The sequence below is a fragment of the Emys orbicularis genome, chromosome 21, assembly GCF_028017835.1.
Source record: "Emys orbicularis isolate rEmyOrb1 chromosome 21, rEmyOrb1.hap1, whole genome shotgun sequence".
Taxonomy (NCBI): Eukaryota; Metazoa; Chordata; order Testudines; family Emydidae; genus Emys; species Emys orbicularis.
The window spans coordinates 10441432-10513520 of record NC_088703.1 but is presented as its reverse complement, the minus strand read 5'-3'; the positions used below and the strand labels follow the sequence as shown (position 1 = coordinate 10513520).

At 45.7% G+C, this 72089-nt stretch overlaps 1 pseudogene; it reads left to right on the top strand.

Annotated features, from left to right (window-relative positions):
* The first annotated feature begins 33514 nt into the window (after positions 1 to 33514).
* Positions 33515 to 63212, top strand: LOC135892892 (butyrophilin subfamily 1 member A1-like; annotated as a pseudogene).
* Positions 63213 to 72089: the final 8877 nt, after the last annotated feature.

Here is a 72089-nt window from a genome sequence, read left to right as displayed (position 1 = left end):
CTACACCTCCCCAGCCACCCTCCTGTTGCCATTGTCTGGGGGTTTCACTCCTTTCTGTGTCTCCCCTTCCTCCATGTCTCTTGTGCTCTCACTCACCTGGGGAGCTGCAGGGCTCCTGGCCTGTGACCCCAGCACCTGCACCAGACAGCAGAGGGGGTGAGTGGCAGACACAGCAGCTCTAACTATACACACAGCTACACTAAGGTGACATTAATATTAATCATTAAGCCAAGACAAGCCAGGAAATCCCAACTCAGGATCATGTTGCAACAGTCATAGGCCCCGATCCCACAATCGGATCCATCTGTGTGCCCTGGGTCTCACCATGGCTATCGATGGAAAGCCCCAAGTGGGAATCTTGAAAGTTTGGATATTTGCAAGGCAGGATTAAAGTTTCCAATTCATGTTTAAGAAATGTGTTCTAATAGTAAAACACTCCTCACCATGTAACCTGCTGAAAACACAGAACACAAACATTCTTCACAACAGTCTCTTACTGTCTTTACTTTCCTAATCAGCTTAGACTGTTTGTCCTCGTCACTGAAATGAGCTCCACACAGCCAGTCCTAACCCTGTCATTCCCTGGTTTGTAACCTCAATATCATCCTTTTCATGCAGGTCCATTCTATGTACTATTAAAAATCTGCTCACCGGCTCAGACTTTCAGAGCTGTGGGTGATTTGGATTCTCAGCTGCCCTGGATTTGAACAAAGTGTCCAAATCCCTTAGGCAGCTTTGAAAAGCTCAGCCACAGGGAGTAGTATATCTGTGAGTACAATACACACACACAGGGGTATTACATATAAAGTAGAATAGCCAGTTATCAAAACAGTGTTCTGAGGATTAAATATTCTCTCAGAAATTGATAAGAAACTTCTTTGGCCCATGAATTTCAAACTAGTTTTTAAATCCAACATGAAATAACTGCTTAGAGCTCAGTATAATATCAACGTGCAGCTGTTCGTTTAAACCATTTTTACCAGAACTCCCCCCCCCCGGCTGTTCCCCATGTCCCCCCAGCCCAGGCAGAGCCATAAACCTGCCTCCCACCAGCCTCTAGGCAGAGAGCTCACTGCACACTCACAGAGCAGCCACAGCAGGATCATGGGGGGATCGAGAGCTGGCGACTCAGCCCGAATATCCCACAGCAGCATCTAGTCTAGGTCTCTGATGAGCAGCCACTGGGGCTCTGTGCCCCAGGTCCCTCCTTCTCCCCTCCTTCTTCCGGCCCGGACAGGCTCTGGGCTCTTGTAGTGTGTCTGAGAGAGGCCCTGATGTGCCTGTAGCCAAAGGGGCCCTCCCCTGTGAGATGAGAATGGAAACGTTATTCAGCATCCCCCGACCCCCATCTGGTCTCTGCATTGGGGGAAGCTGGACCCCCTGGTTTCCCATAGAAACCTCCCTGTGACAGGCTCAGTCCCGCTGAGCCAAAACTAATGAATTTCTAAACCATTCCCAGGAAAAGGGCAAATTCCTCGACAATTTCCACCATTTTCCCACTAGCTCCAGCTGTCCCCTCAGACGGGAGACACAAGGGCGTGTTCTTTGCATCAACTGGTGCCTGTCTCGGGGACTCAAGTCTGGCGGCTCAGGCAGAGCGATGGCTTATTCTCTCCAGTATCTGTCATCTGACAGTGGTTGGTGCCAGATCCTTCAGAGGGAATCAACAGAACAGGGAAATTATCAAGTGATCCCTCCTCAGTCATCCAGTCCCAGCATCCGGCAGTCAGTGATTTAAAGACTCCCAGAACATGGGGTTGTGTCACAGGCTAATAGCCATTAATAGACCTGTCCTCCAGGAACTTATCTAAGTGTTTTCTGAAGCCCATTATACTTTTGGCTTTCACAACATCCCCTGGCAACAAGTTCCACAGGTTGATGGTGCATTGTGTGAAGAAGTATTTCCTTTTGTTTGTTTTATACCTGACAGCAATAAATTTTAGTGGGTTCTTGTGTTATGTGAAGGGGTAAATAACACTTCCCTATTTACTTTCTCCACACCATTAATGACACACACACACACACACCTGTATCATAGAATATCGGGATGGAAGGGACTTCTGAATGTTATTTAGTTGAAGCCCCTGCTCAAAGCAGGACCAATCCCCAACTAAATTATCCATTTTTTTGGCCCCAGATCCCTAAATGGCTCCCTCAAGGATTGAACTCACAACCTTGGGCTTAGCAAGCCAATGCTCAAAGGACTGAGCTATCCCTCCCCCCTTAGGCTGAACAGTACAAGTCTTTAATCTCTGCTCATATAGAAGCTATCCCATCCCTCTTATCCCATGGCCACTTACTTTGCTTAATAGACTTTGGTGAGGGACTTTGTAAAAGGCTTTCTGAAACTCCAAGTACACTATATCTACTGGATTACTTTGGCCACATGTTTGTTGACCCCCTCAAAGAATTCTAATAGATTGGTGAGGCATGATTTCCCTTTACAAAAGCCATGTTGACTCTTTCTCAACAATTCATGTTCACCTATGTGTTTGATAATTCCATTCTTTACTATAGTTTCAACCTACTTCTTGGGTACTGAAGTTAGGTTTACCAGCCTGTAATTGCCAGGATCGCCTTTGAAGTCTTTTTAAGAAAATCAGAGTTACATTAACAAACCTCCAATCATCTGGTACAGAGTCTGATTTAAACAATAGGTTACATACCACAGTTAGTAGTTCCGCACTTTTACATTTGAGTTTCTTCAGAACTCTTGCATGAATTCCGTATGGTCCTGGTGGTTTATTACAGTTTAATTTATTAATTTGTTCCAAAACCTCCTCAATCTGGGCACCTCAATCTGGGACAACACCAAACAAATTGCCAGACAGCAACTCACCCCAAGAGTCATGTAGTCGATCCGCCTTCCCCTGCAGAACTCCCTTGTAAAACTTTCCTGGTTTTCCTTCCCCTGTTTGCTAACTTGATATAATTAATATAATCAATATAATTTATATCAATAAACATAGATTTATGAAAAACAGATCTTCTCAAATTAACCTAATATCTTTTTTTTTTGAGATTTCTAGGTTGATTGGTAAAGGTAATAGTGTTGATGTAATAAGACTTAGACTTCTGTAAGGCACTTGTCTTGGTACCACATTTCGATTAAAAAACTCTAATGAAATAAACTCGACATGACCCACATTAAATGGATTAAAAACTGGCTGACTGATAAGTCTCAAATTGTAATTGTAAACATGGAATCATCATTGAGTGGGTGTGTTTCATAGAAACATAGAAACATAGAATATCAGGGTTGGAAGGGACCTCAGGAGGTCATCTAGTCCAACCCCGTGCTCAAAGCAGGACCTAATCCCAACCAGGGCTTTGTCAAGCCTGACCTTAAAAACCTCTAAGGAAGGAGATTCCACCACCTCCCTAGGTAACCCATTCCAGTGCTTCACCACCCTCCTAGTGAAAAAGTTTTTCCTAATATCCAATCAAACCTCCCCAACTGCAACTTGAGACCATTACTCCTTGTTCTGTCATCTGGTACCACTGAGAACAGTCTAGATCCATCCTCTTTGGAACCCCCTTTCAGGTAGTTGAAAGCAGCTATCAAATCCCCCCTCATTCTTCTCTTCTGCAGACTAAACAATCCCAGTGGGGATCCGCAGGGATCACTTCTTGGCTCTAAACTATTTAACATTTTTATTAATAACCAGAAGAAAACATAAAATCAACACTGAAAAAGTTTGCACATGACACAAAAATAGGGTGAGGTGTAAATAATCACGAGCACAGGTAACTGATACAAAGCGAATTCTGGATTGCTTGGTAAACAGGGTGCAAGCAAACAATATGCATTTAATATGGCTAAATGTAAATACATGCATCTAGGAACAAGGAATGTGGGCCATCCTTACAGGATGGGGGACTCTATCCAGGGAAGCAGTGACACTGAAAATGATAGGAGTGCTATGATGGATAATCAGCTGCACATGAACTCCCAGTGTGACACTGTGACCAAAAAGGCAAATACGATCATTGGATGCATAAATGGGAATCTTGCATAGGAATAGAGAGGTTATTTTACCTCTGTATTTGTCACTGATGGGACCACCGCTGGAATCCTGTGTCCAGTCCTGGTGTCCACAATTTCAGATGGATGTTGATAAACTGGCGATATTTCAGAAATGATCCATACAATGATTAAAGGATAAGAAAGCCTGCCTTATAGTGATAGACTCAAAGAGCGCCAACTGTTTATTTTAACAAAGAGAAGGTTAAGGGGTGACTTGATCACAGTCTGTAAGTGCCAATATGGGGAACAAATATTTAATAATAGGCTCTTTGTCTAGCAGAGAAGGTCTAGCACGATCCCATGGCTGGAAGCTGAAGCTAGCCAAATTCAGACTGGAATAAAGCCTAAATTAACCATTTGCACAATCTGCCAAGGGTCGTGGTGGATTCTCCATCATTGACAGTTTTTAAATCGAGATGAGATGTCTTTTTCTAAAAGCTCTGCTATAGGGATTGATTTGGGAAGATCTCTGCCCTGTGCTCTGCAGGAGGTCAGACTAGATGATCTGGCCTTGGAATCCATGAATCTGTGAACTTCCTGGCTCCGCCCCCATTCAAAGGCCACACCCCCTATGTCAGTAGCTGGGATGGAGCTAATGCAGGTGTCTTTATGACAGGACCATGCCCCCAAAGGACCCTGCACTTGAGACATCCTGCTAGGACCAGATGCACCTACTTTAGGGTCAATTTAGGACCGACAGCTGCACTGTATGTAACCACCCTCCCCCGCAGGGAAAATCTGGCTCAGTGACTGTACCAGGGTCCCATGGTATCAGCATAGGTTGCGAAATGGATTAATAGATTCATAGATTCTAGGACCGGAAGGGACCTCGAGAGGTCATCGAGTCCAGTCCCCTGCCCTCATGGCAGGACCAAATACTGTCTAGACCATCCCTGATAGACATTTATCTAACCTATTCTTAAATATCTCCAGAGATGGAGATTTCACAACATCCCAAGGCAATTTATTCCAATGTTTAACCACCCTGACAGTTATGGACTTTTTCCTAATGTCCAACCTAAACCTCCCTTGCTGCAGTTTAAGCCCACTGCTTCTTGTTCTATTCTTAGAGGCTAAGATGAACACGTTTTCTCCCTGCTTATGACACCCTTTTAGATACCTGAAAACTGCTATCATGTCCCCTCTCAGACTGCTCTTTTCCAAACTAAACAAACCCAATTCTTTCAGCCTTCCTTCATAGGTCATATTCTCAAGACCTTTAATCATTCTTGTTGCTCTTCTCTGGACCCTCTCCAATTTCTCCACATCTTTCTTGAAATGTGGTGCCCAGAACTGGACACAATACTCCAGCGCAGAGTAGAGCGGAAGAATGACTTCTCGTGTCTTGCTCACAACACACCTGTTAATACATCCCAGAATCATGTTTGCATTTTTTGCAACAGCATCACACTGTTGACTCATATTTAGTTTGTGGTCCACTATAACCCCTAGATCCCTTTCTGCCATACTGCTTCCTAAACAGTCTCTTCCCATTCTGTATGTGTGGAACTGATTGGTCCTTCCTAAGTGGAGCACTTTGCATTTGTCTTTATTAAACTTCATCCTGTTTACCTCAGACCATTTCTCCAATTTGTCCAGATCATTTTGAATTATGACCCTATCCTCCAAAGCAGTTGCAATCCCTCCCAGTTTGGTACCATCTGCAAACTTAATAAGTGTACTTTCAATGCCAATATCTAAGTTGTTGATATAACAGGAGTACTTGTGGCACCTTAGAGACTAACAAATTTATTAGAGCATAAGCTTTCGTGGGCTACAACTCTCTAAGGTGCCACAAGTACTCCTGTTATTTTTGCGGATACAGACTAACACGGCTGCTACTCTGAAACCTAAGTTGTTGATGAAGATATTGAACAGAGCCGGTCCCAAAACAGACCCCTGTGGAACCCCACTTATTATACCTTTCCAGCAGGATTGGGAACCATTAATAACTACTCTCTGAGTACGGTTATCCAGCCAGTTATGCACCCACCTTATAGTAGCCCCGTCTAAGTTGTATTTGCCTAGTTTATTGATAAGAATATCATGCGAGAGCATATAAATTCCTTACTAAAGTCTAGGTATACCACATCCACTGCTTCTCCCTTATCCCCAAGACTCGTTATCCTATCAAAGAAAGTTATCAAATTGGTTTGACATGATTTGTTCTTTACAAATCCATGCTGGCTATTCCCTGTCACCTTACCACCTTCCAAGTGTTTGCAGATGATTTCCTTAATTACTTGCTCCATTATCTTCCGTGACATAGAAGTTAAACTAACTGGTCTGTAGTTCCCTGGGTTGTTTTTATTTCCCTTTTTATAGATGGGTACTATATTTTCCCTTTTCCAGTCTTCTGAAATCAGTCTCCCATGATTTTCCAAAGATAATAGCTAGAGTCTCAGATACCTCCTCTATTAGCTTCTTGAGTATTCTAGGATGCATTTCATCAGGCCCTGGTGACTTGCAGGCATCTAACTTTTCTAAGTGATGTTTAACATGTTCTTTTTTTATTTTATCATTTAAACCTACCCCCTTCCCATTAACATTCACTATGTTAGGAATTCCTTCAGACTTCTTGGTGCTGGGGAGAAGGTGCCATTCTCCCAGCCACCTGGCCCTGCTGAGAATGCAGCACAGGGACCATCCCCGGGATAGAAGTGACTGCAGCAGATGGGCATTGGGCACTATGACACTACCTAGGAGTACCCAGGATTATGAGGCATCTTGATACCACCTGGCCTTACATGACACTTTCTCGGGTTGTCCAGGACCATGAGTCACCTGGTTACTCCCTCCTGTTTCCAGCTAGAGGAAGACTTGCAGGTGCTTAGCTGGGTATCAGCTCCTCTGACACATCCAGTCTGCCAGCCACCCACACAATCTCTTTTGGGCTCTGCCAGCCCTTACTTAGCCTTGCAGGAGAACAACAGGTGCACTCCAGCCCCTGCACCCCTTGGAAAGCCTCCTCCTGTAGTATCCAGCCTGTGCCACTGGCGACTCACAGAAATAACCAGCTTTACTGTCTCCAAGAGAGAAGTGCACATACAGCCTGATTGGTATGAATAAGGACAGTCCTTTAAAACATCACCGCACAGAGACTGAGTTCAAGTGAAAACAATAGAAAGGTTATTGTCAAAGATAAAGATTAAAGAGATACTGAGTAAGGAGAATGGAGAATGGACATAGCAATGGTTACATATATAAAAAAAAAGTATAACATGTTTCTTAGAACCTAAGTTTAACTGTCACAGGCTAAAATCCTTGTCTGTAGTCTTTTCACCCCCAAAGCAATCTCCCAGCATCACCCACCAGCATAGCTGGGATCCACCTTCCATGAATGCAAAAAGCGCTGTCCATTTTGCTTCATCAGTGATGGATAAAGTTGAGTCCTTTTGACTTCTTGTAATCCACACTTTCATTGCTTGGTCCCCGAGGTCAGGACAATCCCCTGTGGTTTTATCTCTGGGGTCTTTCCATTCACCTGTTTATTCCATATGCAGATTTGGCTTCCATCATGTTGGCTCACAAAGCTTGATTTACACAGTCAAGGGCGATGGGGGGAATCAGCTTCCTTTGTCCAACTGACAGGGGTGGCACCAGGCACCAGCACGCCAAGCACATGCCTGGGGCGGCAAGCCGCCAGGGTGTGGCCTGCTGGTCTCTGCGAGGGTCCATTAGTCCCCCAGTTTTGGCGGCAATACAACGGCGGGTACACCGGGGTCGTGGGACCAGCGGACCTCCCGCAGGCATGCTGACGAAACCGCGGCACCGGCAGACCTCCCGCAGGCAGGCCGCCGAAGGCACCCTGCCTGCCGTGCTTGGGGCTGCAAAATACATAGAGCCACCCCTGCTAACTCAGCCCCTCTTTGTCAGTCCTGCCTTGAGTTAGATGTTAAACCACCGTTTAGTACATAGACGCAGCTTCGTCAGTATCAGCTTCTACATATGGCACCCAACAGTTCTAGGAAGCAGTGTGATCCTGGCTTTCATTTAAGTTTTCATAAAATATCCTTTATAGGTAAATAATATGACTGCAATGTATTGTGTATAGTGAGCTTTTCAGGCCTGTCAGGGGCTACAATGATGGAAGAGAGACCCCTTTGCCAGGTAGAATTGAAGGGCCCTAAGGATCACACCTTAGTGAGAGGGAGTCTTCTCTGTAGCACCTGTGGGCCAGCTCCTTGAATTCTCCAGCTTCTAGCAGCACAATCACAGCCTTCCAGGGCTCTGCAGGCCTCACTATCTCTGTATAGGCTCATGATGGGCACCCTCCAACCCCCAAGTCCTCTGATTGTCCCTCTGGGGTGCCAGTCCCTGTTCCAATGGACATGCACCCAGCTCTCAGATTCTCCATTCTCAAAGGAACAGCACACACCAGCTTACCAAGTTCCACACAGGATCACCACTCTGCTTCACACACAGCACTGAGATAGATTTATAGTGAAAACAAGGACAGGTTTGTTATCAAAGATTTGAGTAACCATAAGTAAGAATATTGGAAACAAATAGTTACCTATCAAACAGAAGCACAACATGCTTTCTAGAGCTGAAACTTAGCTAACAAGGCATTCCCCTGTCCCCTGCCAGATAGCTTACCCCAAGCGATTCTCCCAGCATTTTCAACCAGTTGGCTGAGATCCCTTCAAGCCAATCAAGCCCACTGGCAACTTATCCTCACAGACGAAAGGAAATGGGGGGGGGGGTCATCTGCTCCCCAGACATAGTTCTAAAAGTTCATTGTCTTACCCCTAAACAGGAGAACACCTGCTGGCTTTATTTCTTCCAAGAAACTCCTCTGTCTATTGATTAGCATTTTGCTCAGACTGTAATAGGTTAATACACAATTTGCACACGACCAACCAGAAGAAGAGAAGCATTTCTTCTCCCCTGCCTGCCAGGAGCTTGGGAATCACATTTCTGTGACCTGCCTTATCTCACAGACCTGGAGACCATATTTTCTAGTATATAGACATAACTCCTCACGTACTATCCATACATACGTCTCACTATGATTGTGATGACCAGTGTGACACAGGCTTTTATTTGAGCCCTTCCATGGCAATTTTTGGCAGACTAATGTGTAGACATCAGACCCAGGAAATTCCTGTAATCTTCATGTACCCCATGCCCTCTCCCAGTTGGCACCAGAAGGTACATGGAAATAGGTCACAAGAAGGTTGCTGCATCAGGGGAGCAGCATTGCTCTGGGTCTGTGTATCTATATATACCCCACTGAGCCATGTGCCATGCGTTGCTCTGAGCTGCTAGCTCAGCTGAGTTGTGGGGTTGGGGTCAGTGGTGGGAGAGGTGCCTGCACTGGAGAGATCTCTGATAATGCAGTGAGCACAGCCTGGGTGGGGCCTGTAGCTGGGTGTCTGGGTCCGTACATAGCACAGACAGGGCAGGTCCCCAGACAGGTCAGTATCCACAGATCAGTCTATATTAATGTACAGGCCCTCCCATTTTGGCTCTTTCCTACATCTATTTTTTTCTCTGTAAAATGTGCTTTGGAATTTGGCACAGATGCAGGGATGTTAAAGCCAGAGGGAACCATTGTGTTCATCTGTCTGGCCCCCTGCATCACCCAGGCCAGTGAATCCCATGCAGTGATCCTTGAGTCCAGCCCATCTCTCTGGTGGAGCTGGAGAGTGTCTTCTAGTAACAAGAACCTTGATTTACAACCACTGAGTGTTGGAACATCCCCCATGTTCCCAATGTCAAAGGCTCCAGGGCCAGGCATGAGCATCTCCTCAGACAGACCAGCAGCCTCCTAACACTGCACAGACACCTGGTCTTGGGACTGGCTCCCAGGGACGACCCTGCTCAGTCTCCAGCTCCACATTCGGCAATACTCTGTCTCTTGGGGGCTCTCCCAGCAGATCTTCCCAACCCCCCTGACTGAGCCAGAAGCCCAGGCCTGGAGCACTGTGGCTGGGAGACACCAACATTCATGGAGGAGAGTTAACAACTGGGAATTTCTGGGAAATGTCTTTCACTTTGTCTTGAGAAGCCCTGAATGAGACGAGAGCCAAGCAGAGACCTCCTTAGTTTGGTCGCTCTCTGACATGGACCAAGCGTACAGTCTGTTTCTGAGCCCAGAAGGAATGTGGACATTGGAATGACCCCAGAGAGTGACCCGCCCTTTCCTACACCCAGAGGCATGGACAACGCATAGACATAAGGAAGAGGCAGTGAAATTTAGTAACTAGGACACAGGCATGGGAATCAGCAGACCTAGGTTCTAGTCCTGGTTCTTCGAGGTAACTGTGGGCAAGTCCCCGCATTGCTCTCTGCCTGGTCTACCTAGATGACGAGATCTTTGGGGAAGGGTTTATGCCTCACTAGCTGTGTGCAAAATCTAAACTCGGCCCCTCCCCAGTGATTGTCCCTGGGGTTTGCTGTGTGGAGTCTGGACAAATTCCTCCCTGCTCGTGGATTCCTGATTGTGTCAGGCTGCACAGACATCCTTTTCCTCAGGGTTTGAGCGAGAGACAAGGCTCAGACCTGGCCATTGCAGGGTAACTCCTAGACCTCACTCCTCTAAGTAAATGGAAATATTTGGCCATCTTATGGGTAATTTATTTTATGGGGAAACAAGCAGAGCATATTGTCATAACTATAAAGGGAAGGGTAACAGCTCTCCTGTGTACAGTACTAAAATCCCTCCTGGCCAGAGACTCCAAAATCCTTTTACCTGTAAAGGGTTAAGAAGCTCGGGTAACCTGGCTGACACCTGACCCAAAGGGCTAATAAGGGGACAAGATACTTTCAAATCTTGGGGGGGGGGAGTTTTTTGTGTGTGCTCTTTGTTTGAAGGGGTTGTTCGCTCTTGGGACTGAGAGGGACCAGACATCAATCCAGGTTCTCCCCATCTTTCTAAACAAGTCTCTCTTATTTTCAAAATTGTAAGTAAAATCCAGGCAAGGCATCTTAGATTTACTTTGTTTTCTCAACTTGTAAATGTACCTTTTACTAGAGTGTTTATCTTTGTTTGCTATACTTTGAACCTAAGACAGAGGGGGGTCCTTTGAGCTCTTTAAGTTTGATTACCCTGTAAAGTTACTTTCCATACTGATTTTACAGAGATAATTTTTACCTTTTTCTTTAATTAAAAGCCTTCTTTTTAAGAACCTGATTGATTTCTCCTTGTTTTAAGATCCAAGGGGGTTTGGATCTGTATTCACCAGGAGTTGGTGAAAGGAAGGAGGGGGGAAGGGTCAATTTCTCCTTGTTTAAGATCCAAGGAGTTTGGATCTGTATTCACCAGGGAATTGGTGAGAGAGTTTCTAAAAGCTTCCCAGGGTAGGGAATGGTGGCAGCGGACCAGAACTAAGCTGGTAGTTAAGCTTAGAAGTCCTCATGCAGGCCCCTACATTTGTACCCTAAAGTTCAAAGTGGGGATACAGCCTTGACATGGTGGCGCAGCGGTGGAGATCGTTTTAAACCCAAAAGCCAGTAAGAGATTTTTTTTTCCTTCTAGCTGCTTGGAAAGCAGAGCTGAAGGTAGATGCATATCTTATCTCTCCTTGCCTGAAGGCAGAGGTGTTACGTTTTTTTTAACAAGGTCCTTTGTTAAGAGAAGTGTTCAAATAAGCAAACAAACTTTGACTGGTAAAGGCAATTTACAAGCTGAATTGTTTTTTTTTTCTTTTTACATCCTCGGGAGTAGCTTGTTAAAAAGTCTCTGTTAACTCAGCAGCAGCCAGAGCTAAGTACATCCCAGTTTCAGTCAACTGCAGAGGGGTGTGACCCAGCACAAGAAAACAGGAAAATGACTACCAAAGAAGTAGCTAACAAAATAGAACTGGCCAAACTAGAAGCAGAAGAAAATGAAAGAAAACATCAGAGACTGCTTCAAATTAAAAAACTTGAAGAGGAGGCCCATGAAAGAGAAGAGAAAGCCAAAGAGGAGGCCCATAAAAGAGAAGAAAAAGCCAAAGAGAAGGCCCACAAGAGAGAGATGGAGCTGGAAAAAGCCAAAGAGGAGGCGGGAGAAAAAGAAAGGAAGCATGAACTGGAAGCAGCAAGGGCTAAGCAGGAGGCATCAGACCATCCTAGCAACTCCTCTCCAGGTACCACTTCCCATCCCAGAAAATTCCCCACCTACAAGGCAGGCAATGATACTGAGGCCTTCTTAGAAAATTTTGATGCCTGCCTTGGATACAGCATCGCTGCAGACCAGTACATGGTAGAGCTGAGGCCGCAGCTCAGTGGACCCTTAGCAGAGGTGGCGGCTGAAATGCCTAAGGAACACATGAACAGTTATGAACTTTTTAAAAACAAGGCCAGACTCAGAATGGGGCTAACACCCGAGCATGCCCGTCGGCGGTTCAGAGCCCTAAGGTGGAAACCAGATGTGTCATTTACCCGGCATGCCTACCACATTGACAAAAATTGTGATGCCTGGGTATCAGGAGCAAATGTTAAATCTACGGAAGATCTGCTTTCCCTAGTAAAAATGGAGCAGTTTTTAGAGGGTGTTCCTGAGGAAATAGAAAGGTACATCCTAGATAGGAAGCCCAAAACTGTAACCGAGGCGGGGGAGATTGGAGCCAAATGGGTGGAGGTGACAGAAAAGAACAAAGCTAGTAGCAGTTGGAGCGAATATCAGAAGGGGCAAGCTGAAACAAAACCTTATCACCGGGGACAACCCAAGGCCCCACCCACATCCCAAGGGAAACCCCAGACGCCTTCTCACCCCACCACACCAGTCTCCATCAACCAACATCGCCCCGGTGATACCTTAGCAGGGCGATGTTTTAAATGTAATGAACTGGGACATATAAAGGCTCACTGCCCCAAGAACCCCAACTGATTACAGTTCATTACACCCCAATCACACCAAAGATCCCCAGACCCAGATGCCTCTCTCATACCCTCGGAGCGAAGGGAAACCTTGAGAGTGGGCGGAAAGAAGGTTATCGCTTGGAGGGACACTGGGGCACAAGTGTCAACTATCCACCAATCCCTAGTGGACCCCAAACTCATCAACCTGGAGGCTACAGTGACAATTCAACCCTTTGTGTCACAGTCTGTAACCTTGCCTACTGCCAAGTTGCATGTCCAGTACAAGGGCTGGTCAGGAATGTGGACTTTTGCAGTCTATGACAATTATCCCATCCCCATGCTGCTGGGGGAAGACTTGGCCAACCATGTGAAGCTAGCCAAGAGGGTGGGAATAGTCACCCGCAGCCAGGCTAAGCAAGCTTCCACCCCCATCCCTGTTCCTGAGCCGTCCACCAGGGCCCTGTCTGTGTTACCAGAGACCCAAACAAAGGTGGTGGAACCGGATCCCCTGCCAACGACTGCAACAGCCGTAGTGGATCCAATCCCAGAGACCCAGCCAAAGCCAGTCCCAGAACCGGAACTGGCAACGCAGCCAGCACCAGAACCATTGCCAGCACTGAGTCCAGCGCTTGCAGACCCGTCTACAACTCCAATGCCAGAGGGCACCAGCGAGTCTGAACTGGTGGAAGCAGCAGATAACCCTACCCAAGAGGCTCAGCCAGAGCCTGAAATACCACATAGTGCACCAGCGGACAGCGGTTCACAGTCAATGGAAACAGCCTCAGCACCTGCATCGCTTCCAGAGGGACCAAGCCCCAGTCCACAGTCCAAGGAGGAACTGACGTCTCCAGCATCAAGGGAACAGTTCCAGGCCGAGCAGGAAGCAGATGACAGCCTTCAGAAAGCTTGGGCGGCGGCACGGAGCACCCCACCGCCTCTCAGCTCTTCTAACCGATCCCGGTTTGTTGTAGAAAAAGGACTTTTATACAAGGAGACTCTTTCTGGTGGGCACCAGAAAGACTGGCATCCTCAAAGACAGTTGGTAGTTCCCACTAAGTATCGGGTAAAGCTCTTGAGCTTAGCCCATGATCATCCCAGTGGCCATTCTGGGGTGAACAGAACCAAAGACCGGTTGGGGAAGTCCTTCCACTGGGAGGGAATGGGCAAGGATGTTGCTAATTATGTCCGGTCTTGTGAGGTGTACCAACGAGTGGGAAAGCCCCAAGACCAGGTTAAAGCCCCTCTCCAGCCACTACCCATAATTGAGGTCCCATTTCAGCGAGTAGCTGTGGATATTCTGGGTCCTTTCCCAATGAAGACACCCAGAGGAAAGCAGTACGTACTGACTTTCATGGATTTTGCTACCCGATGGCCGGAAGCTGTACCCTTAAGCAACACCAGGGCTAACAGTGTGTGCCAGGCATTAGCAGACATTTTTGCCAGGGTAGGGTGGCCCTCCGACATACTTACAGATTCGGGAACTAATTTCCTGGCAGGGAACATGAAAAACCTGTGGGAAGCTCATGGGGTGAATCACTTGGTTGCCACCCCTCATCACCATCAAACCAATGGTCTGGTGGAGAGGTTTAATGGAACTTTGGGGGCCATGATACGTAAATTCGTAAATGAACACTCCAATGATTGGGACCTAGTGTTGCAGCAGTTGCTTTTTGCCTACAGGGCGGTACCACATCCCAGTTTAGGGTTTTCACCATTTGAACTTGTGTATGGCCGCGAGGTTAAGGGGCCATTACAGTTGGTGAAGCAACAATGGGAGGGGTTTACGCCTTCTCCAGGAACTAACATTCTAGACTTTGTAAGCAACCTACAAAGCACCCTCCGACACTCTTTAGCCCTTGCTAAAGAAAACCTAAAGGATGCTCAGGAAGAGCAAAAGGCCTGGTATGATAAACATTCCAGAGAACGGTCCTTCAAAGTAGGAGACCAAGTCATGGTCTTAAAGGCGCTCCAGGCCCATAAAATGGAAGCGTCGTGGGAAGGACCATTCACGGTCCAGGAGCGCCTAGGAGCTGTTAACTATCTCATAGCCTCCCCCACCTCCAACATAAAGCCTAAGGTATACCATGTTAATTCTCTTAAGCCCTTTTATTCCAGAGAATTAAACGTTTGCCAGTTTACAGCCCAGGAAACAGATGACGCGGAGTGGCCTGCAGGTGTCTACTACGAAGGAAAAAGGAATGGTGGCGTGGAAGAGGTGAACCTCTCCACAACCCTGGGACGTCTGCAGCGACAGCAGATCAAGGAGCTGTGCACAAGCTTTGCACCGATTTTCTCAGCCACCCCAGGACGGACCGAACGGGCATACCACTCCATTGACACAGGTAATGCTCACCCAATTAGAACCCCACCCTACCGGGAGTCACCTCATGCCCAAGCTGCTATACAAAGGGAGATCCAGGACATGCTACAGATGGGTATAATCCGCCCCTCTACCAGTGCATGGGCATCTCCAGTGGTTCTAGTTCCCAAACCAGACGGGGAAATACGCTTTTGCGTGGACTACCGTAAGCTAAATGCTGTAACTCGTCCTTACAACTATCCAATGCCACGCACAGATGAGCTATTGGAGAAATTGGGACATGCCCAATTCATCTCTACTTTAGACTTAACCAAGGGGTACTGGCAAGTACCACTAGATGAACCCGCTAAGGAAAGGTCTGCCTTCGTCACCCAGGCAGGGGTGTATGAATTCAATGTACTCCCTTTCGGGTTGCGAAATGCACCCGCCACCTTCCAAAGACTTGTAGATGGTCTCTTAGCGGGATTGGGAGAATCTGCAGTTGCCTACCTCGATGATGTGGCCATTTTTTCTGATTCATGGACAGAACACCTGGAGCACCTGAAAAAAGTCTTCGAGCGCATCCGGCAGGCAGGACTAACTGTTAAGGCTAAAAAGTGTCAAATACGCCAAAACAGAGTGACGTACCTGGGGCACCAGGTGGGTCAAGGAACTATAAATCCCCTACAGGCCAAAGTGGATGCTATCCAAAAGTGGCCGGTTCCAAAGTCAAAGAAACAGGTCCAATCCTTCTTAGGCTTGGCCGGATATTATAGGCGATTTGTACCACACTACAGCCAAATCGCCGCCCCGCTGACAGACCTAACCAGAAAGAAACAGCCAAATGCAGTTCAGTGGACTGATGAGTGTCAAAAGGCCTTTAACCAGCTTAAGGCAACACTCATGTCTGACCCTGTGCTAAGGGCCCCAGACTTTGACAAACCGTTCCTAGTAACCACAGATGCGTCCGAGCGGGGCGTAGGAGCAGTTTTAATGCAGGAAGGACCGGATCAAGAATTCCATCCTGTCGTGTTTCTCAGCAAGAAACTGTCTGAGAGGGAAAGCCACTGGTCAATCAGCGAAAAGGAATGCTACGCCATTGTGTACACGCTGGAAAAGCTACGCCCATATGTTTGGGGACGGCGTTTCCAACTACAAACAGACCATGCTGCGTTACAGTGGCTTCATACCGCCAAGGGAAATAACAAAAAACTGCTTCGGTGGAGTTTAGCTCTCCAAGATTTTGATTTTGAAATACAACACATTTCGGGAGCTTCTAACAAAGTGGCTGATGCACTCTCCCGGGAAAGTTTCCCAGAGTTAACTGGTTAACAATTGTTCTTGAAATAAAACATATTGTTAGTTTTTATATAATCAGTAGTATGTCTAAAGGTACATGTGTCTTGTTAACTCTGTTTTCTCCTAGAACTCCAGGAAGAAATCACAGCCAGTGTGGAACCGAACGTCCAACACTATCTGTGATTTGGGGGGCGTGTCATAACTATAAAGGGAAGGGTAACAGCTCTCCTGTGTACAGTACTAAAATCCCTCCTGGCCAGAGACTCCAAAATCCTTTTACCTGTAAAGGGTTAAGAAGCTCGGGTAACCTGGCTGACACCTGACCCAAAGGGCCAATAAGGGGACAAGATACTTTCAAATCTTTGGGGGGGGGGAAGTTTTTTGTGTGTGCTCTTTGTTTGAAGGGGTTGTTCGCTCTTGGGACTGAGAGGGACCAGACATCAATCCAGGTTCTCCCCATCTTTCTAAACAAGTCTCTCTTATTTTCAAAATTGTAAGTAAAAGCCAGGGAAGGCGTCTTAGATTTACTTTGTTTTCTCAACTTGTAAATGTACCTTTTACTAGAGTGTTTATCTTTGTTTGCTATACTTTGAACCTAAGACAGAGGGGGGTCCTTTGAGCTCTTTAAGTTTGATTACCCTGTAAAGTTACTTTCCATACTGATTTTACAGAGATGATTTTTACCTTTTTCTTTAATTAAAAGCCTTCTTTTTAAGAACCTGATTGATTTCTCCTTGTTTTAAGATCCAAGGGGGTTTGGATCTGTATTCACCAGGAGTTGGTGAAAGGAAGGAGGGGGGAAGGGTCAATTTCTCCTTGTTTAAGATCCAAGGGGGTTTGGATCTGTATTCACCAGGAGTTGGTGAAAGGAAGGAGGGGGGAAGGGTCAATTTCTCCTTGTTTAAGATCCAAGGAGTTTGGATCCGTATTCACCAGGGAATTGGTGAGAGAGTTTCTAAAAGCTTCCCAGGGTAGGGAATGGTGGCAGCGGACCAGAACTAAGCTGGTAGTTAAGCTTAGAAGTCCTCATGCAGGCCCCTACATTTGTACCCTAAAGTTCAAAGTGGGGATACAGCCTTGACACATATCTTAAAATCCTTTGACTTTACTGGAGACAGTCACAGAGAAGACTGCAAAAGGGTTCTGTTGATACTTGATATGTTCTTTAGAGCACAGAGAAGTGTGGTTTATGAAAGAGCATGTTTCAACCAGAGAATTCAAGAAGCAGAGGAAAACGTTGAATGTTTGATAAAAGCTCTGCATATATTGTCTGAAAACTGTGACTTTTGGAATGCAAAATATGAAAATTTCAGAGACAGGCTGGTTATTGGATTAACAGATTATAAAGCTCTCGCAGCAGCTACAGTTGAAGAGAGATTTAGCCCTACAAACAGATATGCAGAAAACAAAGCAGTCTGTGCTGGTGAGACAGCAAAACCAAGAGTAACTTACCACACTTGAAAAACAAGAAACTAACTTCGAAGCTGTTAACAGATGCAACAGGAGCACTAAAATCACCTTCAACATCTCCCAGAGCTGAGGTCACCTGACACAGCTGTGATTAGCCCTGGAGGTATCTGAACTGCCTGAGCCAGGTCACCACAGAAACAACGTACTAAGACAAAAGCTTCGCATTCAGAGTCCATGTGATCAAAGGACCACAGACCAACAACCTTCTCAGCAACAGCCTAAGAGCCATGATGGGCCTAGGGAGAAATGTGAAAGAACTGGATGGAACATTTGTTGACATTGGAACTTTGAAATAAGATCCAATATGAATAACCTTAAGAAAGACAATGATGAACCGTAGAGTGTACATACACCTCACAGGATTCTTATCACATCACTTCATAAAATGGAAACTGAGTTAAAAAGAATGGATGTTTAATACAAATAAAAGGGTGGTTTAAAAACAAACACAAGGAAAAACAATATGCACAGACTGAAAAGGAGTGCCTGGCCAGTGCATGGGCATGTGAAATGTTTTAAACAAATATCTGTGTGGATTGGATTCGTTTACACTGATAAGAGACCATAAAGTGCTTATAACCCTCATCAATAGAAAAGAGCTGGATCAAACACCACTGAGATGCCAACGTCTACTGATACGGTTCATGTGATTTAACCCAAATGCTAAGTATGTTCCTGGGAAAAATCTGGTAGTAGCAGACACACTGTTAGAAAGCCCAGCATTGCACTCCACTACCCTTGAGCTCAAAGAGGATATAAAGGTGTACATGGATGCTGTGGATGCACACAGACCAGTGTCGGAAAAGAGACTACACCAGCTACAAATAGCAACCTCAACAGACATGCAATTTAAGGAAGTTCTAAGTGACATCAGAGCCAGCTGGCCCAAGTATCTAAAGAACACCAAGGAAATGACAAGGCAATATTTTGTTGTGTGTGCACAATTAAGCGAGTCAAAGGCACTCATGATTGGAACTGCATCTTACTTCCAAACAAAATGAGAGGAGAAATCCTAAACCTCATCCATGAAGCACATCAAGAGTTAATTAAATGCCGGTCAGTGTGGTGGCCGGACATTAGTAAGGACATGTGGACGTTGCAGGACATTGTCCAGGTATATAGAAATAATATACTTGAAAGACATAACATGTCACAGGGTTATCGAGAATCTGAAGTGCATTTTTGCTCACTTCGGTATTCCAGAGCCACTAGTGACAGACAACTGACCACAATTCACTGCAGCAGAATTTAAGTCATTCTGAATTAAATATAATTTCGATCATATTCCTAGCAATTCACATTATCCACAAGTGAATGGAGAGAACTGTACAGCTAGCCAAGAAAATCCTACAGAAGGAAGAGCCATTCCTTGCTCCTCTCTGTTACAGATCAACATTAGTAGTGCCTACTGGATGTAGTCTAGCGCAACTCTAGCATCTCTGACCATCTTGTGCAATAGCCATTGATGGACCTATCCTCCACGAACCTATCTAATTCTTTTCTGAACCCAGTTATACTTTTGGCTTTCACAACATCTCCTGCCAATGAGATTCACAGGTTGACTTTGTGTTGGGTGAACAAGTTCTTCCTTGTGTTTATTTTAAACCTTCTGCCTATTAATTTCAACAGCTGACCCCTGGTTCTTTGGTTGTGTGAAGGGGTAAATAACACTTCCTTATTCACTTTCTCCCAACCATTCAAAATTTTATAGACCTTTATCAAATCTCACCTTAATCGTCTCTTTTCTAAGCTGAACAATTCCAGTCTTTTTAATCTCTCCTCATATGGAAGCTGTTCCATTCCATTAATCATTTTTGTTGCCCTTCTCTAGGTTTCAATTTCTTCTGTCATTTTGTTGCCCAGTTACTGTGATGGGCTGTGGATTGGGCACTGAAGGTGAGATTTTCAAGAGCTCTGAACCCAATGTGCTCTGTGGAATCAGGCCCGTAGTAAATCCAGTCACTCACCTTTGTAAGGTGGAGTATTTTCAGGCCGGTCAGTGACTCTGCTGCCATCAGGGGGAGCCTTTCTGTCTGGTCAATAAACACAGGAAATATCACAGTGTCTTAGCTGGGAATGAGTAAAAGTGGGGTCTGCATCTACCATGAATACCTTTACACATCTGGCTCCCCTGTAGCCATAACTTGGCCTGCTAACACATGTGACATCTCCAAACTGCCCAGTCTTCACTGCAGTTTTACCTCGAGTTAGTTGATTCTAATGCAGAACACGTCTGTTTTCCTACTGAAGGCACAGCTTTGGGGGCAGAAAATGTTACAAACAAACCTGATATGGCTGGGTGGGGGAGGGGTAGCATGGAATAATCTACTAAATGCCAGATACCCTCCATTTGAGCCCTTTCCCCTGCCCACACTGTGACGCTTACAGATGCTCACCTGTGACTGTCAGTTGCAGGGGGGCACTGTAGTTGGAACTGGTCACCTGGTTTTTCTCATCCTTGTGCTGATAGCCACAGGAATAGCGCCCTGCACTCTTCATGGAGGTCATAAGGAGCAATGTAGAACTAATCTGTTCTGATTTGAATTTTTGACTTGAAAACGCCACCCCATCCTTACAGAAAATAACTTTGGTAACATGAGTTGGCGGATGAGATTGCAGAGCCATTAGCCATTATTTTTGAAAACTCATGGCGATCGGGGGAGGTCCCGGATGACTGGAAAAAGGCTAATGTAGTGCCCATCTTTAAAAAAGGGAAGAAGGAGGATCCGGGGAACTACAGGCCAGTCAGCCTCACCTCAGTCCCTGGAAAAATCATGGAACAGGTCCTCAAGGAATCAATTATGAAACACTTAGAGGAGAGGAAAGTGATCAGGAACAGTCAGCATGGATTCACCAAAGGGAAGTCGTGCCTGACTAACCTAATTGCCTTCTATGATGAGATAACTGGCTCTGTGGATGAGGGGAAAGCAGTGGATGTGTTATTCCTTGACTTTAGCAAAGCTTTTGATACAGTCTCCCACAGTATTCTTGCCGCCAAGTTAAAGAAATATGGGCTGGATGAATGGACTGTAAGGTGGATAGAAAGCTGGCTAGATCGTCGGGCTCAACGGGTAGTGATCAATGGCTCCATGTCTAGTTGGCAGCCGGTTTCAAGCGGAGTGCCCCAAGGGTCGGTCCTGGGGCCGGTTTTGTTTAATATCTTTATTAATGATCTGGAGGATGGTGTGGACTGCACTCTCAGCAAGTTTGCAGATGACACTAAACTAGGAGGCGTGGTAGATACACTAGAGGGTAGGGATCGGATACAGAGGGACCTAGACAAATTAGAGGATTGGGCCAAAAAAAACCTGATGAGGTTCAACAAGGATAAGTGCAGAGTCCTGCACTTAGGACGGAAGAATCCCATGCACTGCTACAGACTAGGGACCGAATGGCTAGGTAGCAGTTCTGCAGAAAAGGACCTAGGGGTCACAGTGGACGAGAAGCTGGATATGAGTCAACAGTGTGCTCTTGTTGCCAAGAAGGCTAACGGCATTTTGGGCTGTATAAGTAGGGGCATTGCCAGCAGATCGAGGAACGTGATCGTTCCCCTTTATTCGACATTGGTGAGGCCTCATCTGGAATACTGTGTTCAATTTTGGGCCCCACACTACAAGAAGGATGTGGAAAAATTGGAAAGAGTCCAGCGGAGGGCAACAAAAATGATTAGGGGTCTGGAGCACATGACTTATGAGGAGAGGCTGAGGGAACTGGGATTGTTTAGTCTCCAGAAGAGAAGAATGAGGGGGGATTTGATAGCAGCCTTCAACTACCTGAAGGGAGGTTCCAAAGAGGATGGAGTTCGGCTGTTCTCAGTGGTGGCAGATGACAGAACAAGGAGCAATGGTCTCAAGTTGCAGTGGGGGAGGTCCAGGTTGGATATTAGGAAACACTATTTCACTAGGAGGGTGGTGAAGCACTGGAATGCGTTACCTAGGGAGGTGGTGGAGTCTCCTTCCTTGGAGGTTTTTAAGGCCCGGCTTGACAAAGCCCTGGCTGGGATGATTTAGTTGGGAATTGGTCCTGCTTTGAGCAGGGGGTTGGACTAGATGACCTCTTGAGGTCCCTTCCAACCCTGATATTCTATGATTCTATGATTCTATGATAGTTCAGAAGATCTGCACATCGGGCTAAAACTGGGTCCCCCTCCTGAGCTGACGTCGTATTCAGGAACAACGTAGGTGCAGGGAGATCGCCTGAAACAACAAAGAGATGCGTGTGCCTGAGAGGGGAATGACAGGGAGCTGAGAGTTAGCAATCACTGAGATGAGAAATTTATTGACTGGTGAAAGGAGAAGGGTCTATTCACTTGGGAATTCACATAAATATGGAATTTAAAACAGCAAATTTGAGGCAACGCCCTGCTTTAATTCATACATCCAGACGCATATCAGACTTGCCTATTTAGTCTGTTTTAGCTGGGGGTCTGAATCCCTGTTACATTGGGCCAGACAATGCTATACATTGGTGTTGCTCCACTGGAGACAATACGCCAGATCCCCCAGCGGCTGTAAAGTGGCCCCCTCCATTGGAGTCAATAAAGTTACATCAGCTTACTCCATCTGAGAATCTGTCCCAAGCACATTTCCTTTTCACTAATATTTATGTTCGACCACTGCGAGAAGTTCCATGTACTGCTTAATTAACAGGGTTTCAGGCAGGGTTTGCACAGAAGGTTTCTGTCCTTCCATCTCCTCCCATTGCAAGGGCCTGGGCAATTTGTTCCTTGATCGGCAGTTCTTTTCCTTCCCATGTCTCTTGTGCTCACACACTCACCTGGGGAGCTGCATAACTCCTGGCCTGTGACCCCAGCACCTGCACCAAACAGCAGAAATGGTGAGTAGCAGACAGGGCGTCTCTAACAATAACTAGCCTGCGCTGGGGAAATGCTAACATTGACATTTAAACAAATAATACTCAGAAAATCCAAGCAATCTGAAGCCCCTGTCCTGCAGTGAGATCCATGCTGGCGCGGGGTCTTCACACCCAGATCTGACAGCACGATCTTAACTGCCCCTCTCATAGGCTCAGCACACCATGGCTTACAGGCTCACACAGTGTTCACAGCAGTAGGAGCCGTGTATCTTGTCCATCCCCGGCCATGGGCAGAGCAGAATATTCTCTAGGGTTTGGGCATTTCTGTCTGTGCAGAGACCATGGTGTCTAAGCACCAAATGTTCATGAATAGAGTTTGGTGAGATGGGGGAGTATAATTTTCCCTGTGTAACAGGTGGGGACTGAGGCACAGAGTGATCCACGGGTCACACAGAGACTGCGTGGCAGAGTCCGAAATTCACCCCAGATCTCTTGGTATCCCAGGCTGAGCATTAACAACAATAATCCTAGGCTGGGCCTCCCCTTTAGCTGAACAATTTCTAAAAGTCCCAAGCGATGGGGTCACAGCCATGTGCAGCTACAGACCTGAAAGCTGAATTCTGAAAACCTTGACTCACAGAACGAGACCTATGAGCACTCACTACTTAGAGTTTGAAGGATTTGGCCTTTAGTAGATATTTCATATTCTGCTTGCACGACATACCAATTTCAATCATTACTGTATTATTATTGTCATAATCATTATTAATAATAATACAAATTAATTTATTAAAAAATTAATAATCATAATAATATTTGTGTTGCAGTATCACCTAGAGATGCCAACTCCTTGTGCTGAACACAGTCATAACTAGTTTAAGCAAAATTTAATGTTTATTTTTGTGTAATTTCAGAATATAATATCAGTGTTTATTTTTAAGCATTTTTTTGCAATTTGTATCGAGTAACATTTTTACATTTTACAAAATTTGGAGTTTTAAGCATTTTTTTTTTCAAATTTTACTATTTCCATTTTCACAGTTGCAGGAAATTATGGGAGTCTGTCAAACAATAGGGGGTTCAGACAATTATTATTTAATGACGGTAGATGCTATCAAAACACAAATTGTCAATATCCCATGTCAAAATATACAGAGTAAAGATCCTGAAATCAAACTCTAATAAGTTCTCAAGATGCACTTTTCTTACTTTGCCATTTATACATTTCTGTTATTACTGATGTTAATATGTATTCATCGGTTTCTCTGAGTGTACAGTGAAATAGACATTTATTGACTTTTTCTGATCAAACCAAATCCTTCCAAACCTAGTCCGAATAAAAAGACAGTCACTGCCCTGGAGAGTTTACAGCTTAAGTAAACGACGCAGAACTCTAGCCCCTGGTCCTGCAGACATTTAAGCACATGCATAACTGTACTCTTGAGAGTAGCCCTATTATCGTCAATGGGATTACTCACAAGAGTAAAGTGACATAATTGCACAAGCAATAGCAGGTGCAGGGTCTCAGTATTTAAGGGGTGTTTTCCTTCCAAACTAGCAAAGCTGGGATTCCTCACTGGGGTGTGGCCATGTGGAAAGGGTGACATTTTAAAGGTCATCAATTTAAGCACAAACTTCTTTGTAACAATGTTTTTTGAAGTGAGAAATGTTGCTTTTTCCTTCTTGTCTGTCTCTAAAACAATTGAACAGCCTTGTAATGTTAATTAGGGGGGTTCTTTGCAAAGTCTCCCAGTCGATGTAGAATATTCTCAGATTTCTTTTCAATCTGAGAGGCTTTCTGTTGGAAGTCAGTATCAATATCCCCATTGTACAGATGGACAAACAAAGGGTAGATGAAAAATTGGAGGGGGGGGAATTAGCAAATATTTGGCTAAAATTTTCCCATTTATTTGCAAATTTGAAAAACATTGTCTAAGTTGTGATCCTCTCTATTTACCTTGTTTTCAGCAGACGTGATTAATTAATCTTCCCAGAATGTTTGATAATCAAGACACAATCAATGCACGTTTAATAGGTCTCAACGCGGCTATTGGTGGAAAGACTCGGTTAGGAATATGACAAAGTCTGAATAGTTGCAGCGGAGCATTATAAAGTCTTCAGTACAGTTTGAGGGTTTGACCAGAAGTTGGTTGAAGTCAATGGAAAAAACTCTCCTTGACTTCAATAATCTGAGTATAAATAAATTACCATTAATTTTAAAGACCCCCTCTCACCCATAATTCCCTTGGAATCTCAGAACATGGGGCATTGTAAAAATTTCAATATTTCTACTTTCTCACAAAGTCCCAAATTATCATTAATAGGCTCCCCAAGAAGAATGTTAGACTCTCTAGGGGATTTAAAAATTCTACAATTTTAAATGGGAAATGGGTGTCTCAACCACGAGGCCGCTCTAAGCGTACATTATATATATGAGCCTGTGATGCCTTCACCAGGGCATTATATTATATGGCATGTAGGGCAGGAGGCTATAACAAACATTGGAAGAATATTGAAAATCATGTCAGACATCTTTAGGAAACACACACCCTGAATGTACAACCAGCTTTTCACTCTGACATGAATTAATTGTCTGGATCTCAGTGAAATAGCCATGTGTAGTCACCATTTCAACAACTCAATATTTCTAATGGAATTCTGACCCCAGGCTGGTCCCCACATCTCCCCAGCCCAGGCAGCATCTCCCTCTGCGTCTCCCTCTGCTCCCAACAACCTGGAGACAACCTCCCCCAGCCCGTTAGCAGAGAGCTCCCCAAACTCACAGAGCAGCCACAGCAGGATCATGGGGAGTGAGAGCTGGTGACCGAGCCAGGGGACTCTGCAGCAGCGTCTGGGCCTCCGAGGAGAACCCCCGAGGCTCTGTGCCTCCAGTCCCCTCCTCCCCAGGAGGAGTAGCAAAGGAACCGGATGGGCTGTGGTCTCTTGTAGCATGTCTGGGAGCAGCCCTGATGTGTGTGTGGCCAGAGATGTGAGTGGAAACATTATCCACCATCCCCCCCAACCCCAGGCTGGTGTTTTTCAGGACTGAATGCGCAGGTTTCCCATTTACATTTCGCAGCACACAGACTAGCCACACGCCAAGGCTGGTCTCACTCACAGGGAGCAGTCACATCCTCCCCCCACCAGGCCAGTGCTCCCCGTGTCTCCAAGGGGGACCCCCTGGATCTCACCAGAGGCAGTGACCTACACCAGTAGTGTGAAATCCATGGAGGTTCAGCATCACAAACTGGGGGACTTTCCCAGGGGCAATTTTTAGGATCGTGAAATACTCATACAGGACACACAGGGGCATGTGGTTGGCATGAGCTGGTGTCTGTCTGCAGAGCTCCGGTCTCCACAGCCTCCCAAGCATATTGTGCCCAGACCAGGAGCTTAGCATGTGGGTGAGTTTATCAGCAACCACTGAGAGAGTGACATTAACCTGGGCTCTGACCTCTAGCCCCACTCTGGTAGCATCAGCCCTCATCCACTGCTCTTCAATTCCCACCCTCAGCCCAGGCCCCAAGCGCCCCTCCAAGAGCCATGTGTCCCTGTCACACAGAGACAGTCCCACTTGGCCCAGGCACACGGATCGGACAGACACTGTGCGGCTGTAAAGCAACCAGACGTGCAAGGAGGGAATGAAAACCTGGCACATCCCAGATGTTCGGGCGTCTCATGGAAAATGGGGACTTTGCTGCTAATATGGGATATCTGACCTCTGTTCAGTACTCTCATTGGCTGGGGATGATACAGCAGCTGGGGATTGGATGGCTTCAGGAAAGTACTGACCACGCCCCCATTCCCAAGCCATGCCCCCTATCCAAAATCAGGGTGATACAGCAGCCAGGGATTGGCTGGGCAGAGGAATGTCCTGGCTCTGCCCCCTTTCAAAGACCACTCCTGTATGCCAGGACCCCACATAAGGTGACTTTGGGGCCAGCAGGTGCAGTTTACACTGACCCTCCCCCCTCCCCCTGCCACGAGGAGACAGCCTGGCTCAGCGATTCTCTACCAGGGTCCCATGACATCCGCGTTGGCTGGGACAAGGTGCAGGGGATGGCGGTGCTGTTCTCAGACGCCCGGCCCTGCTGAGAATGCAGCACAGGGACTGTCCCCAACATAAAAGCGAGCACAGCAGATGGCTGATGGGGAGGTCTCTGCCTCAGGGGAGCAGCATCGCTCTGGGTCTGCACTGCTATACACATGACATTAAGTCACGCGGCACACGCTGCTCTGAGCTGCTAGCGCAGCCGGGGCCATGGGGACGGGGTCAGTGAGGGGAGAGGATCCTGCACTGCAAACACTTCTGATAATGCCATGAGCACAGATGGGGAGGGGCCTGTGGCTGGGTTTCTGGGTCTGTATATAGCACAGGCAGAGCGAGTCCCTAGACAGGTGAATAACCACAGCTCTGTCTGTGTTAGTTTACAGGCAGCTCCTATTTGGCTCTCTCCTCCATCTACTCTTGCTCGTTTTATTTATGACATGTCTTTAAAATGTGCCTTGGAGTTTGGTCTCCCAATGGCGTGTTTGCACAGCCTGGGCCCCATGATCCATGGAGGTTAAGGCCAGAAAGGACCATTGTGTTCCTCTAGTCTGACTCCCTGCATTACACAGGGCAGAGAATCTCACCCACTGACCCCTACATCCTGCCCATAGCTTAGGGTCGAGTTAGAGCGTGTCTTTTACACACACCCATTTTGACTTACATAGTCCAAGTGCTGGAGAATCCTCCATGTCATAAAATCATAAACACATAAAATCATCACTGATACAGTCTGCAGAGGACACAAAATTTGGGGGAGTGGTACCTAATGGAGGACAGGTCACTGATTCAGAGCAACCTAGATCATTTGCTAAACTGGGAGCAAGCAAACAATAGGTGTTTTAATGTGGCTAAGTCAGGGTTTCTCAACCAGGGGTCACCGCTTGTGTAGGGAAAGCCCCTGGCGTGCCGGGTCGGTGTGTTTACCTGCCCCGTCCACAGGTCCGGCCGATCGCCTCTGCTTCCAGTAGCCCCCATTGGCCCGGAGCAGCAATCCGCGGCCAGTGGGAGCCGCGATCAGCCGGACCTGTGGATGGGGCAGGTAAACACACCGGCCCGGCCTGCCAGGGGCTTTCCCTACACAAGCGGAGACCCCTGGTTGAGAAACCCTGGGCTAAGTGTAACACATACCACTAGGAACAGAATTCAGGCCTTACTTACAGGGTGGGGGACTCTCCTGGGAAGCAGTGACTCTGAAAAGATTTGGGGGTTGTGAAGGAGAATCAGCTGAACCTGAGCTCCCAGTGCAATACTATGGCCAAAAGGGCTAATGCAATCCTGGGATGCATAAACAGGGGAATCCTGAGTAAGAGTAGAGTGGTTATTTAACCTCTATATTTGGTAACGGTGCGACCACTGCTGGAATACAGTGTCCATTTCTGATGCCCACAATTCAAGAAAGATGTAGAGAAATTGGAGAGGGTTCGAAGAAGAGCCATGAGACTGATTAAAGGATCAGAAAACCTGCCTTATAGGAATATATTCAAGAAGCTCAATTTATGTAGCTTAAAAAAGAGAAGGTTAAGGGGTGACTTGTTTACAGTCTGTAGGTATCAACAATGGGGAAGATGTTTAATAATGGGCTGTTCAATCAAGCAGAGATGATATAACAGGATCCAATGGCTAGAAGTGGAAGTTAGACAAATTCAGACTGGTAATTAGGAGTAAATTTCACACTACATGGAGTGGCTCGCAAGCCAGAATACCAATTTCAGAGCAGACTGTTAAGAAGCGGAGCACAAACCCCAAATTGATTGTGAGTTCTATACTTACATTTCACCAGCCCAGTAACAAGTGTAAACTCCTCAGGCACTATACAGCCTTATCATGGAGTCACAGACAGTCCCCTTGGGCACTCCAATTTATCTTGCCACCCAGACAAGCTTGCCTTTGTGATAAATGGCCACTTTACACCAAAGATCACAAAATATTCAGGTTACCCCCAGTCCCAAAAGACCCATCACTTACCCCAGGTCGATTTGTACCTTTGATCTCATGTCAAAGACAACACTTGTAGCCAATCCTACAGTGAACTAATTTAAGGATTTACTAACTAAGAAAAAGAAATGAGAGTTATTTCCAAAGGTAAAACAGGTGAACATACACACACAAATGAGTTGCAGTCTTAGGGCCCAGATGGTGATAGAGAGGCTGACATTTGCCAGCTCTATATGGCCTTAGGGCTAACCCAGGTTCATCCTGGGGATCTCCAGCTTATGTTTAGGAATCTTTACCCCTAAGGGTCCAAACAGCATGAAAAGACCCCAGTTCCTTCTGGTCAGGGATTTTTATCCCCATCTCCCTAGAGTACAAACTGATGGGATGGGTGCTTCTGCACATCCCCCCCTTCATGGGTGTGACCGGAGCTATTCAACAAAGTCCTTCCTCTTTGAAGGCTTAAAATGGCCCATTTGAATTCAATAGGCCTTCCTGATGAGGGTGATGCTTCTTTCTTGACTGGATTTTCAGTTTCAGAGGAAACATTTTTTCAGTTGCCGAAGAAACACTGAAGCATTACCTTATAGCACGGCTTACAGAATAACGTAGGTAGCAACTTACAAGCATTTCATAAAGTCTACATGCTCAACACATTGTTACAAGGCTAATACCCATTTTAACACTACTAACACACTGGTAAGTCAGACTGGTTTCCAGCTATGCATTTGACAAGTGTTCACTGGAGGCTTCGGGACCGTGGCATGAGCTGGCACCTTGTCTGCCTGCTTCACAGTACAATTTTAGCAGTGGGGGTAATTACCCACTGGAATAAGTTACCAAGGAGTGTGATGGATTCTCCATCACTGACAATTTTTAAATCAGGATAGGATGTTTTCCTAAGAGATCTGCTCTGGGATTATTATGGGGAAACTCTGAGTCCTGTGCTACACAGGAGATCAGACTAGATGATCACAGTGCTCCCTTCTGGCCTAGGAATCTATAAATCCATGTCCCCAGCGGCAAAGACTCTGTATCTCATGGCCTGGGATGAGTGTTTGTCCTGCCATCCTCTAACACTGCACTGACATCAGCATTGGAGAGTGCCCCACATCCCTGGGTGAGTTGTTCCAATGGTTAATTCCCCTCCCTGCTAAACACTTGCATCTTTGTTCCAGAATGGACTTTTCTAGGATCGGTTTCCAGCCGTTGGTTCTCGCCCTGCCTGTGAGTGGCCTGGCTGTGATGTGTGACCTGCTCAGAGCCGCTACTACTACACGGGAGCACATGTCTAACCAATTATGCAAGAGAGTCCTGGCTTCTTCTCCCGAGCACTCAGACACCTGCTCTAGGATGTACCGCAGGCCGGGCAATGTGGCGGGGAGCTGTTAGAAGAGTGCAACAGGCCACTCAGCGAGAGCCCCGTCTGGGTCTGTCGTTTTTGAATCTGATGTTACAAACTCCCCCAAAGGGCATCAGTGATCCAAAGATGTTCAGGCCAGAAGGGACCATCTAGGTTTTAATTAATCTAATTGTCACTTTCTATCAAACTGCCATTGGCTGTGATCTCTCCAGTCTCTCTCAGCCATTATCTTTGTACCAATCGCAATTTCTTCCCTAATCCTGGATTTCAGGGTCTGCGTCTCTCCTGCCCATCCCACAGTGTGCCATTTGTACCAGTGCAGTGGGGGTGTAACTCTGGGGTCATTTCACACTCGCAGTGCCCAGGTGACATGGATGAGGGGAATGGGCCACAGAGCTGCGTATTTCTGGTGTAAATATCCCTGTGCGCTAAGCCCTGCCCTGCTGCCCTCAGCTTGGGAGTTGCCTTTGGCCTGTGTTACAGCCTGGAGATGGATTTGTACAGGTGTCACTAGCACTTAGACAGGGACTGGATCAACATCTCTGAAGGCTTGGCCCCTCCCCCACGGCCCTCTGATCCCACCCCCAGCTCACTAACACACGTGCCCCCCCCCAGTGCACTTCCCTTTGCACTAACACTTTCTAGCACTTGTTTTTTTCCTATCCCTTTTCATGCTGTTTTTCCTCCCTCTCCCCAGAGGCTGCAGGTGGGGTGAGGCTGTGCCCTGGGGGCTCTTTGGGGCTGGACACCTACATAGCCACAACTGAGCGAACCACATGTATTGGGGCTGTCTTTATGTATTTATCTGGAGACTCTGTGGGGCTGTGTGTGTTCTGAGAGGTGAGCCCCACGGGGGCAAAGAGGTTTGGGTGGGTGTGTTATTCCAGGTCCGGCCTTAGGGAAAATGGCGCCCTGGGCGAACTTGTATTTTGGCGCTCCCCCTCCCCCATCACCCTGGCTCCCACGGGCACCCTGGGCTACCCCCCATCACCTCTGGGCTCCACTGCCTCCTCCAGTGTTTAATTTGTATTGAAAGACGTGCCAGAGCTCAGCCCTGGCACAAATTAAGCACTGGCAGGGCTGCCTGACACTGGTCGGTGCTGGTCGGGCACTCAGCTCTAAAGGCAACACCACAGCAAGCAGCAGCGCAGAAGTAAGGGTGGCCTGGCATATGGTGTATTGCCACCCTTACTTCTGCGTTGCTTCTGTGGTTTGTGGTGTCTGGTACTTGGCATGTGGCTCAAGGCAGGCTTTGCGCTGTCACACAGGCAGGGCTAGCTTTAGGCCAATTCCCCCGATTCCCCCGAATCAGGCCCCGCACCCTAAAGAAGAGCGCCTAACTTTTTAATTTTTACTCATCCGGCGGCGATCCGGGTCTTCGGCAGCACTTCGGTGGCAGGTCCTTCAGTGCCGCGGAAGACCTGGAGCGAGTGAAGGACCCGCCGCCGAAGTGCCACCGAAGACCCGGACCACCCCTGGGTATTCGAATCAGGCCCCGCACTTCCTAAAGCTGGCCCTGCACACAGGGGCTGCATCTTGTCATAGCCCACGGCCTTCCTGCAGCCCTCTGGCCACTCCTGGCTCTCCAGGGCACCATTTCAGATTGGGGATGTCTGAGGAAACTTGAATGGTGATTCCAGGGACTGCTTAGGCACCTGAAAACTCTATGGTTTCTGCAGATCATAACTTAGGAATTAGCTGTCAGAAGCACTGTATCTAATTGTTAAAGCCACGTTTAAAGTTTATATGTAAATTTAGAACAATCAGGAGATAATACAGCAGCTATTCCCAATCCCAAACCTTGAGGTATCAGTTCTGGAACAGATATCAGAAACACACGTTTGAAACTTCGTACACTATCTTTAGTAGAGAGAAATAAAAATAAATAAAGTCTGCTTACTTTCTCTACCATACATACTCTGCGTTGCCGCCATTATCTGCTCTATTTTAGTCAATTGTTTTTCATTCCACTAAAAACATACTTAATTTTAACATATCTGATTAATTTTTTTTCTCTTTTATTTTTCTAATTATTTTGGCATTTATGTTTACTGATCACAATCATGTATGTGACTCACTAACGTTTGACTCCATTATTGCTTTTGTTATCATGGCTGGAACTTCACCTATTTTTCATGCAAATTTTAAGTTATTTTACAGATATAACTAAAAATACAATTTCGAAATAAGCGACCTTCATCTGCACAGGGTCTAAAGTTATGTTTTTAGCTAATGTTTTTAAAACTGGCACTGCTAAGGTTAGTACAGGCTAAAGTTACATTCTAGAAGGATACTATGATTTGATTGTACCACTTTAAATAATAAATGACAAAGCACAATATGGTAATAAAAGTAATAATGCTAATTAATCCAGCCAGGACAGGTTAGGCATTTTAGAACTCACTACACAAAGAATTAAATGTAAGCATAACAGAGAAATAAAATTATGAAATGCACAGACCGGTCAAAAAACTAAAACAACACACTTTGAAAGAATAAAATTATAGAGAATATATGTGCATTGCAGGAAGTACCAAGAAGTAATAACAACAACATAATACAAGTATGTGTTGGAGGGTGAGTGTGTGTGTTGGGGGAGTGACAGAGAGGCAGTGTGTGTGTGCTGGGGGAGTGTGAGAGAGTCAGTGTGTGTATGTGTGTGTGTGTGTGTGTGTGTGTGAGAGAGAGAGAGAGAGTGTGCTGGCGGAGTGTATGAGACACAGCACGCTGCCCCTTTAAGCAGAGCGGCACTCACCAGTCTAAAGGCTTGTTCAGACAGCAGCAGGTGCCAGCATCTCTGTCACACTCCTGACTCCTGACCCCCCCTCCAGATCACAGAGATGGGGTACATGGACGGGGGGACACTGTGTCATCAGTGCCCCCTCCCACCCCTATCCCCCGCTGTGCACAGCAATCAGGAGGCTCCTGGGAGCAGCTGGCCGGGGTGGCTCCAAAGCAGGAGGCAGGAGCAGCCATGGATGCAGAGGGCTGCAGAGCAGCGGGGTGGGGGGGACTCCTGAGTTGGAGGCACCCTGCTTAGAATGGCACCCTGGGTCTTTGCCTCTTTCGCCCATACCAAAGGCCGTCCCTGGTTATAACCTGAGCCTGCGGCCCCATATGCGTGAGCTGCTCCAGCCCTGGATGTAATGGGACTCAGTGCTGAGGTGGGTCTGGGCTGGGACATTCTGATCTAGGTTCAGGGCTGGAGTTTGACTCCCTGCACCGTGTTTAATTTGGGGAGCAGTGGGCAGTGTGGGGTTTAGTGCCCTGGAAGCATGGCTCACAGCTCCCAGGTGGCGGTTTCACAAATGCCGGCCTGATGCTGTCCCCATGAGGCAAGAGGGGTTCTCCCATTGACGTCACTGAGTGCAGACTGCACTGAGCACTTCTGAACATCCCAGCAAGAGTTTTCTATGCACCAGCACCAGCCATCACCTGCCCTGCACCAGCCCAGTCTCTAGAGAGACGATGTCCGGTGTGGGAGCCATTCAGCCCATCCTCTGCCCAGAGCCGATGGAGAAAATGCTGATCAGCAGGACAGGGAGACTGGAGGATTTAGCAAAGTCTAAACGGGGCCTCTGCCAAGTGACTGTCTGTGGAGGTTGTCGTGTGGGGCCTGTCCAAACCCAGCGCTGCCCCTGCCCAGGGACTGTCCATGGGGTTTGTCATGTGGGGCGTGTCCAAACCCAGCGCTGCCCCTGCCCAGGGACTGTCCATGGGGTTTGTCATGTGGGGTGTGTCCAAACCCAGTGCTGCCCCAGTCCAGGGACTGTCCGTGGGGTTTGTCGTGTGGGACCTGGGCATGGGGCGCTAGATGGGGAAATGCAGCTGCCCGTTCGGGGGGGAGAGGGATGAACATATTAAACATGAGTGCTGTGCCCCCCCATTGGCCATCACCTCCTGTGGGAACCTAGGGGCTCAGTTGCTCTGGCCTGTTTGCTGAACTTTCTGAGTCACACCCCAACCTGGGTCATAGTTATTACTGTTTATGTGGGGCAGCACCCACTATGTGCCAGGCGCCTTCCAGAGCCACAGAGAGGACAATCCCCGAGGAGCTCGCAGTCTGAGGACAAACAGACAGAATAGGGGGCAGGGGAACAAGACACTGATTGTCTGTGAAAATCCCCATGTTTCACTCTAGGCAGGTGGACCAATGGGATTGCTCAGAGGGATTGAAATATGGAGAACCGAGGGCTTTGGGGAGGAGCACAGACCAGAGGGGTGCTTGGGAGGCAGCACAGTGGGAATTGCATAGAGAAGCTAGGAGCTGGGTGGATGGCAGTGGGGGAGCAGGTGGGTGGAGTGGAGGGGCTGCGTTACATCCCCTGGTAGTTCTGGTCTAGAGGTTCAGGCTGAGCGATGGCTTGTTCTCTCCAGGACATTGGTGATGATCGGGGAAGACACCAGAAGGAGAAGGACCAGGGTGGAGCGCAGGATCCAGATGTAGACAGACATGGCCGGGCCTGGAACACACAAGGGGACATTTGATGAGAGGCTGGGGGGCAGGGAAATGGCTCTAGGGTGTTCAGGCTCAGAGTGGGGCCTCCACAAAGCAGCTCTGACTCCAGCTGTGTCCCCCCAGAACTCCTGGGGGCCATGCTCTGAGAAGAGGAAGCCCAGTGTCATGAGACCTCATAGAAAATCCCCTGGAGATAGTTCAGAACTGCGGAGCACATTCAGCACAGAGGGCACACGGGGAACTAACACACTATGATAGAGACCCAAAGGGACCCCAAGCAGGGCCTGTCATACCAGGTATCAAGGCTGTTTCCCCACTTTGAACTTTAGGGTACAAAATGTGGGGGCCTGCATTAAAACTTCTAAGCTTAACTACCAGCTTAGATCTGGTCCGCTGCCACCATTCTCGATGCTAGTCCCTTCCCCGGGTAGCCTTGAGAAACTCTTCACCAATTCCCTGGTGAAATACAGATCCAAACCCCTTGGATCTTAAAACAAGGAGAAATTAACCTTCCCCCTTCCTCTCTCCCACCAACTCCTGGTGGATCAAGATCCAAACCCCTTGGATCTAAAAAACAGGAAAATCAATCAGGCTCTTAAAAAGAAGGCTTTTAATTAAAGAAAAAGGTAAAAATCATCTCTGTAAAATCAGGATGGAAAATAACTTTACAGGGTAATCAAACTTAAAGAGCTCAGAGGACCCCCCTCTAGCCTTAGGTTCAAAGTTACAGCAAACAGAGATAAACACTCTAGCAAAAGGTACATTTACAAGTTGAGAAAACAAAGAGAAACTAACACTGGCTGTTTACTTACAAGTTTGAATAGGAGAGACTTGTTCAGAAAGATTTGGAGAACCTGAATTGATGTCTGGTCCCTCTCAGTCCCAAGGGCGAACCCCCTCTAACAAAGAGCACAAACAAAGGGCTTCCCCCCCACAGGATTTGAAAGTATCTTGTCTCCTTATTGGTCCTTTGGGTCAGGTGTCAGCCAGGTTACCTGAGCTTCTTAACCCTTTACAGGTAAAAGGATTTTGGAGTCTCTGGCCTTGAGGGATTTTTAGTACTGTACACAGGAGAGCTGTTACCCTTCCCTTTATAGTTATGACACCAGGACAAGCAGTCCCCTTGACTGTTCTCCTGGAGGGGGAGTGCAGATGGGAGCTAGGCATCAGGGTATTGCACTGGGGGACAACCAGACACTGAACCTATCTCCGGATGATTCTCACACTTTCCCTCCTCAAGTTACAGACCCTTCTCTCTGCCCTAGACACACCCAGGGCACTGCGGGCTGCTGTGATTCCTGGCTGATGCACTCCAATGGTGCAATAACAAAACTGAACTTCATTCTTCTTTGACTCCCATCTGTCAGCCCAGCAGTTACGATCGTGTCTGAGTGGCGTCTTTCCACCGCTTTCGGTCTTGAACCAGCTTCACGGCTTTGTTTGTCTTTAAAACTTTTTGTTCTATGTCACAGTTTCTATCCAATGCATTCTCAGTCTTCCTCTATTTCTAGTTCCTTGCATTCTGGCATGTATAGCCATATATGGTATCCTTTTTAAGCCCATTCCTGACACATGTCAAACCAGTGTGGTTATCGTTCTTGAATCTTCTGCCACAGAGTTGTTTCTTGCCCTACCCATTTTCTTATCACTTCATTTTTTGTTTTCTGCAGTCTGGAAACTCTCAGTATTCCCCCCAGCCAGTCATTTCTGCAGTCAATATTTTCCATTAGTTGGCTTTCTCCATACTCCAGTATTCCAACCTCCACAGCGGTATCATCAAGGCACTTGTTTGATACATGCTGAGCTTCTTTGTTATAAAAATGTCTTTAGCGTTCCAGAGATGGCAGTTTTCTGAATACAATAGCAGCTCATCTGATTTGTCTTATGTTATTTTCACAATTCCCATTCTTTGATACTTGTCCTAAAGATGCACAATTTTTCCACTTCTTCTAGTTCTTTGTCTCTGACTTTGATCTTTACCTCTTCTTCTTGTCTTCCAGTTGCCATACTTTTTGTGTTCCCTGTGCTGATGCTTAGTCCAAATTTTCTACTTTCCTGGTTATAGAATCATAGAATATTAGGGTTAGAAGGGACCTCAGGAGGTCATCTAGTCCAACCCCCTGCTCAAAGCAGGACCAATCCCCAACTATATCAAAACACACGGAGTGGCCAGCATGGGGCATGAACCCATGACCTTGGCATTATTAGCAGATTATTATTGGTCTACCATGTCAGCAATTCTCTGTAAATCCTTCTGGGTCAATGTTATGAGATCAATATCATCTGCGAAGCTAAGGTTTTTGATAATAAGAATAATCTTAGATCCTTTTTACTAATTAGCAATAACAATAGCAATCAAGTACATATTTGCAGAGTATTTCCATTCTTTAATTTATGAAAATAGATTCCAGAAGACACAGCAGCATGGACCCTTGTGTGAGCTAAGAATGTGAGTATGTACCCAGAGTTCCAGGCGGGCTTATACAGCTGAAGCCCATGCCACTATGTGCTCATTGCTCTTTTTAGCTAGACTAGCTAGATTCAAGCTAGCACTGGCATGCCTACCAAGTTGCAATCACTCCCCCAGTTGCAGTGTAGACAATCCCTCATTTAGGTTTGCTTCTTTCAGTGGGTTTTGAAGTCATCTTGTCCCCAACTGTCACGGGGATCATCGGCCAGGATGTGGTCTTACTCTGCCAGATCTCCATTGGGACGCAGCCGGACAATATGGAAGCGCAGTGGAAGAAAATTATTATAGAGACTATCCATGAACACAGAGCCGAGACAGGCCAGGATGTGCCAGGGCAGAAATACCAGGGCCGGACTGCGCTGTTGAAGGATGGATTCACAGCCGGGAATGTGTCTTTAAAGCTGAAGAACGTCCAACCGGCTGATAGGGGAACGTACAGCTGCATTGTGAAGTCTAACGAGTGGAGTGCTGATGCTGCCACCGAGCTTCAAATTGCAGGTTGGTGATTTCATTGGGCAGGGTCATATTTTGCCTGTTCATTATGCAGATGTGCAGTGAGGAGAGGGCAGAAGGAGCCTTGTCCCTCTCTGCGACCTGTATAAAGGCCAGGCAGAACTCCAGTCCCTGTCCCTCACGGTGCCCTGAGGGTGCTGAGCAGGAGGCAGACCCATAGCTCTGCCCTACATGAACCAGCCCGTGGAGTTGCCCAGCTCTGCAAGAGGTTGCAAGCTACATGTAGCAGCCTGTGTACACGTAGGAGCTTTGGGACAGGACAACTCCCCACTGGCCCCTTACTCGAAACTGTGCCTGTGCGGGGCAACTGAGCCCTAAACGCAGAGAGTATGAAACACTGGACCTGATTTTTAGTCACACCAAGGACTCCTTGTGGTGCACTGGCAGTGTAAAGGGATCTTAAAGTGGGCAGAAATGGCCCCCTGAGAATAGGCCCTGGGCAGGTCTCCGGCTGGCTTAATAGCTTTGCACCCACTCAGCACCCAGCCTCCAACAGAACGGCAGATTGGGATGTGTTAGGCACCTGGGCAGAGCACAATGCACCATGGATATCCTCTGCTTACTAGGGCCCATGGGAACCAGCTCCCCAAACTTACACCAGGGGGCTGGGCAGGACTTACCTGGCCCCAGAATACAGAGAGAGTGAAGGTGGCTTAAAGCCCTTTCTCTCTTCCATCCTTGCCCCAAGTGCAGGGACTAGGGAGTGGAGAAACAGGCCCAACCCTCTGAGATCCCTGTCTAAGGGCTTGTCTGCATTTCAGTGTAGACACACACTACAGCAACAGGAGGGGTTCTCCCATCACTGTAGTGAATCCATCTTCCAAGAGGCGAAAGCTAGGTTGACAGAAGAATTCTTGCTTCGACCTAGTGCTGTCTTCACTGGGGTTAGGTCGGTTTAACTGCACCTCTCAAGGGTGTGGATTTTTCACCCCTCTGAGCAATGTACCTGGGTCGACCTATCTTTTGAGTGTAGACCTGGCCTGAGTATTGGCATTGGCATATGGCATTTTGGAGGCCAGGGAGCCGTACAACTTGCCATTTCTTGTGGAGGCTCGCCATGATCTGGAATCCCCTGAAGAAGCAGGTAAAAAATGTCTTTGAACTCCAGTAGGAAAAACACAGAAATTGGGACAGTGCCCTGAGTTAAAAATAAAGCCATAACAAAGGGACAATGCTGTTTCCCTGAAGATAGTCCCTTCCCAAGCTCTGTCTTCCTGTTTTAGCTGTTGCTTCTGTGTCCATTGATATGCTGGGTCCTCAGGGCCAGGGAATTGAGCAAGCCTGCAGGTCAGCAGGGTGGTTTCCCAAACCTGAACTCCACTGGGTTACAAAGAATGGGCAGGATCTGCAGCCTGTGACCAAAAGAGAGCAGAATTGTGAACTTCTGTTCAGTGTTCTGAGTCATGTCACTGTCCTTGGGAGAGGAAACTGGAGAAAATAGCTGTGTTATCCAGAACAGCCTGTAATAGATGACTGGCCAATAGCTAATGTAGCAACACTTTTATTTAAAAAAAGGCTTCACAGGTGATCCTGGCAATGACAGGCTGGTAAGTTGAACTTCAGTAACAGGCAAATTGGTTGAAACTACAGCAAAGCACAGAATTACCAGACAGTGGATGAACACAATATCTTGGGGAAGAGTGAATGCAGCTTTTGTAAAGGGAACTCATGCCTCACCGATTATTTGAGGCAGTCAACAGGTGCAAAAAGGTAATGCAGTGGATACAGTGTAGTTGGATTTTCAGAAATCCTTAGACAAGGTCCCTCACCAAAGGCTCTTAAGCAAAGTAACCCATCATGGGATAAGAGGGAAGGTCCTCTCATAGATTAGTAACTGTTTTAAAGGCAGGAAAGAAAGGGAAGGAATAAGTGGTCAGTTTTCACAAGGGAGAGCTGTAAATAGTGGGGTCATCCAAGGATCTGTACTGGGACCTGTGCTGTTCAACATCTTCATAAATGATCTGGGAAAGGAGGTGAACAGTGAGATGGCAAAATTTGCAGATGTTCATGTTAATTCTGTTTGCTAACATTTTTATTATCTCTCTTAGCCTAACTTTTTGCAAAGCTACACGGCAGTCTTGGTTAACTATTCTTTAGCATAACTTAGAGTTTCAGGCCCATGCGTTAATAGATGTAATATGACAATTTTTGAATGCTGCATCCGATGAATTCCAGAATTTCAGGGAATGTTCTAGATATCAATGGGCAGAACCCTGTCAATTTTGGTGGAAATCTGAAAGCTGGAAAGGGGAAATGGAGGACACATGGTTCGCCTAACACCTAGATAGCAGAGCTAGCACTTTCAACCACTTCTATAATTGTCTGTAGATCAAAGAATCAGTTGATGGCATAAATATCACCTTTCAGCATAACAACTCCCCAATCTCATCTTTGCCCTGTGTCCCAATAGAATTTAAAAATGGAGAAACACTGAAAGAGAAAAAAAAGAAGAGAGAAAGGAGCATAAGATCTTTCCCCCCAGAAACCTTTGAGAACAACACTGGTAAGTCTGCATTCTTTGTTCTCTAATTTCAATAACACCAAAATTATTATTATTATAGATTATGAGTAATATCATAATAAAAGGTAAGAACCATTGGTGATCTTCAGTGTAGACATGTACTACAGCAAAATGAGGGGTTCTCCTATCACTGTAGTGAATCCATCTCCCCGAGAGGTGAAAGCTAGCGTGACAGAAGTATTCTTGCATCAACCTAGTGCTGTCTACACTGGGGTTAGGTCGGTTTAACTGCACCACTCAAGGGTGTGGATTTTTCACCCCCCTGAGTAATGTAGCTGGGTCGACCAAACTTTTGAGTGTAGACCTGGCCTGAGCATTGGCATTGGCCTGTAGCATTTTGGAGGCCAGGCAGCCATACAACTTGCCATTTACTGTGGAGACTTGCCATGATCTGGAATCCCCTGGAGAAGCAGGTGAAGAATTTCTTTGAACTCCAGTAGGAAAAACACAGAAATTGGGAGAGTGCCCTGAGTTAAAAATAAAGCCATAACAAAGGGACAATGCTGTTTCCCTGAAGATAGTCCCTTCCCAAGCTCTGTCTTCCTGTTTTAGCTATTGCTCCTGTGTCCATTTATGTGCTGGGTCCCCAGCGCCAGAGAATTGGCCTAGCCTGCAGGTCAACAGGGTGGTTCCCCAAACCTGAACTCCACTGGGTTGCAAATAATGGGCAGGATCTGCAGCCTGTGACCAAAACCGAGCACGATCATGAACTTCTGTTCAGTGTTCTGAGCCATGCCACTCAGGTGGGTCTGGGGAGGCATGTGGAGAGAAGAGTAAGGGGGATTCACACAGGACACCTGGCATGGAGGGGCAATGGGGCACTTGGCATGGGGACAGAGTATAAGGGGGAACACACAGAGTCCCTGGCATGGGGAAAGGTTGGGTGGCTGCAGGTTGTCCCTGAAATAGGGGGGAATGTGTTGGGGTCCCATAGGTAATTGTGCGCGGATGGAGAGATGCAAGGATCCCCTGGTGCGTGCAATGATCTCAGTCTGCATAAGCTATGAACTGTGTGACCTCCCCCAACCCCAGTTTACAGGGGCTTGATGCATTTGAGGTGCTAAGAACCCACAACTCCCAGTGACTTCAGGTAACCTCCAGGAAGCTGGTTAGCATGTGTGTGGGGTCTTTTATTGTTTTCTTAAAACAAGCTTTCTTAAACACAATGCACTTACCTATCACACCATTTGCCCAAACACATAAAAGAAAAGAAGTGATTAACAAAAGATCACCAAAAGTCTCCCCCTTTCTGCATAGAAAACAGACACAAATGATTCTTAGAAAGTAGAGGAAATATTCAGTTTGTCACAATGGAAAGTATTTGATTAGTAAAATGTGGGCACACTCTGTCCTTCGCTGGGGCTTCTGATCTCTTTCCCACCCCAGTGTACACATATGAATGCACAGTTTTGAGGAAACTGTGTGTAATTTTTTTTTCTTTTTCCCCCCAGAAACTTTTGAGAAAAACACTGGTAAGTCTGCATTGTTTGTTCTCTTCTTTCAATGACACCAACATGTTCATTATGATAGATTATGAGTAAGATCATAATAATAAAAGGTAAGAACCATTGGTGGTCTGCAGACAAGAGCCCTTTTAGGCATTGTGACAATTTTAAGGAAAGTCAAAGGAGAACAAGTGCATTTTGAGAACCTAAAATGAGGGAATTCTGCAGAGGATTTAACAAATTCCTGACCACCCAAGCCTAGTGAATCAGTTTTAGACATTAGCTTTCCCCTTTTTATGCTTAAAGATTTTGTATGTTGTGAAAACTATTTGTTTCATAAAAAAACCCTCTCTGATGTAATATTGAGGAACAAAAATAATAAATGAAAAATTATGATGCTGTGCTTCTTTGTTTGTTTGTTTTGAAATCTTGACAGGTCTGTATCCATTTCATCCATTTCATTTGTCAAATAATTTTAATGGTGCTTCCAGCAAATACACACAACAAAAGACCCCAAACAACCTAGAGTCGTTCTATATCTTTAAAACAGAAAGGCACTTCTGGATCAGGACAAATCTATTTGTTGGATATTTTCAGTAACTAATGACCTTTTTTTTTTGGTCTTGTTCTACAGAAAAAATGGCTGAGGCTAACTTAGACCGACAAAAGATTCTCATGGGCACGATTGTTGTCCTCATTGTTATTATTATCATCGGGATCATCTTCTTCATTTGTTATTGTTTAAGTAAGAAAATCTTCCTTCTACATTTCTAGACTTCCTTCATATTTATAATATAAGGCCAAATTCTGCGTAGATAATGTTTGTGACATATAGGCTACTTCTGACCTAAACAAAATAATGTATTCCTCTTTCTTTCTTTTTTTAATTTTAGTTTTGTATATTGTTTTCAGGGTGGTGATTTTAAAGTGTAACTGATTTTAGGGAATTGCTAGTACTGTGTTTTTAAAGTTTGTATCTTTTTTATTGACTATTTTTTTTAATTATTTTTTCTATTTATATTAGTGTGTGCAATGGCCTATGGCTACGATACTATATTAAATCACTTACTCGGTCTTTACTGAAATTGGCATCAAGGGGAATATTTGATGAGGAGGGGCTGCAGTCTTTGGCCCACCGCTTGCAAATGGTATAAATTATTACTAGAAACAGGCTCCAACATTGGAACCAGTTTTTGACTCAGCCCCTCACATATTTTTGGGTGTTTGGCTCCATTATTTTGGTTCAGTGCATTATAAACAGACAAACCATGTAATTTGTCTCAGGATCCAGATTTAAATTCTATCCCACCCCCACCCTGAGCAAAGGAGGAGGGACATTTGGCTTTAGAAACCAAGCCCAGGAAAACAACATCTCCCCATACCCAATTGATAGGGTGCTCCAAGACCAGGAGCAATTTCAGCATATATTTGGTGGCATTTCCCCTGGTAAACTCTATGCTTTGGGGAAGGGCTAGGGCAAGGTTTCTTCTGACACTGACAATAATGTCAGGTACAAAGCCAGCTCTCTTTTAGACCTAATCTACACTAAACAGTTAGGTTGACATAAGGCAGCTTAAGTCAACCTAACTATGTCAGTATACACACTACAGCCTTACTCGACTGATGTAAGTGCCCTGCTAAACTGACATAATAACTCCACCTCCACGAGAGGCATAGGGCTTATGTCAATTTAGTTATGGTAATACAGTGCCTGTGTAGACAGTTGCGTGAAATTGACAAGAAAGTCCTCCCGCTCCCAGCCGGGCTGCTCCCCAGGCTCCCTGCTCCAAGCCAGGCTGTCCCCTCGCTCCCCGTTCCCCGCTCCCAGCCGGGCTGTTGCCCAGGCTCTTTGCTTCCCGCCCAGAGCTGGACTGATCCAGAGATCCCAGCTCCCTGCTTCCTGCTGGGAGCCTAGCTGCACCGAGGCTCCCAGATCCCCACTGGGTGTCTGGGCGGTTGCCCCATTCACAGCGGGGAGTGTGGAGGCGAGAGAACAAACAACTGTCCCACTCCCGTTGGGGAGCATGGAGCTGAGAGCAAAGGGGGGCTGCTGTGCTCCCAGCGGGGAGTGCAGAGCGGAGAGCAGGGATGGGGGGTAGCTGGGCTGCCAGTGGGGAGCATGAAACTGAGAACAGGGGTGGGGGAGGGCAGCTGTCAGGAAGCCAGGAGGCAGCTCTGCTCCTGGTGGGGACTGCGCAGCTGAGTGCCCGGGCGGCTGCCATGCTTCCAGCAGGTTTTGCAAAACCAAGGGGGGGGGTAGGGGGAACCCGCTGGGCTCACAGCAGGCTGGAAAGCTCGGAGGGGGCATGTGGCAGGGACCCTGAGGTAGCTGGGCTCCTGACAGAGAGCTGTGAGCTGAGCTAAGAACCCTCTTAGGTCAGTGGAAGAGCTCATGGCGAGGATGTGCACCACCGACCAAAGGAGGGCAGTGTGGACATGAACCACTGCAGTAATTGCTGTGGTGCCTGAAGGTTGACCTAATATAGGTCAACTTAAGTTTTTAGTGTAGACATGCCCACAGTGTCTGAGACCTAACACTGCCTCAGGGAGGCAATATCCTCTTGCTCAAATCCTTTCTTGAGTGGTGGTGGTGTGGGGCGGTGACAGCCCTTCTGGACGTTCACCAGGAGGAAGATGGAAGTGAAGAGCTGGTGCTAGAGGATGGGTGTTCCAGGAATCCCAAACACACAGGTGGAATCATAGGCCTTGATCCTGGCAATTGTTCCACACACCATCAGGGTCTGCCTGGAAGGATATGGGATTGGGGCCATAATGCCTGGGTATCCTTAAGTGTTTTAATCAGGACTGACACACTGAACTCTTATCATGGCAAGCAAGGTACCCAGCCAGTGCAGTAACCCTAACTGTAACCCATGTCCCTTTAGAGCTTTCGTCACCTAGTGTAGACACATTTCTTTTTCTGCATGATGCAGTTTGCTAAATTGGGAAAGAGGAAGTTATAGCTACCGACCTGGGGCTAGATCCACAAAGGGGTTTAGGCACTTTAGATGCCTACATCCAAAATTCAGGTCCTCAAAACCCCTCTCTACTGCCACCTGACCCTGTAATTGTCTGAAGTCCCTCAACACCTGCATTTCCATTGGAAAAATCCCCATGATGCCTACGTTTCTGCTGCTGGCATATGCAAAGCCACCTAAGTGCAGGGGACCAGGTGCCTAAGCTCACACCTAAGCCTCAGCAGGATAGTCAGACTAGGCATTGCCCACCAGAGCAGGCCTTGCACAAAATGATGCCAGAAGAAGAGGTGTCACTAATGCCCTTATAGCCGTTAGCTCGCTGGTTGGACCACTCACCCCAAATGTTCAAGACCCAGATTCAACTCCCCCTTCTGCCTGACAGGAGCAGAGAGTTGACACTGGGTTGTAGCCTCCACCACAACCCTTTTCAGGGGAGCACCCTAACCACTGGGGTATTCTGGGACAAAGGTCACACCCCTGCTCCTCTCAGGCAGAGAAGGGACTTGAACCTAGATCTGATAGTAAAAGGTGGGGTTTAGACCCCTAGCTCTCAGAGAGGGCTCATGGCTGTCGGTCCTCAGTGGACTTCAGCCACTCCCTTCTCCTCAGCATTTCCTATTGGCTAGCTTAGGCATTTCCCTTCACAGCATGCTGGCTTTTGTGTAGCCCATTCTTAGGCACCTGACTCTCCCCACACATTGTTTAGGGAGCGTGGGTGCCTAACTCTAGATTGTACACTGCACTGGGAGGCAGGGCACCTAGAAATAAGGCATTGCAACGCTGAGTTATAGTCCTTTGTGCAGCTCACTTTAAAATATATAGTAGACTTACTACCCTGGTTGGCAATTTCTATTGAATAACACTGAGATTCTGTTTAATAAACACACACCGCTCCCTATCTATGGGGCTTTAGAATTTAAAGGCTGTAGGGTTTTAGGTAATGAGTAATTGCTATTTGCATCTCCATGGGTGTTTTCATATATTATCTCTGATGTTTATTTTAGGAAACAGAAGGAGAGATTCTGAAAAAGGTAACCAATGGGGCACATCAGTGTAAAGTTTTGCCAAGTGTTTATGTTTATTCAGATATAAGGTAAGCAGAAAAAAATAATATTTGTGGTGACTACTAATTTCCCAGATGAGTATGTAACCAGTGAATTAGCCAATCAGTTCCATACTTTTTTTTGGAAATTTTAGGAAAAATACCCTCAGCAGTTTTTGAGACATTAAAATTACATTTCCCCTCCATAGTTTAAGAACACTGATACTCCTAAAGGGTTAGATTTTGACTTAACCATGATCCTAAAGTATGGGTCAGTGCATAGCCGCACTGTCCCAAAGCAAAGAGGAAGGGACTGGACTCAGAAAGGTACCATGTTGTGTGTTTCAATGAGACAGTTACACTCTCCCTCCCAGGAACTGTCCCAGCATAGAGAGGGAGGGAGGAAGAGAGAGACACAAGAGACAATGGCCCCTGAACGTGCCTGGGATGCTGGGAGCAGTAAAGAAATACAGAGTAACACAAGGTAAACAATAGACAGTGCAGGCAGAAAATGGGCAAGGCTGAAGCCATCTAAGATTAAATGCACTCTCAGTACGCAAATGAGGACACTTGATTCCGGCCCCCATGCACTACTAAGGCAACATACAATGGTTGCAGTTGAGTTAGAGGATTCCCCTGGTGTAGGCACAGCATAGCCCCATGCAGCTCTATACAGCTGTCTTTAAATTGTGATTTCAGGGGAATGCCCAAGGGTGGACTTGTAGTACATAGTCTACAGGGGATTCTGGGCTGAAATACATCCCATTGCACAGCCAATACAGCTTACTTAGGTGTACCTGAGCTACTTAGTACATACCTAGGGTCCTGGGTGGGATTGTACTCGGGTGGCTAGCCCATGCAGCCTTCCATGCTGCCTTGACTACATTGCTATTTTTAGCAAGCTGGATACATCAAAGCTAGTTCAGATATGTCTACACATGCTGCCATTGTACCTCCTGATTGCAGTGTAGACGTACCCTTAGGCATCATGCTTGATCCTAGACAGGAGTAACTTGGGTGCAGATTTTCAAAGGTTGTGTTGGGTGCTGAACTCTTTTAAAAACCTGGCCACGGGAGGTGACACAGTAGGTCTCTCATTAATTCGGGGTCAGTTTCTGCTAAATTCCTGTCCTATTCATGACACCTTAACCTCATACACGCCACACTACACTAGCCATGGGTGGGGACCAGATCCAACCATGGGACATTTCTGGGATAAAGAACTTTTGGAAAACATAGAACAAGTGTTTATTACTTTGAATGTTTTGAGCCTGACCCTCAGTTTGAGAAAAGAAGAGTAAGGGGGGATCTGATAACAGTCTTCAAATATGTTAAGGGCTGCTATAAAGAGGATGGTGATCAATTGTTCCTCATGTGCACTGAAGGTAGAACAAAAAGCAATGGATTTAATCTGCAGCAAGGGAGATTTAGATTAGATATTAGGAAAATCTTTCTAATTCTAAAACTAGTTAAGCTCTGGAATAGCTCTGGAAGGAGGTTGTGAAGTCACCATCACTGGAGGTTTTTAAGAACAGGTTGGACAAACAGCTGTCAGTGATGGTCTAGGTTTACTTGGCCCTGCCTTACTTCAGGGAATTGGACTTGCTGACCTTTCAAGGTCCATGCCAGACCCACATTTTTATGTCATTGGACCAGTTTATACCAGCTGAAGATCTGGCCCATATGTCCATAATATTAAATAGCAGAGGGATATTTCCGGGGATAATATGAAAATGCTGCAATAAATATTCAATGTAGATTGTCAGTGCTCATATGTGATATTGCTGTTAAACATTCTAACCTTCTCTGTGTTGCTTTGCTCTCTTTTGAAGGAACACTCATCAGTGCAGAAGAAGGTAGATATGATATTTCATCACTTAATTCTTTAAAATCAATATGTAAAAATATGAAAACCTATTTCTTTCTCATAATAATATGTATAGTCCATTACGCTTTCCATAGTTTTCTTGAAAGCAAATGCAAAATGTTTTGCTTTTCATCAGTATAAATTGGAGTTGTCAATGCAACTCATTGTATGGGACACATCTTCATAGATACACTGTGTGATAGGCACCCTCTAATGGACAGTCTCCCATTCATGATGACCCACACTCCACCTTCCCTCCCATTCACTACTGAATAACACCCCTGGGGGCAGCTACTACAATTGCTTCCATGGAAAAACATTATTGGGAAAGCCCTGTGTATTGTTAGCTGCCTTTAGTGCTCTATCAGTGGTTCCCAAACTTTTTTCCTGCAAGGACTCCTGTGGCATCTGACTAAATTTCCTGGACCACTTTCATTTTTTATACATAAGTTTCATGTTGTTGTTATTATTATTCTGTTAGCAAGGTTAATTTATTATTTTAAAATATATGTTTTGTAATTAAAATAAGAATTAAAAAGGAACCAAAAATAAACAGTCGGCTATCATTACAAGTTATCACATCAGACTGATTTTAACTTTAACTTAAATTACTTTGTGGTGTAGTTCTGAATGGGCAAGTACTGGCGGTACCAAAATGCCCCCGCCAGTGTGGGAATGCCCCCCAGCAGCATGACCTTTCACGCATGGTGTGTGAGAGGTAACACTGTATGAAGGACGCCATTTTGAGAACAAAATGGCATCCTGCGATGCAGCAAAAGTGCCAGAATACTTTTCCGGCACATTCTGGTCCCACTGCAGTACTCCTTAAGGGACACACCCCCACATAAACGAGGGCAGACCCCACTCCCCCAGGAGGTCCGGGGAATCCACTTCTGAACCACTGCTCTATTTGACTGGTCTTTTCTGAAGAAGAAAAATCCGAAAAAAACATTATTCACCCAGCACTACTCATAAAGCTCTTGATGCATCCCAGCCACCACTAGAGGGGGATTTAGTGCCCCACTGAGTAGGTGTGTGTTACATCTACCACCATGGTCTTGTAGCCACAAATAGGGGCGTTGGGGGGACTTTGTCCCACTTTAGTGCCTGGTCCACCACTACAATGTCCTGAATGATTTACTGATATAGCTCATGCTGTAAGTCCTGGTCTCAAATCTCATTCTTGGCCCATGTGGTAGTGTTGTTATGGACTACTTTTTAATATCAGAGGGGTAGCCGTGTTAGTCTGAATCTGTAAAAAACAACAGAGGGTCCTGTGGCACCTTTAAGACTAACAGAAGTATTGGGAGCATAAGCTTTCGTGGGTAAGAACCTCACTTCTTCAGATGCAAGTAATGGAAATCTCCAGAGGCAGGTATAAATCAGTATGGAGATAACGAGGTTAGTTCAGTCAGGGAGGGTGAGGTGCTCTGCTAGCAGTTGAGGTGTGAACACCAAGTTAGGAGAAACTGCTTCTGTAGTTGGATAGCCATTCACAGTCTTTGTTTAATCCTGATCTGATGGTGTCAAATTTGCAAATGAACTGGAGCTCAGCAGTTTCTCTTTGGAGTCTGGTCCTGAAGTTTTTTTGCTGTAAGATGGCTACCTTTACATCTGCTATTGTGTGTCCAGGGAGGTTGAAGTGTTCTCCTACAGGTTTTTGTATATTGCCATTCCTGATATCTGACTTGTGTCCATTTATCCTCTTGCGTAGTGACTGTCCAGTTTGGCCAATGTACATAGCAGAGGGGCATTGCTGGCACATGATGGCATATATAACATTGGTGGACGTGCAGGTGAATGAGCCGGTGATGTTGTAGCTGATCTGGTTAGGTCCTGTGATGGTGTTGCTGGTGTAGATATGTGGGCAGAGTTGGCATCGAGGTTTGTTGCATGGGTTGGTTCCTGAGTTAGAGTTGTTATGGTGCGGTGCGTGGTTGCTGGTGAGAATATGCTTAAGGTTGGCGGGTTGTCTGTGGGCGAGGACTGGCCTGCCTCCCAAGGTCTGTGAAAGTGAGGGATCATTGTCCAGGATGGGTTGTAGATCACTGATGATGCGTTGGAGAGGTTTAAGCTGAGGACTGTAGGTGATGGCCAGTGGAGTTCTGTTGGTTTCTTTTGGGGGCCTGTCTTGTAGCAGGAGGCTTCTGGGTACACGTCAGGCTCTGTTGATTTGTTTCTTTATTTCCTTGTGTGGGTATCGTAGTTTTGAGAATGCTTGGTGAAGATCTTGTAGGCGTTGGTCTCTGTCTGAGGGGTTGGAGCAGATGCGATTGTACCTCAGTGCTTGGCTGTAGACGATGGATCGTGTGGTGTGTCCGGGGTGGAAGCTGGAGGCATGAAGGTAGGCGTAGCGGTCGGTGGGTTTTCGGTATAGGGTGGTGTTAACGTGGCCATCGCTTATTTGTACGGTGGTGTCTAGGAAGTGGACCTCCCGTGTAGATTGGTCCAGGCTGAGGTTGATGGTGGGGTGGAAGCTGTTGAAATCATGGTGGAATTCTTCCATGGTCTCCTTCCCATGGATCCAGATGATGAAGATGTCATCAATGTAGCGTAGGTAGAGAAGGGGCGTGAGTGGACGAAAGCTGAGGAAGCGTTGTTCCAGGTCAGCCATAAAAATGTTGGCATATTGTGGGGCCATGCGGGTGCCCATAGCGGTGCCACTGGTCTGGAGGTATATATTGTCACCAAATTTGAAATAATTGTGCGTGAGGATAAAGTCACAGTGCTCAGCAATCAGTTGTGCTGTGTCATCATCAGGGATACTGTTCCTGACAGCTTGTATTCCATCTGTGTGTGGGATGTTTGTGTAGAGAGCCTCTACATCCATGGTGGCTAGGATGGTGTTTTCTGGGAGGTCACCAATGCACTGTAGTTTTCTCAGGAAATCTGTGGTGTCACGGAGATAGCTGGGAGTGCTGGTGGCGTAGGGTCTGAGTAGGGAGTCCACATATCCAGACAGTCCTTCAGTGAGAGTGCCAATGCCCGAGATGATGGGGCATCCAGGATTTCCAGGTTTGTGGATCTTGGGTAGTAGATAGAATAACCCCGGTCGGGGCTCTAAGGGTATGTTGATTTGTTCCTGTGTTAGTGTAGGGAGTGTCCTGAGTAGATGGTGCAGTTTCTTAGTGTATTCCTCAGTGGGATCTGAGGAAAGTGGCCTGTAGAATTTGGTATTGGAGAGTTGTCTGGCAGCCTCCTTCTGGTAGTCAGACCTGTTCATGATGACAACAGCACCTCCTTTATCAGCCTCTTTGATGATAATGTCAGGGTGGTTTCTGAGGCTGTGGATGGCATTGCGTTCTGCACGACTTAGGTTATGAGGCAAGCGATGTTGTTTTTCCACAATTTCTGCCTGTGCACGTCGGCAGAAGCATTCTATGTATAGGTCCAGACTGTCATTTCGACCCTCAGGCAGAGTCCATGTGGAGTACTTCTTCCTGTGTTGTTGGTGGGAGGGTATCTGTGTATCAGTGCGGTGTTCAGTGTTATCTTGAAAGTATTCTTTGAGTCGGAGGCGGCGAAAGTAGGCTTCCAGATCATTGACTACTTTTTAGTTATGTTTTATTTTCATTTTATTATGAGCACACACTCCCAATAATAGAGACCTGGTCTTTTTAATTACCTGAAAAGTGCCATACATACATCCCTGTGGTAATATACAATGTTATTTTTAAATACTCATTTTTTCAAAATAAACCTCATAGAAAATAGTTTTATTTAACACATTAATAAAATATCCAGGTCATTGTAATTGTTAATTAGCATTGATTATAATTATTTATTATTATTTTATTTATTGCCAGGACGCGGAGTTGGTTGGAGGCAGAGTCATGGTAAGTTCAAGTGTCTTTTATAAACAGGTTATAGGATATTTTCATTTGCCATCACACAGGGCAGGACTCTGGTCTCCACAGTGTATGTACCTCATTGACAGCAAATTCTGGGGTAGATCCTATTCTGCTAATCAGCAGAGTAAAAGGGTCATAGGAGATTCCCCTTTCTGCCCCCTTGTATACAGCGTGCACCAGGGGCATGCCAGAGTGCAGCTGCTCACGGAAAATGAATGTTGAATGAATAAACAAGGGTATTCTCATTAGAAACTACAGATGGCCAAAAATACCTGCACCCAAACATTTTTCAACTAAAAATGGCTTTTCAACAGAATTGAAAATTTGTGAGAAAAGTTTTCACTTTGCCCAGATATTTTGGGATTTCTTGATGAAACATGCAAAGCCAAATTCAGTTTTCAAATGTTTTTAGGTTTATTTCGTTTTCTTCTCATCCCCCTCCCTTTCTGAGGGAGACAAAGTGGGGGAAAACCAACATTTTCCCTCTCTTTTCAATCTTCTTCTGTTTGAAAATTCCACTAAAAATTCAAACAAAACAATGAAATTTTCAAAGAAAAGAATTACCATTTTTGACTAGCTCTGCTGGAAACCTGATTATAAGCAGAACAAGCAAACAAACAAAAAAAAGTACTGCAGCACTGGAATTCTTGTTCTTTTAGGATGAAGTGCACCCTATGAATAGTATCTGGATTAAACCTTCCACAAGGGGTCAGCACTGACAAAAAGTAGATGGTGCTAGCCAGAAGTGTATCCTCAGTGCAGCCTCCATCAGCCTGGCTTCTGTATAGCTCCATCCACAAACTAAAACTGCCCCCCAAAGGATAATGCATTGGTGAAGTTACCAGTGAAAATGCCTAAGGGTGAATTTTCCAGTAGCAAAAATGGTCCAGATCTTTGATTGGCTATGTCTAGGAATATCAAGTAGCAATTGACAGGTGATAATACTGCTGTATACAAGCACTGTTTAGACCATTACTGGACACTGTGTCCAGTTCTGGTGTCCAAAGAATGTTGAAAAAGAGAACAACTTCAAAACGTTTTGTGTCCCATCAGGTTAAAATGTGAAATCCGGCCAAGCTAAATTTGATGGGAGACTGCTCTGTCATGTGTGAGAATGGGACTGAGTCTCTCTTGTCCTTAGGCCGCATGATGCAAAGGGGCAGCGTCTCTTCAGAAGGGAGTGCCCCATGTTCCTTTAATCTCCATAGCCCAGATCTGAAAGACACTTAAGCAGATGATTTACCTTACTCACAGGCATAGTCCCATTGAAGAAGTCAAACATGTGCTCTAAACTAAAGAGGTGCTTTAATTTCTTTGCTGACCTGAGGCTGTAGCTAGTAAGAAATAGAGCTGATTGTTTTGGACTCAGTTTAGTTATGGGCCGTGTCTGAGCCAATCTCTGCCACATTCAGGGTTTGCTTTCTGAAGGGAAAAATAGATTTAAAATTTTCCCTCATTGATTTTTAGCATCAGAGAGAGTTGATAAGAAAAAGATGAAAAGATCAGTGCTACAGCCCTATTCCTGCTCTCATTGTGTGAAAAATCTCCCCTGTGGAATGGGTTATTCATCACTTAAATCCCAGCTAGCCCTTCAAAATAGGGTATAGGTGTGTACCTTGTGCTGCACAGGTCTAGTCCTTCTCTCTCTCTCCAGGAATGAATTTCACCCTAAATAAGTCATAACACATATGTGAATATAGGAGGAATGAGGCTCTGACAATGTGTCATCAATTATATAATTTGCAATATTTTGGGGGACAAGAACCGTGAATACAAGAGAGATGGATGATTGTCAGTGTGTTGATGAAAAGAGACTAGCAGATGGGAGTGATGGTTTGTGAGAGCAGTTGCCATGAGAAGACAAGGAGTCTGTATAGTTTCCATACTAAGAGAAGGTTTGGGATTTCCTCCCTCATGGGGTGAGGTTTATTCAGAAGCCTGTCATGGCTGGCAGATGAGTCTGGTTGGATACTGAGCATGGGGATAGCAGTTGGGATTGTGTGACCATGGAATATGTGGGGTGTTTCATATTGAAGGCTTTGGAAGCGGTTAAAATTTAATATTTGTGAGTATTTATTGACCCATTAAACACACAGACATACAAATGACTGCAAGAAAAGATAACAACCAAAGCAGAAAAAAGTAACTTTGAATTGGTTCTTCTTCAATACAGTTCTGTTAAACTGACTATACTAGTAAAACATTTATAAAGAGCTGTGCGAGGCTCACTGTTAGACGAATGGGAGCAAAACTATTTTTTTCCCCTAATAAAATTTTTAATTAATCTCACGTCTTGAGTTTGGACTCCAGAAAGAAGCAATGTGTAGCATCTCTAAAGCAGTGACAATATTTAGAATTTCCTTTATTGCAGTGACGGGATTTACTGAAGTGTTTTACAGTAGGGGGATGAATATGGTTTGGACTCTTGCAACATAATTGGTGGGATGTATCGTATTAGAAACTTTTGGGGAGAGACGTAATATCTGCTAGCTAACCCAAATGAAATTCACAAGGTGTGTGAATTAAAAGAATATTTTTTTTGCTTTGCAGATGAATTCCAAGTAGAACTGAGTAAGTGTGTGTCGATTCTTTGAATGTAAAAGTTAATTCAATTCCATGGTGAAAAGGTGATGCAAATAGAAATAAAATTCTCACACTTAGAAATAAGGAAACTGAAGGATCTTTGTTGTTGTTAAATATTATTTTGATAAAATTTGCTAGGATGGAGAGATGAATGCTGCAGATCAATTCCTGCTCCCATTGGGTGAAAGTCTCTCCTATGCAATGGGCTATGTGTCACTTATATCCCACACATCCCTTCAAAATAGGGAGTATATGAGTATCTTGTGCTGCAGATTCCTAGCACTTGCTCGCTGTGCAGGGATGAATTTCACCCCAAATAAGTCCTTACATGTTTGTGAATATAGAGGGAGTTAGGCCCTGACAATGTATCTCTAAATATGTGACTTGGAATTTGCCATTGATGTCAATAATGGCAGTAGGAACATGTCCTGTGAGATAGTGACTGTGTGTGGATGTCCCACACTCAAAATTTGAAATATTCTATTACCCTTGCTGATTTTTTGGTATATCAATTGTGTCTTCACCACCACCACCCTCCAGCCCCTCCTTGAGGTCTGGGGAGGGCAAGACACACACTCCTGCAAAGCTTGAGGAGTGTGGGATCTCCTCCAATGCCTGTCACACTGGCCAGGCCTGAGGGGTGCACCTCCATGTCTTTGAGGGCTGGTAGAGAGGGAATCTCTTCACTTCCACTCCTGACCTAAGGGGCTTGATGGAGCTAGAGAGGGGAGAGGAGTAGCAGAGCCAACATGAATTGGTGCTGTGATGGGTTCGGTCACAGAGACCCCTTTGGGACTGTCACCTGATGTGCAGAGATTACCTCTGAGCCCATTTTCCCTGCCAGCTTGGGACTCCAGAACCCTGCCTTTTTGAGCCAGGCATGCTAGCCTGCTGCAACACAGACCCAGGGTTTTGATCATGCCCCCAAAACTGCAGGCATTAGGTGAAAACATCTCAGCAGGTTCCCTGCCTCCAGCACCCAGACATCCAGCTCCCAATACGATCCAAACCCCACATAAATCCATTTTACTCTGTATAAAGCTTATGCAGGGTAAACTCATGAATTGTCCGCCCTCTATAACACTGATAGAGAGAGATGCACAACTGTTTGCTCCCTCTTGTATTAATCACTTACTCTGGGTTCATTAATAAATAACAATGATTTTATTAAGTATAAAAAGTAGGATTTAAGTGGTTTCAAGTAATAACAGGCAGAACAAAGTAAGTCACTAAGCAAAATAAAGCAAAAACACGCAAATCTAAGCCTAATACATTAAGAAACTGATTACAAGTAATATCTCACCCTTAGAGATGTTCCAATAAGCTTCTTTCACAGACTAGACTCTTTCCTAGTCTGGGCCCAATCCTTTCCCTGGTAGAGTCCAAGTTAGTTCCAGCAACCACCTCAGGTGGTAACTAGGGATTTTCTCATAACTGGCCACCTCCTTTGTTCTGCTCTGCCCCCTTTTATAGCTTTGGCACAAGGCAGGAAACTTTTGTCTCTCTGGGTCCCCACCCCTCCTTCTAAATGGAAAAGTACCAGATTTAAGATGGATTTTAGTATCATGTAACATGGTCACATGTGCTCTGAGACCCAAGCCTCCATTCTTTTGGCCTGGCCTACATGTACAGAGGAAGGTTTGCAAGTAAACAGAGCCATTTACAGTTCATTGATTCTGAAGCATCCTTAATGGCTTCCACTTAATATGTTTCAGTAATAACAGTTTATAGCTTATTCTCCTAACTCCGGACATAGAAATAAGGATGAACACACTCAGTAGATTATAGGCTTTCTAATGACACCGTACTATGGGTATTTAGCATAAAGCATATTCCAGTTATGTCATATTCATAAGCATACTTCCATAAAGCATATGGAGTGCAATGTCACAGGTGCCTTCAAATTTCATTTTAAATAGGTTTATATAAAAAAAAGTTTTAAATTTAAATGTTTAAAAATCTGATTTAAATTAAAGAAGTCTGATTTTGTAATAAAATCATTGATTTTTATCCACCTTGGGGCCTTAGTTGTTCATTTAATATTTGCTCCCATCTGTTTCTTTCTTATGGGAAGATTTTTTTTAAAGTATCAAAGAAATTGTTCAAAATATTTTTTGTTTTAGAGTGTAGGAAACATTTAACATATACCTGACATTAAAAAAGAGAAAACAAGCAAACAAACAAAAATACATTTGTAAATCAAAAAATAGCTTGTTTTTAGGATATCAAACTCCTCATACAGATTTTGAAATGTATTAAAAGCCCATTGCCATCTGTGGTGGGTGAACCCCCCCTTCGGGATGTTTTAAAAAACTCAAACCTTCGTTTATGAAAAGCTTTTAGATTCATTGTTTCAGTGAACAGAATACTATTTCTCAATCAGTTTCAGTTATGAAGAATCAGCATTTTTCAGATAAAGACAGTTTCTTTGAAAACATTCCCAATCAGCTCTAATTTCCAGTCTGACATTGTCTAATTTCAACTTCCATTGGATCATGTTATCTCTTTCTCTGCTAATGGGCTCTTCAATCTAGCAGAGGAAGGTATAACACGATCTAGGGTTACAAGCTGAAGCTAGACAAATTCAGACTGGAAATAATTAGTAAATTTTTAATGGTCAGGGTAATTAACCATTGGAAAAATTTACCAAGGGTCTCTAGGAATTACTTTGAATCATAGAATCATAGAATATCAGGGTTCGAAGGGACCTCAGGAGGTCTTCTAGGCCAATCCCCTGCTCAAAGCAGGACCAAATCCCAACAAAATCATCCCAGCCAGGGCTTTGTCAAGCCTGACCTTAAAAACCTCTACGGAAGGAGATTCCACCACCTCCCTAGGTAGCCCATTCCAGTGCTTCACCACCCTCCTAGTGAAAAAGTTGTTCCTAATAGCCAACCTAAACTTCCCCCACTGCAACTTGAGACCATTACTCCTTGTTCTGTCATCTGCTACCACTGAGAAGAGTCTAGATCCATCCTCTTTGGAACCCCCTTTCAGGTAGTTGAAAGCAGCTATCAAATCCTCCCTCATTCTTCTCTTCTGCAGACTAAACAATCCCAATTCCCTCAGCCTCTCTTCATAAATCATGTGGTCCAGCCCCCTAATCATTTTTGTTGCCCTCCGCTGGTCTCTTTGCAATTTTTCCACATCCTTGTAGTGTGGGACCCAAAATTGGAGACAGTACTCCAGATGAGGCGTCACCAATGTTGTGTAGAGGGGAATGATCACGTCCCTCAATCTGCTGGCAATACCCATACTTATATAGCCCCAAATACCGTTAGCCTTCTTGGCAACAAGGGCACACTGTTGACTCATATCCAGCTTCTCGTCCACTGTAACCCCTAGGTCCTTTTCTGCAGAACTGCTGCCTAGCCATTCGGTCCCTAGTCTGTAGCAGTGCATGGGATTCTTCCGTCCTAAGTGCAGGACTCTGCACTTGTCCTTGTTGAACCTCATCAGATTCCTTTTGGCCCAATCCTCTAATTTGTCTAGGTCCCTCTGTATGCTATCCCTACCCTCCAGCGTATCAACCACTCCTCCCAGTTTAGTGTCATCTGCAAACTTGCTGAGGGTGCAGTCCACACCATCCTCCAGATCATTAATGATGATATTGAACAAAACCGGCCCAGGACCGACTCTTGGGGCACTCTGCTTGATACCGGCTGCCAACTAGACATGGAGCCATTGATCACTCCCCGTTGAGCCCGACGATCTAGCCAGCTTTCTATCCACCTTATAGTCCATTCATCCAGCCCATACTTCTTTAACTTGCTGGTGAGAATATTGTGGGAGACCGTATCAAAAGCTTTGCTAAAGTCAAGGAATAACACATACACTGCTTTCCCCTCATCCACAGAATCAGTTAGCTTTTCATAGAAGTCAATTAGGTTAGTCAGGCATGACTTGCCCTTGGTGAATCCATGCTGACTGTTCCTGATCACTTTCCTCTCCTCTAAGTGCTTCAGAATTAATTCCTTGGGGACCTGCTCCATGATTTTTCCATGGACTGAGGTGAGGCTGACTGGCCTGTAATTTCTCGGATCCTCCTTCTTCCCTTTTTTAAAGATGGGCACTACATTAGCCTTTTTCCAGTCATCCAGGACCTCCCCCAATCACCATGAATTTTCAAAGATAATGGCCAATAGCTCTGCGATCACCTCTGCCAACTCTTTTAACACCCTCAGATGCAGCGCATCCGGCCCCATGGATTTGTTCTCATCCAGCTTTTCTAAATAGTCCCAAACCACTTCTTTCTCCACAGAGGGCTGGTCACCTCCTCCCCCAGCTGTGCTGCCCAGTGCAGCAGTCTGGGAGCTGACCTTTTCGTGAAGACAGAGGCAAAAAAAGGATTGAGTACATTAGCTTTTTCCACATCCTCTGTCACTAGGTTGCCTCCCTCTTTCAGTAAGGGGCCCACTCTTTCCTTGGCTTTCTTCTTGTTGCTAACATACCTGAAGAAACCCTTCTTGTTACTCTTAACATATCTTGCTAGCTGCAACTCCAAGTGTGGTTTGGCCTTCCTGATTTCACTCCTGCATGCCTGAGCAATATTTTTATACTCCTCCCTGGTCATTTGTCCAGTCTTCTACTTCTTGTAAGCTTCTTTTTTGTGTTTAAGATCCGCAAGGATTTCACTGTTAAGCCAAGCTGGTCGCCTGCCATATTTACTATTCTTTCTACACATCGGGATGGTTTGTTCCTGTAACCTCATTAGGGATTCTTTAAAATACAGCCAGCTGTCCTGGACTTCTTTCCCTCTCATGTTATTCTCCCAGGGGATCCTGTCCAACAGTTCCCTGAGGGAGTCAAAGTCTGCTTTTCTGAAGTCCAGGGTCCATATTCTGCTGCTCTCCTTTCTTCCTTGTGTCACGATCCTGAACTCGACCATTTCATGGTCACTGCCTCCCAGGTTCCCATCCCCTTTTGCTTCCCCTACTAATTCTTCCTGGTTTGTGAGCAGCAGGGCAAGAAGAGCTCTACTCCTAGTTGGTTCCTCCAGCACTTGCACTGGGAAATTGTCCCCTACACTTTCCAAAAACTTCCTGGATTGTCTGTGCACCGCTGTATTGCTCTCCCAGCAGATATCAGGGTGATTGAAGTCTCCCATGAGAACCAGGGCCTGAACTTCAGTTAGTTGATGGAAGAAAGGCTCGTCCACCTCATCCCACTGGTCTGGTGGTCTATAGCAGACTCCCACCACGACATCACCCTTGTTGCTCACACTTCTAAACTTAATCCAGAGACTCTTAGGTTTTTCTGCAGTTTCATACCGGAGCTCTGAGCAGTCATACTGCTCTCTTACATACAGTGCAACTCCCCCACCTTTTCTGTCCTGCCTGTCCTTTCTGAACAGTTTATATCCATCCATGACAGTACTCCAGTCACTTTGGGGGAGTTCTGTGGCCTATCTTATCCCAGAATTCAGGATATATAATCACAATGGTCTCTTCTGGCATTGGAATCTAGGAATCTGCCGTGGTATACAAGTACCATTGGATTTGAGTCTTGCATTTTGCTATTTCTGTACTTACAATGTTTAATAAATTACCAAACATTGTCTTCATTTTGGTTATTACTTTACTTCTGTATACTATGGAGACAAAATTGGAAGTACAGGGTTATAAACATGGTTTTCATTTTCTTTTTGTTTTTCAGGAAGTCTCCGGAATGAAAAAGGTTCATTTCCATTGACTTCTGTTGCTTGGAGGATGTCTGGTTGTGTAATATTTGGGGGATATGTTTTGCGGGACAAGAACTGTGAATACAAGAGAGATTGATGATTGTCAGTGTGGTGATGAAAAGAGACTAGCAGATGGGAGTGATGGGTTGTGAGAGCAGTTTCCATGAGAAGACAAGGAGTCTGTAGCGTTTCCATGCTGAGAGAAGGTTTGGGATTTTCTCTTCGTGGAGTGAGGTTTATTCAGAGGCCTGACATGGCTGGCAGATGAGTCTGGTTGGATACTGAGCATGGGGATAGCAGTTGGGAGTGTGTGACAGTGTAATATGTGGGGTGTTTCATATTGAAGGCTTCGGAAGTGGTTAGAATGTAATATTTGTGTGTATTTGTTAACCCATTACACACACACACAAATGAGTGCAAGAAAAGATGACTACCAAAGCAGCAAAAAGTAACTTTGTATTGGTTCTTCTTCAATAGAGTTCTATTAAACTGACTATACTAGTAAAACCTTTATAAAGAGCTGTGCAGGGCTCACTGTTAGAAGTTTGGGAGCAAAACTATTTTTTCCCCTAATAATCTTTTAATTAATCTCATGTCTTGTTTTTGGACTCCAGAGAGAGGCAGTGTGCAGCATCTCTAAAGCAGTGACAATATTCAGAATTTCCTTTATTGCAGTGACAGGATTTATCAAGGTGTTTTACAGTAGGGGGATGAGTATGGTTTGGACTCTTGCAACATAATTGCTGTGAGGTATCAAATTAGAAGCTTTTTGGGAGAGGCGTAATATCTGCTAGTTAACCCAACTGAAATTCACAAGGTGTGTGCATTAATTTTTTTTTCTTTGCAGATGAACTCCAAGGAGAACTGAGTAAGTGTGTGTTGATTCTTTGAATGTAAAATTTAATTCAACTCCATGGTGGAAAAGTGATACAAATAGAAATGAAGTTCTCACAGTTAGAACATAAGAACATAAGAACGGCCGTACCGGGTCAGACCAAAGGTCCATCTAGCCTAGTATCCTGTCTACCGACAGTGGCCAAAGCCAGGTGCCCCAGAGGGAGTGGAACTAACAGGCAATGATCAAGTGATCTCTCTCCTGCCGTCCATCTCCACCCTCTGACAAACAGAGTCTAGGGACACCATTGTTTACCCAACCTGGCTAATAGCCATTAATGGAATAAGGGAACTGAAGGATCTTTGTTGTTGTTAAATATTATTTTATTAAAATTTGCTAGGATGGAGAGATGAATGTTGCAGATCAATTCCTGCTCCCATTGGGTGAAAGTCTCTCCTATGCAATGGGCCATGTGTCACTTATATCCCACACATCCCTTCAAAATAGGGAGTATCTGAGTATCTTGTGCTGCAGAATCCTAGCACTTGCTTGCTGTCCAGGGATGAATTTCACCCCAAATAAGTCCTTACATGTCTGTGAATATAGAGGGAGTTAGGCCTTGACAATGTGTCTCTAAATATGTGACTTGGATTTTGCCATTGATGTCAATAATGGCAGTAGGAACATGTCCTGTGAGATAGTGACTGTGTGTGGGTGTCCCACACTCAAAATTTGAAATATTCTATTACCCTTGCTGATTTTTTTGGTATATCAATTGTATCTTCTCCACCACCACCCTCCTGGCCCCCTGAGGTCTGGGGAGGGCAAGACACACACTCCTGCAAAGCTTGAAGAGTGTGGGATCCCGTCCAATCCCTCTCACACTGGCCACGCCTGAGAGGTGCACCTATATTTCTTTGGGGGCTGGTAGAGAGGGAATCTCTTCACTTCCACTCCTGACCTAAGGGCCTTGATGGAGATAGAGAGAGGATAGGAGTAGCAGAGACCACATGGATTGGCGCCTTCCTTGCAGGCACAGTAATGAAAGGGCTGAGGACTTCAGGAGCACTCCCGCCTTTTTCATACAGTGAGATGGGAACACAGAAGCCTTCTTCATTTGCTGAGGAAAGAGGTTGTATGTCAGTATGTGCAGATGCTCTGATGGGCTGTAAGCCAAAGGAGTTGGGCAGGTAGCCAGTCAGAGTGGGGTTACCATATAGAAACATCTGAAAACTGGTGGATTATGGGGAAATCCCATAGACCTGGCAAATTAGAGGTCATCTGAAATCCCACAGAGCTGGCAGGTCTGAGTTAATTTGACTTTGAACGGTGTCACCCAGTTGAAATATCAGTAAGTACAGGTACAACATCATCACACAAACATCTGATTACCTTGGTTATCTTTGTGCAATGATATTTTTCTATCTTATCCACTCTCCTCCCTCACAACTCTTAACATACTCCCCTCTAGGTTACTTAGAGGGAGCAGGGCTTTCTCTTGTATTCCTCTCCTCCTATCTCCGTTGCTGCTGTAGCCCATTTTCCTCTCTCTCATAGCAGGGAAGACAGCTGGTCCAGGTAGAGACAATTCTGTTCCCCACATTCCCAGCATCACCACACATATTTTCTTGTGGTCTGCTGCCTCTGCTTGAGATTGAGGTATGAGTGAAGGATGGAACAGACCTGGTGACTCCATGAGAGCCACATATGGGTCCCAAAAGTGTAAAATAACCACAGTGTGTGTGTACCATTAATGTGCTTTACTTTCCCTTTTCTGTACAAGTACATCACTCTGTATTGTGTCTGACGATCTCAGTTATCTGCAGTGTAGTTGTAGCCATGTCAGTCCCAGGATATTAGAGAGATGAGGTGGGTGAAGTTGGTCCAATAAAAGATATTACCTTTGATAGTTATCATCAACCTGGGATATTTCTGCTGCCAAAAGGAGGAAAATAGGTAATAGATGCCTCTTTTGAATTCAATGTCTGTTGTTTCTCACTTTCATTTCAGATTGGAGAAGGACTTACAAGTATGCAGGTAACAGAATACACATCTATCCTGGTAATCAGAAATCATCCTCATAATTAAAAAAACCTTAGAAACAGAACATATTGCTATCATGGAGATAACAACTGGAGCTTTACTCCATTTCCTCTCAGCCCTTACTCATTCTGTTCTTTCTACCAGTGTAACTTATATCAGAATCTGGCACAATACATTTGAGTAGCAATAAGATAAACATTTCAGGACCCCTCCCATTTCTCAGTACAGTTCAATCAAATATCACATCTCTAAAATATGTCACTAACCACATGGTCAGAATGGAACAAAACGCGATATCAATCGGAGTTTTGCCTGAGTAAGGACAGCAGGAATTGGCACAAAAGCCATATCTCCCAAGTTTCAGTTTATGCTTTCATGAGACAAAGTTTTCTTGAATCCAAATCTCTCTTTGCAGATGACATCACTCTTGATGCAGGAACAGCCCACCCCAACCTCTCCATTTCTGGGGATCAGAAGAGTTTGAAACACGAAACCCAACCTCAAAACGCAAGACCAAATCCAGAGAGGTTCGATTCAACTGTCTGTGTGTTGGCCTCTGAAGGATTCTCCTCTGGAAAGCACTACTGGGAGGTGGATGTTGTGAGCAGCACTGACTGGGACCTGGGAGTAGCCAGAAAATCCATACAGAGAAAAGGAAAACTTTCCCTGTCCCCTAAAGATGGATTCTGGGCTCTGGGTTTCAGTGGGAGAGATTATTGGGCAAAAACAGATCCATGGACCCGGGTCATGGTGCAGAAAAAGCCCAAGAAAATTGGAATTTACCTTAGTTACCAAGACAAGCAGGTGACCTTTTTCAATGTAACTGACATGTCTGTGTTGTTCACATTTAATGATTGTTCATTCTCAGGAGAGGTTTAACCATTCTTTAAAAATTCACACAAAGAAACAGCAATTAGAATTTGTCCTATAAGAGAAGATGAATGAGCTTAATGTGGCACTGCCACTCACTTATCCCACTGTATCTATGAAATCAAATTTCCCATCAATGAATTTGAATTACACTTTGTCTCTATATTATCCATAGTGCCATCTCTAAAACAGCACTGTTATTCAATTTATGGTTATGAACCTATGGCATCAAATTTCATTCCAATAAAATTTGAACTGTAGTTTTTACTCTGTACTTTGTGAGCTGCCATTTAATTACTTGCTTTCAACCACAAATGATCTCGTTTGTCACTTCTGTCAAATATTATTATTTGACTAGGCTGTTAAGGAAAAGAGATCTTCATGTTGCAGATCTTCAAGAGAAATCAGTACCAACCTTAGGTTTTCAAGATTTCAATATTTTCAAGAGCTCAGCTGCCCTTTACCCAGCATGAAGAGCTTCTTAGAAAACCCGAGAATAACTGTCACAGTGAGAGCTGCAGGGTGGATATTAATGGGAAAAAACCCATCCTGCCTCACACAGTCATCTTTACCTCAGAGACACACCATCACCAAACGTATAGCATAACAAATTAATGGCTTGTCACTGGGCTGTGTACCACACAGCGAGGTAAGGGAATATAAAATAACTCCCATCTCTCTACACAGCCACACAAGGTTTACTGTCATAGTTACAAGGCAGATGAACCACGGATCCCTTTCTAGTCCCTCTGAGAGCTCCCACCCTGAGGGCTCTTGACCTTACCTGTCTCAGCGTGGAATCTCATGAGTCTTCAACTCTTACACGGGCATCTGACTATAGTAACCTGGTCATACCATCCACTTACCACCCGTCAGTCCCATCTCAGATTGCCTGCTTTCCTTTCAGGAAAAGGTGACCAATGATGACCAAAAGCCTTTTAAAATTCTATGTATTTTTATTTTGCAGTTGTGTAGTATATAGAGTAATATCCCTTTAAATCATCTATGAGCTCTCTGTTTGTGTGTTCACCTTAGTCTCTGAATTGGAAGCTGACGGAAACCAGTCAGTGCAGCAATATGTATGGACCTAGGCCATGCAAGCTTCTGTATATTTGGAAAACTCATTTCTTTGGAATAAATTTGTTCCTTTGGAATATTTGGAACCTGTGTTGTTTCTTCATATTGTTTTGGCTTTGTAAAGAGCAGATGACATAATGATTGGTAACAAGGAGGGAAGCCCAATCCCAGAGTACAGTGGAACAGAGAATAACTGCTTAGTTCTAGACTAAAAGGAAACTGCAGCCACTGGGACTGTGAGAAAATGATCATTCCAGGGGAAAAAAAAAAGGTTTGTAAAAGTCTGACTGTTTGGAAAAACTGACTTGTTTGACTGGTGGGTCAGTCCCCCACTGAGCTGTGGGGAGAGAGCGGAACACAGTATAATAGCTAATAGTATCAGTGTTGAGCAAAAAGGTGCAGTTTTACTGAGTGTAATGGGGCTAAGACATATAACCCGCTAGGTAGCCTGACAGCTTCTGTTGAACCAGCAGGTTCATTTTCTAAGATTGTGGAAATTCTCCAAAATCACCTCTCACCAAACCAACTGGCGATTGCAGAGTATTTCTGAGTTTATAAATGAAATCAAAAAGAAAATGAAACAATTCCTAACTATGTGGTCGATTTAAGGATATTAACAGAGTATTGCCAGTTTGGAGAGAGTTCAAATCATAGAATCATAGAATATTAGGGTTGGAAGGGAGCTCAGGAGGTCATCTAGTCGAATCCCCTGCTCAAAGCAGGATCAACACCAACTAAATCATCCCAGCCAGGGCTTTCTCAAGCTGGGCCTTAAAAACCTCTACGGATGGAGATTCCACCACCTTCCTAGGTAACCCATTCCAGTGCTTCACCACCCTCCTAGTGAAATAGTGTTTCCTAATATCCAACCTAGACCTCCCCCACTGCAACTTGAGGCCATTGTTTCTTGTTCTGCCATCTGCCACCACTGAGAACAGTCTAGCTCCATCCTCTTTGGAACCCCCCTTCAGGTAGTTGAAGGCTGCTATCATATCCCCCCTCACTCTTCTCTTCTGCAGACTAAACAAGCCCAGTTCCCTCAGCCTCTCCCCATAAGTCATGTGCTCCAGCCACCTAATTATTTTCATTGCCCTCCGCTGGAATATCTCCAATTTGTTCACATCCTTTCTGTAGTGCGGGACCCAAAACTAGACACAATACTCCAGATGTGGCCTCACCAGTGCCGAATAGTGGGGAATAATCACTTCCCTCGATCTGCAGGCAATGCTCCTACAAATACAGCCCAATATGCCATTGGCCTTTTGGCAACAAGAGCACACTGCTGACTCATAGCCAGCTTCTCGTCCATGGTAATCTGTAGAACTGCTGCTTAGCCAGTCGGTCCCCAGCCTTTAGCAGTGCATGGGATTCTTCCATCCTAAGTGCAGGACTCTGCACTTGTCCTTGTTGAGATGATGACGTTATAGGGTAATAAGCAAAATGAAGGAATCCAAAACCAGTTATTGTCTGAGGCTGATTGGACCGTGTAACATGCACTAGAACTTGCTGGGTCAGTGGAAACCATTACTGAAGATACCATGGAGCTACAATCACATCATGTGATCTGAGCAATAAACAAACTGGCAGTCAAGCAAAAAGCATAACATAGCCAGTATGGGGGGAGGGATAGCTCAGTGGTTTGAGCATTGGTCTGCTAAACCCAGGGTTGTGAGTTCAATCCTTGAGGGGGCCATGTATGGATCTGGGGCAAAAATCTGTCTAGGGATTGGTCTTGCTTTGAGCAGGGGGTTAGACTAGATGATCTCCTGAAGTCCTTTCCAACCCTGATATTCTATGAAAGTGTATTCTATGACAGTGCTAACACAAAGACTGGGTGCTTTCATTTGGAAAACAGTCTCATAGTGCAACTGACTCTTGGCTTAAGGACAAAACCTGTAGAAACTGCAACAAAATGAGGCTCACACAGTAAATAGCAAGGTCTGTGAACAATGCACAATAACTAGAGCATGAGGGCAATACCAGAGGATTTCAGATGCATTAGCTTGCAGGTGACAACATGGTGTCTACTGAGAATGTTATAACATCTCTACAACAATTTTCTTTAGAAGACAATGAATGACTAGATATTAAAGGGTATTCCTGGCTCTTAGCATTAGTTGGATGGTATACTGATCATGGAAGCTGGTGATAAAGAACACCATGGACACCTCCCAAGGTACCCGTGAGGTTATCTGAGTGTGGGCTTAAAGCAAACAAGGAGAAATATGATATTTATAGAATCAGATGCATACTGCGGGCACATTATTGATACAGATGGTTTATGTTAACCACAGCACACAGTTGAAGCTGTCCTTATGGCACCTCAACCACAAAATGTCTCACAATTGTGTCCCTTTGTGGGGATGATCAGTTATGACTGTCACAGTTCAGGAAACTGTACCTGTATTTCACCTCGGTGGTCCAGCAAGGGCACCCAATCTCAGGCTTCCAGCTCCCCACACAACAGGGAAGCGGGTTTGGGGTACCAGGAAGATGATGATGAAGACAATGAAGATAGCTCACGGCAAGGAAGCGGAGAAACTGGTTTTCCCAACAGCCAGGATATGTTTATCACCCTGGACCTGGAACCAGTAACCCCCAAACTCACCCAAGGCGTGCTCCCAGACCCTGAGGGCACACAAGGGACCTCTGGTGAGTGTACCTTTGTAAATATTACACATGGTTTAAAAGCAAGCGTGTTTAATGATTAATGATTCATTTGCCCTGGCAATCGCGGCCAGTACAGCTACTGGAAAAGTCTGTTAACATGTATGGGGATGGAACGGAAATCCTCCAGGGACATCTCCAGAAAGCTCTCCTTCATGTACTACCAAAGCCTTTGCAAAAGGTTTCTGGGGAGGGCTGCCTTATCCCGTCCACCATGGTAGGACACTTTACCACGCCAGGCCAGTAGCACGTAGTCTGGAATCATTGCATAACAAAGCATGGCAGCGTATGGTCCCGGTGTTTGCTGGCATGCAGACAACATCCATTCCTTATCTCTCTTTGTTATCCTCAGGATAACATTCACGGTCACCTGGTTGAAATGGGGTGATTTTATTAAGGGGACATTCAGAGGTGCCCGTTCCTGCTCGGCTGAACAGAAATGTTCCCCGCTGTTAGCCACGTGGTTGGGGGGAGGGGTGAAGTGATCATCCCAGAGAATTGGGTGTGGAGGGGGAGGTAGTTGGGTTTGTGCTGCATGTTAACCCGGAAACCGCAGCCCCTCCTTTTACATTGCAAACCCATTTTAAATGGCCAGCCCAACGGGCGCTTGGTATGGGAAATGAGGGCACTACTGTTTGAAACCATTCCTACATGTTAAGAAGGTTAAAAAAGCCAAAAGACTGTGGCTTACCATGGCTGCCTGCAAGCCAAAATCTGTTGCCTGGCACTGCGTGAGTGATCTCTCACACCAAACCAGCAGGCCCTCAATATAAGAGGAAAAATGCAACCTTTTAATGAAAGCACATGTGCTGTGTAATGTGAACAGCAAAATGTAACGTGAACGAGTGTACCCATTGTTCAATAAAATATGTCTTTTTAACCACCTCTCCCTTCTCCTCCACCAGCTGCAAATGTTTCTCCTTCACAGAGGCTAGTGAAGATTAGAAGGAGAAAACGTCGGACTCGGGATGATATGTTCTCGGAGCTCCAGATGTCCTCCCACGCTGACAGAGCACAGCAGAATGCGTGGAGGCAGTCAATGTCAGAATGCAAAAAAGCACAATATGAATGAGAGGAGAGGTGGCGGGCTGAATCGCGGGCTGAAGAGAGCAAGTGGCGGACTGAAGAGGATAGGTGGCGTCAGCTTGCTGACAGAAGGCAAGAGTCGATGCCCCGGCTGCTGGAGCATCAAACTGATATGCTCCAGCGTATGGTTGAGCTGCAGGAAAGGCAGCAGGAGCAGAGACCACCGCTACAGCCCCTGTGTAACCAACAGCCCTCCTCCCCAAGTTCCATAGCCTCCTCACCCAGATGCCCAAGAACGCGGTGGGAGGGCATCCAGCCACCCAGTAACTCCACGCCAGATGATTGCCCAAGCATCAGAAGGATGGCCTTCAGTAAGTGTTAAAGTTTTAAAGTTTTAAACTGCAGTGTGTCCTTTTCCTTACCTCCTCCCCCACCCCTCCCGGGCTACCTTGGCAGTTATCCCCCTAGTTGTGTGTTGAATTAATAAAGAATGCATGAATGTGAAGTAACAATGACTTTATTGCCTCTGCAAGTGGTGCTCGAAGGGGGGAGGGGAGGGTGGTTAGTTTACAGGGAAGTAGAGTGAACCGGGTGGGGGGGAGGGTTCATCAAGGAGAAACAAACAGAAGTTTCACACCGTAGCCTGGCCAGTCACAAAACTGGTTCTCAAAGCTTCTCTGATGCACACCACGCCCTGCTGTACTCTTCTAACCGCCCTGGTGTTTAGCTGCGCATAATCAGCGGCCAGGCGATTTGCCTCAACCTCCCACCCCACCATAAATGTCTCCCCCTTACTCTCACAGATATTGTGGAGCGCACAGCAAGCAGCAATAACAATTGTAATATTGGCTTCGCTGAGGTCTATCCGAGTCAGTAAACTGCGCCAGCATGCTTTTAAACGTCCAAATGCACATTCCACCACCATTCGGCACTTGCTCAGTCTATAGTTGGACAGGTCCTGACTACTGTCATAGAATCATAGAATCATAGAATATCAGGGTTGGAAGGGACCTCAGGAGGTCATCTAGTCCAACCCCCTGCTCAAAGCAGCACCAATTCCCAACTAAATCATCCCAGCCAGGGCTTTGTCAAGCCTGACCTTAAAAACCTCTAAAGAAGGAGATTCCACTACCTCCCTAGGTAACTCATTCCAGTGCTTCACCACCCCCCTACTGAAAACGTTTTTCCTAATATCCAACCTAAACCTCCTCAACTGCAACTTGAGACCATTACTCCTTGTTCTATCATCTGGTACCACTGAGAACAGTCTAGATCCATCCTCTTTGGAACCCCCTTTCGGGTAGTTGAAAGCAGCTATCAAATCCCCCTTCATTCTTCTCTTCTGCAGACTAAATGATCCCAGTTCCCTCAACCTCTCCTCATAAGTCATGTGCTCCAGCCCCCTAATCATTTTTGTTGCCCTCCGCTGGACTCTTTCCAATTTTTCCACATCCTTCTTGTAGTGTGGGGCCCAAAACTGGACACAGTACTCCAGATGAGGCCTCACCAATGTCGAATAGAGGGGAACGATCACGTCCCTCGATCTGCTGTCAATGCCCCTACTTATACAGCCCACAATGTAGTTAGCCTTCTTGGCAACAAGGGCACACTGTTGACTCATATCCAGCTTCTCGTCCACTGTAACCCCTAGGTCCTTTTCTGAAGAACTGCTTCCTATCCATTCGGTCCCTATTCTGTAGCAGTGCATGGGATTCTTCCATCCTAAGTGCAGGACTCTGCACTTGTCCTTGTTGAACCTCATCAGATTTCTTTTGGCCCAATCCTCTAATTTGTCTAGGCCCCTCTGTATCCTATCCATACCCTCCTGCATATCTACCACTTCTCCCAGTTTAGTGTTATCTGCAAACTTGCTGAGAGTGCAGTCCACGCCATCCTCCAGGTCATTAATGAAGATATTGAACAAAACCGGCCCCAGGACCGACCCCTGGGGCACTCTGCTTGAAACTGGCTGCCAACTAGACATGGAGCCGTTGATCACTACCCGTTGAGCCCGATGACCTAGCTAGCTTTCTATCCACCTTATAGTCCATTCATCCAATCCATACTTCTTTAACTTGCTGGCAAGAATACTGTGGGAGACTGTATCAAAAGCTTTGCTAAAGTCAAGGAATAAAACATCCACTGCTTTCCCCTCATCCACAGACCCAGTTATCTCCTCATAGAAGGCAATTAGGTTAGTCAGGCATGACTTGCCCTTGGTGAATCCATGCTGACTGTTCCTGATCACTTTCCTCTCCACTAAGTGCTTCAGAATTGATTCCTTGAGGACCTGCTCCATGATTTTTCCAAGGACTGAGGTGAGGACTGAGGTCCAGGCTGCCTGTGTACGGCTTCATGAGCCATGGCATTAAGGGGTAGGCTGGGTCCCCAAGGATAACGATAGGCATTTCAACATCCCCAACGGTTATTTTCTGGTCTGGGAAGAAAGTCCCTTCCTCCAGCTTTTGAAACAGACCAGAGTTCCTGAAGACGTGAGCATCATGTACCTTTCCTGGCCATCCCATGTTGATATTGGTGAAACGTCCCTTGTGATCCACCAGGGCTTGCAGCAGCATTGAAAAGTACCCCTTGCGGTTTATGTACTCGGTGGCTTGGTGCTCCGGTGACAAGATAGGGATATGGGTTCCGTCTATCGCCCCACCACAGTTTGGGAATCCCATTGCAGCAAAGCCATCCACTATGACCTGCACGTTCGCAGAGTCACTACACTTGATATCAGCAGGTCTTTGATTGCGTTGGCTACTTGGATCACAGTAGCCCCCACAGTAGATTTGCCCACTCCAAATTGATTCCCGATTGACCGGTAGGTGTCTGGCGTTGCAAGCTTCCACAGGGCTATCGCCACTCGCTTCTCAACTGTGAGGGCTGCTCTCATCCTGGTATTCTGGTGCTTCACGGCAGGGGAAAGCAAGTCACAAAGTTCCACGAAAGTTCCCCTACGCATGCGAAAGTTTCGCAGCCACTGGGAATCATCTCACACCTGCAACATGATGCGGTCCCACCAGTCTGTACTTGTTTCCCGGGCCCAGAATCGGCATTCCACGGCATGAACCTGTCCCAGTAACACCATGATTTGCACATTGCTGGGGCCTATACTTTGTGAGAGGTCTATGTCCATGTCAATTTCCTCATCACTCTCGTCGCCGCGCTGCAATCGCTGCAATCCACTCCTCACCTGGTTTTGCTTTGGCATGTTCTGGCTCTGCATATACTCCAGGACAATGCGCGTGGTGTTCATAGTGCTCATAATTGCCGCGGTGATCTGAGTGGGCTCCATGATCCCAGTGCTATGGCGTCTGGGCTGAAAAAAGGCATGAAACTATTGTCTGATGGAGGGAGGGAGGGGCGAGTGATGGCATGGCTTATAGGGAATTAAAATCAACAAAGGTGGCTGTGCATCAGGGAGAAACACAAACAACTGTCACACAGAATGCCCCCCCCCCGAAAGATTGAACTCAAAACCCTGGGTTTAGCAGGCCGTTGATTTCACAGAGGGAGGGGGAAGCAAATGAATACAGAACAAATCTGGTCCATCTATTTTTTACATCTTAAGCTGGCAGGAGACGGTGCAGCATGACTGCTAGCCATCGGCATCTTCTGGGTGCTTGGCAGAAAATGCTGTATTACAACTGCTAGCCATCATCATCAAGACGGTTCAATAGGACTGCTGGCAGGACTGAGTCTCCAAGAGACAAAACATGTCTGCCCAGATGCCTCTGACCGAACTCACTGAGGAATATGATGATGATGGATATCAATCGTAATACACCATCCACTGCCAAAAGGCAATTAGCTGTTGCTGTGTAGCAATGCAGGACCACGTCTGCCAGCACCCAGATAGCTGATGACGGCTACCAGGCATACTGCACCATCTACTGCCAAAAGGCAATTAGCTGCTGCTGTGTAGCAATGCAGTACCACGTCTGCCGGCACCCATATGACATATGGTGACGGTGAGCTGAGCTGAGCTGAGCGGGCTCCATGCTTGCATGGTATGTTGTCTGCACAGGTAACCCAGGTAAAAAGGTGCAAATCGATTGTCTGCCGTTGCTCTGATGGAGGGGGAGGGGCCTGACAACATGTACCCAGAACCCC